At 44.5% G+C, this 50,745-nt stretch overlaps 1 protein-coding gene across 10 annotated transcripts; it reads right to left on the bottom strand.

Annotated features, from left to right (window-relative positions):
- Positions 1-9,534: 9,534 nt before the first annotated feature.
- On the bottom strand, positions 9,535-50,308 carry GLB1L3 (galactosidase beta 1 like 3). Of its 10 annotated transcripts, none has more exons than XM_033208148.1 (20): positions 50,191-50,308; positions 49,159-49,284; positions 48,745-48,957; positions 44,518-44,586; positions 43,889-43,984; positions 42,272-42,380; positions 41,755-41,847; positions 37,305-37,386; positions 35,858-35,922; positions 22,191-22,275; positions 20,197-20,334; positions 19,335-19,415; positions 18,828-18,934; positions 17,512-17,652; positions 17,128-17,199; positions 16,550-16,631; positions 16,015-16,102; positions 15,594-15,705; positions 11,799-11,915; positions 9,535-11,669 (listed from the first exon to the last, which is right to left on the bottom strand). In XM_033208148.1, exons 2-20 carry the CDS (start codon positions 49,260-49,262, stop codon positions 11,604-11,606), a joined length of 1,920 nt encoding a protein of 639 aa, XP_033064039.1. In that variant the 5' UTR covers positions 49,263-49,284; positions 50,191-50,308; the 3' UTR covers positions 9,535-11,603. The 10 variants fall into 10 exon arrangements, 9 of the variants coding, with proteins under 9 accessions (XP_033064039.1, XP_033064037.1, XP_033064038.1 ...); XM_033208146.1 differs by having other exon boundaries at positions 49,834-50,215; XM_033208147.1 differs by lacking the exon at positions 50,191-50,308 and adding an exon at positions 49,834-49,856 and having other exon boundaries at positions 16,550-16,628.
- Positions 50,309-50,745: the final 437 nt, after the last annotated feature.

The raw sequence follows: 50,745 nt of genomic DNA, 5'->3' as shown, positions 1-50,745 counted from the left end.
TGGGATTACAGGCTTGAGCCACCGCGCCCGGCCACATTAATTCTTATTCTGAAACAGAATGTATGTCCCAAAGAACATGATGTAGTATTTAGGTGCAATTTACACTTTGTAGCAATCACAAACCCAACTCCTTCCGAGAACAAAACTCAGATTTTACTGAAAGAAACTCGAGGAAGGGCAATGTTTTCCAGAGCATCCGGGTTTGTCGAATGTCTCCCTTGCCACATGCTTTGAATTCATTTCCTAAACGGGGGCAGAGTTTTGAACTTGTAAAGCCGACAAGAACCAAATGAAATTGCAGATCTTGGAACAAAGACACAGACTTGGGTATGAAGGGTCCTTTGTCTAGCATTAAGCACATATTTAGTCAAGGAGCAAAAGTTAAATCAAAGACAGGCAAAAACAAACGAACCACAAACAAGAGGGAAAAAACCCTGGCAGAACTGGGGAGGATAAGCTGGGCTTGGTGCAATCCAGGTCTGACTTAAGCACCGCAGACATTCCCAGAGGCGCGCTCCCGTGGATGGGCTCCAGGCCCGCTCCTTTTCTCCATTTGGTAAGGCTTATGATTGCTTGATGGCTGTGAAGTCCGTGATGAAAACATGTTGGTTTAATTGGAATACCAGCTAGCCCCTAAGCGTGTGGAGAAATTGTCAAAGGCTCGCCCCTTTACAAACTGCAAGGGACCACCCGAAAGACATGCACCCCACATTCATCCTCTCACTTCTGGTCACCTTGAGCAGTAGCAGAATCTATCAAATATAAGGGAATTCTCAAATGGTCTAAGCAACACCAGCATCTCCATTTTTCTTCAAATATTTAGCAGAAATTTAACATGGGCTTAGAAACCGTGGACTTCTTGGCCCAGCCTTGTGTCCTTCGTTTTTATTTGTGTGAGAAAAATATACATAACCGAGTGTTTTCAAAAAAATTTCCCCTTAACCTTGTGGGAAGTTCAGAACTAGGGACACATCCTGCTCACAGTCTACTACAATTTTACTTTATCTGGGCTTAATGGTACCACAGAATGCTACGAGGGTAGCACTAATCCGAGACGTGTCTTGCTGAGAGGCTGAGACTTTGTTTGTTTGTGACAGAATCTCACTCTGTTACCCAGGCCGGAGTGCAATGGTGCAATCTCAGCTCACTGCAAGCTCCGCCTCCCGAGATTCAAGCCCTTCTCCTGCCTCAGTCTCCCGAGTAGCTGGGACTACAGGCACCCACCACCATGCCCGGCTAATTTTTGTATTTTTAGTAGAGACGGGTTACACCATGTTGGCCAGGCTGGTCTCAAACTCCTGACCTCAAGTAATCCGCCCGCCTCAGCCTCCCAAAGTGCTGGGATTACAGGTGTGAGCCACCACTTCCGGTCTGAGACTTTTGTTTTTTAAAACATTAGCAAGATACTCCCTTCAGTGTCTCCTTTCCAAAATGTCTAGTGATCTTAACCCAAAGCAGACAATGAAAATACTCAAATCCCTGGGAACAAAAGCTACAGTTACAATGAACTGGCATAAGAGTGGTGTAACAAAGGGTCTGGCAAGGTGCTTGGCTTGGTAATGAATCCCTGGTACACAGGAATCATCCTCTTCCCAGGCCTTCTTTCTAGTGTCCAGGGTTTAGAAAATACAAGAAATGCTTTTTAAAAAAATTAAATCTTGTTGGTATGCCATATCCATTGCTCTAAGTCAGAGCTCCAACAGACCCAGAGGGCACAGTTCCTTCCTTGAAAATTCCTATGTCAGATATTCAGTGGGAAACAAACACATACGAAATGCACACACAGGAGAATAAAAGCCACACTCGTTCAGAATCAGTATAGTGAAGTCACGTGGGAAAAGCGATCATATCAAACTAGTCTCATTTACTGTTTCACTTTTTATTTTTAATAGGTAACAGGTTTACAGATTAGTTATTCATTCGCAAACTCATTTTTGAGGGCACTCTGCTAATGCTTTAAACGCAGCATATTTGAATTTTAGGAAAACGTTGGCAAAATTTCTTTTAGTCATGAGAATAAGATGAAAAATGTGGCTTCTGGCCGGGTGCAGTGGCTCAAGCCCGTAATCCCAGCACTTTGGGAGGCCGAGACAGGCGGATCACGAGGTCAGGAGATCGAGACCATCCTGGCTAACATGGTGAAACCCCGTCTCTACTAAAAATACAAAAAACTAGCCGGGCGAGGTGGCGGGGCCTGTAGTCCCAGCTACTCGGGAGGCTGAGGCAGGAGAATGGCGTGAACCCGGGAGGCGGAGCTTGCAGTGAGCTGAGATCTGGCCACTGCACTCCAGCCTGGGTGACAGAGCGAGACTCCGTCTCAAAAAAAAAAAAAAAGAAAGAAAAATGTGGCTTCTATGATAGTACAGTCACCTGGGCCCCTGGACCAAGATATAACCCTCTGCTCCCCACCTCCTCCTTATGGACAGACACCTCTGTCCAGCACCCCCCATCCACCCTCCACTCAGGAGGAGCAAAGTCCAGTTACGATGTCAAGTTGCCAGGGTCTTGAACAAAGAAATTAAGAACACAGGGGAATTCCTGGGAATAAATGAGGGCCATTTCAACCCTAGACAAATATAAAATAGAAAGTCCTGGAATGGAGATTTGGCCTAGGAAAAAGAGAAGGCAGATTTAAGTTAAAGGAAGTAGAAAAAGCTTTTCAATCCCAAAGATATGTGAGTGGGACTGGAAGGGGCCTGTGCACACCCGATGGGGATGCACAGAACTTGATCTTTAGCCTTACCAGGTCTATCATTTTTCAGGCTCAGCCTTTGAAGGCCTAATAGCCAAAGATCTAATTCTTCAACATTGTATTTATCAAACAGTAAATAACAAATTGTAATGACCATGAACTACATGCTGAACACTGTTTCACATTCTTGGGATGTATCAGTGGACAAAACAAAGATCTCTTCTCTTTGAAATGTCTGTTCTAGCTAGGGAAGAAAGACAACAAAAACTAACAGAATGAATAGGTAAACTGTAGAGTATATTTAAAGGTAATAAACACCATTGCAAAAATTTAAAAAGTAATAAGGTGGCCAGGCCCAGTGGCTCATGCCTATAATCCTAGCACTTTAAAAGGCCAAGGCAGGCAGATCACTTGAGGTCAGGAGTTCAAGACCAGCCTGGCCAACACAGTGAAACCCCGTCTCTACTAAAAATACAAAACTTAGCTGGAAATTGCTTGAACCCTGAAGGTGGAGGTTGCAGTGAGCCAAGATCATTCCACTGCACTCCAACCTGGGCAACAGAGTGAGACTCCATCTCAAAAAAAAAAAAAAAGGTAATAAGGGAAGGAGGACTGGGAATGCAGCAGGGAGGGGTCTGCAGAGAGGAGGTCTCCCTGGAAAGACATCAGCTGAACAAAGATCGGAACACAGTGGGAGTTCACCATGAAAGCGAACCAAGATATAATCTGGAGGAAGCACTGCCCAAGCAGAGAGAACAGCTTGTACCAAGGCCCTCAGGAAGGAGCATGACCTGGTGTCCCTGGTGTCCAAGGAAAGGCTAGGAGGACAGTGTGGGAGGTGATGGCAAGAAGGCAGGAAATGAGGACAGAGAGATACAGGGGCCTGATCATGCAGGGCCTTTAAGAGTAGGGTTTTGACTCTGAATGAAATGGGAGCCACCGCATGGTTTGAACATGGCGGTGATGATAACTTAGAAAGATCACTGGTGCCGTGCAGTAATCCGTATGGGAGACGATGCTGGCTCAGGGGACAGTGGTGGAGGTAGTGAGAAGTGTTGAATTTCTGGAAGTATTTGGAAAGCAGACACGAGAGGGTTGTTGCAATTCGTGGATTATTTGTAGGGGGAGAGAAATAAAGGAGGCTTAAGAATGTCCCCCACAGGCTGGGCCCGAGAAACAAGAAGTGCTGATCGCTGTGCCCTGAGATGGGGAAGGTCCCGGGTGAGTTTGTTGGGGACATCAGTAGCTCAGCTTGGACCTGCTGCGTTGGAGAAGTCTGGGAGGCATCTGAGTGGAGACACCATGCAGGCTGCTGAATATCAATCCTGATGGTCCAGAAAGAGGTTTGGGATGGAGATACAAATTTAGCAGTTGACAGAGAGTTGGTATTTAAAGGCAAGAACCTGCACCAATTAACAAAGTACAGACCAAGAAAGGGGATGAGGACAAGCCTTGGCACACCTAACACTGAGAAAAGATGAGGAATCACACCACCGACAGGTGAGGCTGAAGCAACACTGAGTATATGGCCAATGTTGGTGAACTGGACACAGGCAGCTTGGGTGGAGTTGGGGGTCATGGGATTTGAGAAGCCGACTGGAATGGGTTCGGGAAGAAAGGGTGAAGAGAAATCTAAGACCCATTAATGCAGATGACTCATTCAAGAATATAGGCTAGGAAGGGGACACATAGGCTGGGTGCGGTTGTTTACGCCTTCAATCCCAGCACTTTGGGAGGCCACGGAGGGTAGATCACCTGAGGTCAGGAGTTTGAGACCAGCCTGGCCAATATGGTGAAACCCCATCTCTAAAAAAAATACAAAAATTAGCTGGGCATCGGGGTGGGTGCCTGTAATCCCAGCTACTCGGGAGGCTGAGGCAGGAGAATCACTTGAACCCAGGAGGCAGAGGTTGCAGTGAGCCAAGATCACACTATTGCGCTACAGCCTGGGCAACAAGAGCAAAACTCCATCTCAAAAATAAATAAATAAGAAAGGGAATACATAAAGGGGATCGTAGCTGGGGCAGAAGAGGGAACTGAATCAAGAGCCGTGTTCTATTTTCATTTCTACTAGAGCATGCTTGTATGCTGATAGTGATCTTGATCAGCAGACAGAACTGGTGAGGCAGGAGAGACCGTAGAGAATTTATTGTGAAACCCTTGAGGAGGTAAAGTGTAGGGACAAGGTGACCAAGTGAAGGGATTAGCTTTAGGTTGGAGCATATGAGATAGTTTAAGGCCTCACTGCATTCTTGACAACAGAGTGATCACTGAGGAATTTCAAACCCACATCGTAACCCCTGCCAGATGTGAGAGTGAGGTGTGTCATTGGAATTTGTTGTTAATATCAGAACACAGTTACCCCTCTGTATCCGTGGGTTCTACATCTGTGGATTCAACCAGCCATGGATTAAAAATATTTTTTTGCAAAAAATTTACATCTAGAGTGGAGGGAGTGGGGATGGTTAATGGGTACAAAAATATATTTAAATAGAATGAATAAGATCTAGTATCTAATAGCACAACAGGGTAACTACAATCAACAATAACTTATCGTGCGTTTAAAAATAACTGTGGGAAGCCAGGCGCGGTGGCTCACACCTCTAATCCCAGCACTTTGGGAGGCCGAGGCAGGTGAATCACAAGGTCAGGAGTTCAAGACCAGCCTGACCAACATGGTGAAACCCCGTCTCTACAAAAAATACAAAAATTAGCCGGGCATGGTGGCACATGCCTGTAATCCCAGCTACTCAGGAGGCTGAGGCAAGAGAATTGCTTGAACCTGGGAGGTTGCCGTGAGCTGAGATTGTGCCACTGCACTCCAGCCTGGGCGACAGAGAGAGAGAGCCCATTTACATAGGAGTATAATTGGACGGTTTGTAACACAACAAAAGGATAAATGCTTGAGGTGATGGACGCCCCGTTTACCTCGATGTGATTATTACGTATTGCACACCTGTATCAAAATACCTCATGCATTCCATAAATATACACACCTACTATGTACCCACACACTTTTTAATTAAAACAAAGGAAACTACAAAGAAAACACATCTGTACTGAACATGTACAGACTCTTTTTCTGTCATTATTCCCTGAACAATACAGTATAACACTATTTACATAGCATTTACATTGTATTAGGTATCATAAATAATCTTAAGATGATTGAAAGGATACAAGTGAATGTGCATAGGTTATATGCAAATACTGCCTCATTTCATATCAGGGACTTGAGCATCTGTGGATTTTGGTATCCACAGTAGATTGTGGAACCAGTCCCCCATGGATACTGAAGGACGACTGTATTCACTTTGAAATGCAAGTATGCATTTGAGATGTAACATAAAGTGAAACATTAAAATTGTATCAATAGGTTAAAGTGAAATAAAGCAACTACTGATTATTATAAAAACTGTTGATTTAATGTCCAAAAACAATTATTAAGAACTTTCAAGGCCAGGCGCGGTGGCTCAAGCCTGTAATCCCAGCACTTTGGGAGGCCGAGACGGGCAGATCACGAGGTCAGGAGATCGAGACCATCCTGGCAGACAAGGTGAAACCCCGTCTCTACTAAAAAATACAAAAAAACTAGCCGGGCGAGGTGGCGGGCGCCTGTAGTCCCAGCTACTCGGGAGGCTGAGGCAGGAGAATGGCGGGAACCTGGGAGGCGGAGCTTGCCGTGAGCCGAGATCGGGCCACTGCACTCCAGCCTGGGCGACAGAGCGAGACTCCGTCTCAAAAAAAAAAAAAAAAAAAAAAAGAACTTTCAAATACTGAAGCACATAAGGAAATAGATTGACAGTTCATGTGGATGTGGAGAAAGTATATTAGCTTTGTAACTTTATAACTTTGGGAAGAATATGATATCCTCTTTAAGCCAACAATGTATAAAAAATATGTTTTTAAAATATAAAATATGTAGTATAAATTATATAAACATTTTATATCATATGAAGTATAAATTTAAATGTATAATATATATTTGCATAATAAAGATTACATTATATCACAATTTTTATCATTTTAGAATTGCTTGAATACCATTTATAGCACTAAACAACATGCATGCCTTCTTTATAAAAATGTGGTTTATACCAAATTTATTTTTATTATTTAATATCATTCAGGCCATGAATCTTTGAAGAAAAAGTCTTCTTTTGGGATTCTTGCCACCTCAGAATTTCATGAGAAGGCAAATCTCCAAAATTGTGTGCAGCTACATCTATAATAAATCATTTTCAATTCAGACAGAACAAAGAACAGACAAGGTACAAAGGAAAAATGATAGTGGTGGGCAAAAATTGGGCACATTATGTTCTCACTAATCTAACTTCAAAAGACAGACTTATAATAATACTTTTAAAAGATAATGTCTTATAGCTTTGAGTCTGCAGAGACTAAATAAAAAGCTTCACAGAATAACTGCTATTTCCTGGTGTTTTCAGTAGCTTTTTGGCTGCCAAATAATTGTTTAAATCTGCCCAAGTTACGACTTCAAGGTACAAAGCTCCTTCTACAAAACATGCTACTAAAATATGTTTTCCTGAATTGTATTTTACTGTGTATCAATCTGTGATATTATTAAAATATCCATGTCTTGTATATCAGATGTTTGGGCATGCAGAAACAAACAGAAGTTGCCTTAAAGTTTGGCATGGTAGATTAATGAAAACTTTAACAGTTCTTCTCCTTTATTCTTTATCATCATTTCTGAGTATAGCACAGCAATCCAAGAAATAGTTATGAAATGAAAAATTAGGATATAAAGTTGCCATACAATTGTCATTGGGAAAGAAAGAACCAATATGGCTAACACCGTAAGTGGCTTAGGAATTACAGATGTATAATTGCTTCATTCACGACTTTCAGCTCATATTTGGAAAGAAATTTCAACACAGTATAAGGACTCTTCAACCAAAAACAAAGCACATGACATACAAAAGATTTTGAAACTTTCTTGTCTCTTTATGCAAGACGTTCAGAAAGGTTGAATAGCAACTAATACATGCTTTTTAAAAAGCTTCAGCAAAAAAGAAAAAATAGAGATTAATATTATACTTTGCAGAGAATAACAGCAACAGAGGCCTTACAAGCAACTAATGATTTATTGCTGGAATCTGCTGAAGAAATAAACCCACTGACATGGCCAGAGAGGAGAAGTTATCCTTCCGTGACACCTGATGAAAGATACTACCACCTTTCTGTGGAAATGAAAAGCTGAAATGCACATAAAATTCAAGAGATTACCTTTTTTTTTAGACGGGGTCTCACTTTGTCGCCCAGGCTGGAGTACAGTAGTGCAATCTTGGCTCAGTGCAACCTCCACCTCCTGAATAGCTGGGATTCTCCTGCTTCAGCCTCCCGAGTAGCTGGGAACTACATGCACCCACCACCGCTGGTCGCAAATGCCTGACCTCAGGTGATGCACCCACCTTGGCCTTTCAAAGTGCTGGGATTACAGGCATGAGCCACCGCACCCGGCCAATTTTTGTTATCTTAAAGTCCAATTGCATGACTTCATTGCTACATGTTTAGATTCAATGTTTAAGAGGATAAATTTTTAGGGAAATGCAAATCAAAACCACAATGAAATAACATTTCATACTCACTAGGATGGCTGTAATCAAAAAGAGAGCTTAAAAACAAGTGTTGGTGAGGATGTGGAGAACTTAGAAACCGAATACCTTGTTGGTGGGAATGTAAAGTGGTGCAGCCACTTTGGAAACAGTTTAATGGTTTATCGAAAAGTTAAACACAGAATTACCATACGACCCAGCAATTCCTCTTCCAGGTATATAACCAAGAGAATGGAAAACATACAACCACGCAAAAACGTGTGCATGAATATTCACAGTAGCATTATTCATAATACCCAAAAAGTGGCAACAACTCAAATAGTCATCAACTGATGAATGGATAAACAAAATGCTGCGTATCCATATGACAGAACATCATTCAGCCATGAAAAAGGATAGAGTATACACGCTACAGCATCCATGAAGCTTGAAAACGTTACGCTACATGAAAGAAGCCAAACACAAAGAGTCACATATTTGATTCCACTTTCATAAAACGTTCAGAACAGGGAAATCCATAGAGACAGAAAGTCAATTCAGAGTTGCCAGGGGCTGGGCGGAAAGGGGAATCAGGAGTAACTGCTTAAGGGTTAACGGCTTCTATCTGGAGTCATGAAAACGTTCTAGATCCGATGGTGATGATGGTGGTACAATCTCGTGAATATACCCCACTAAAAATGACTGAATTGTAGACTTTAAAAGAGTTTACAATCCATGTTGAAAAATTTTATGGTATATGAATCATATCTCAAGTTTTTAAGTAGAACAAACGTTTCTCAAGTACAAGGTACTTTTATTTTTCTATTTCTACATATAGATCTGGAAATGTTTGCTGTACATATTACGGGGCTAAATTTTTAGAAAACAAGTCAAAATCATTGTATCTTTCTCAGGAATTCAATTTCCATTACTACGAGTAACCCTCTATACCTAGTAACACCTTCTGTCGTTAAGTCTATTTGCCTGATGTTAATACAGTTACTACAGTTCCTTCAGTTAGAATTTGCATATTTTTTATCCTTTCAATCATTGCATCTTTATGTTAAAGGTGTATCTCTTGTAAAACTCAAATATTTATAGTTTTCTTTAAATAATGTCTGACAACTTTTACCTTTTAATTATAGTTTAGCTCATTTGCAAAATTTACTATGGTTGCTAATATATCTGTATTTATTCTACTGTCTTAATATGTGTTTCTACTTGTACTTACTTTTCTATTTCTTTATCTTCTACTATCTTTCGTCTTTTATTGGTTAGAGGATTTTTGTTTGTTCTCACTCTATTTATCCTCCTAACTTTTTTTAGAAAGTTAAAAGCTCTATGTATATTCTTTAAACATTAAGCTAAGTTTATTAATTATGAATATTCAACAAAGTCTAAAGTCAGTATCTGAGAATTACAGAAATCTTAGGTCACTTTTTTGCCATCACATGCCTCTCACTTTACACAGTGTTTTTGCTTGGTCTTAAGAGTTTTATGCTGATGCTACCTCAAGTTAGACATTGGTGCTATTTGTATGGAGTTAACGTTTGTTCATATTCACTCTCACATATGTCAGCATCCTTCTTGGACTCCACATTCTTTCTTAAAAGTCAGACTTTCCATCTGCTTGTGGCGTATCTTTCAGAAATTTCTTCTCAACTGGTGTTCCCTGAGAGTGTGAAGATGTAATGCCCCAAGGCATCCACAATATGTAATGAGTTAACGTCTCTAATATGCATCCAGATGATACAATGAGAAGCTAATCACTGAAGACACTTTCTGCAGTGTTTAATTCTCCTATGGGACTTTGAGAAAGGCTGCTACAGAACACCATTTAGTGGGGATCTTTTGATAACTCTCTTGATTTTTCTTTGTCAGAAAGTTCTATATTTTATTTGTTTTTCTTGAAAAATAGTTTTGCTGGGTAAAGAATTCTAAGTTGTGAGCTTTTTTTCTCTAAGTGCACTGAAAGCATTATATCTTCTGGATAGCATTTTTGCATTCATATTTGGAAAACACTGGTATACATGTGGAACTAAGGTAGTAGCAAAAGAGGAGGTGCCAATCAGACATACATGATTTCAAATACCTCTTTGAACCTTAGTTACTCATCTGCAAGATGGGTACGTTGCATGGTTGTTGTTAAGTTTAGATGTTGTAGATGTTACAACTGAAATACAATATGTACTCATGATCATTATGATTATTAGTTCTGCTTTCCTCCTTTACCCTACATTTTCTATAGAGTTCATAGGTTTGAGGCTAGATCCCCAGAGAATAAAGTTTGACGTAGAATTGTGGAGGTATCTGACAGAAGTTTCCTCCACTGAAATAGTCATTCAGACTAGTGGGAGAGAAGATAATCTGACATCACATGTCTGTCTTCATTCCAATCCAAACAGAGAGTTCTCTTCCCTCTGGACACAAGATGACTTACTCATTACTTGAAAGCCCTGGGTGCTATATTTAACAGGGTGATAAGATTTGTTTATAATGCATTGGTTTGAATTTAGACCAAGTGCTATGTTTTGTATATAAGAAAGTGTGTGGTTCCCAGTGGTGCCAGTTTTTTCAAATGGCACCACTGGCTTTTCAGAGTGGTTGGAATATTCACACGTGTGTGGCTAATCTCACTAATACCTACCCACTATCAGGTATTGACTATAGCCAGAAAGACAGGGAGTAAGGAGACACAGAGAATCCCATGCTAAGCTTTGTTGCCACACATGTCTGAAGCAAATGACCAAACTGCTGTTCCTTCTCTGATTAGATGTGACACACAGGGTCACCTTGTAGACACACAGTTGAAGGGAAATGAAAGACATTGTTCATTGCCCTCTGCTTTCCCCTACTCCACACACACACACACACACACACACACACACACACACACACAGAGACAGAGAGAGAGAGGAGAGAGACCATGAGTTTGCCCATTAGTACATGCAATACTGTCTCGGGCATGAGGAAATCAGTACACCCTTACTCTTCCCCAGGCTACAGACCTTTCCCTTCCCTTCAATTGAGTATGGAAGGCAGAAGTGAAACTTGTTTTTATTTTATTCACATCTACTTAAGGTATGTTTAATTAAAGAATAAGAGCCTGCTAAGGATTAAGCATTTAACTAGATAAATCAGTCGTTAAAGATTTTGAAGACTTTTTAAAGCCTAAAAGTAGGCATCAGATAGATAGACTCCAAAATACATAACAATTCTTCTGCTGGTTTTTGTTGTTATTGTTATTTTCACATTTTTGCTATTGTAAGCAACATTGTGTTTGAGAGTCTTAACGTAAATCTTATTCCTCAAAAATGACATTAGCAACCCAAAAAATATGTTCAGACACGGTTTTACAGCATGGGCTTGTCTGTAGATTTGATGTCTGAGCCACTCAGCATCTTCTCAAACAAGATGACCTGAGAAGAAAAGAATGGCTGACAGTGGGAAAGGTGAAGCTTATTTAATACAGGATGAAAAAGACACTGCAACTCACATTTTGATCTGAAAGTTTATGAGATCTCAAGGCAGAGACTGGGGTGACATACCTCATTGTCTTCTGGATGAAGCCAAACTCCAGGAAGGTACAGTGTTTTCTGAGGCCCAATATTCCAATATCGCCCAAGGTTACGTCCATTGATGAACACGAATCCGTAATTCCAGTTCTGAAAGGAATGGTGGCTTGAGATTTGGAAATAGGTTCACCTTAGCAAGGTAAAACCTAAGGCACTTGGGGAGTGAGAACAAGATTGAGATACTTTATGGCACTCAAAGGGAGGTGAGTTTAGAGTGGGATATGTTATAGAATTTCTACCTTGCACTCTAGGAACGAAAGAGAAAAACATAAATAGAACCAGCCCTCTAATGGTAAGGCTGCTATTGTTCCTGTTATGTGATATATAATGTTATATATTTTAAAAAGCAGATCTTCTACTTCCAGAAATAAATATCAGGTAATAGTGATGAACACCACCACTGACAGTGGCTATTAATATAAAAGCTGGCCGGGTGCGGTGGCTCAAGCCTGTAATCCCAGCATTTTGGGAGGCCGAGACAGGCAGATCAGGAGGTCAGGAGATCAAGACCATCCTGGCTAACAAGGTGAAACCCCGTCTCCACTAAAAAAATACAGAAAGCTAGCCGGGCGAGGTTGCGGGCGCCTGTAGTCCCAGCTACTCGGGAGGCTGAGGCAGGAGAATGGCGTAAACCCGGGAGGCGGAGCTTGCAGTGAGCTGAGATCCGGCCACCGCATTCCAGCCCAGACGACAGAGCGAGACTACAAAAACTGAGGGAGTTCATCGCCACTAGACCTGCTTTACAAGAAGTGCTAAAGGAAGTCCTTCAGCTTGAAAAGAAAGGAACTTAAACAATACCAAGAATCCACAAAAACTATAAATTTATTGGTAAAGATCATCATGTTTCTCCCCAGCAACAACATGGCCCCCAGAGTGGCCTGCAGCTTTCTGGACAGTGCCACCAGGACACCCAGTGCCTTAGGTTGAATACTACCTGCCAAATGGTACCATCAGTCTACACTATTTCCCTTAATATGAGAAGAAAGTACAGCCCTACTGTAGCGAAGTTCTGGTCCCAGGGAAGCTTCTTAATGTCCCCAAAAACACGGAAGTTGTCATTATGTGCAAGTCTTTGTGAAGCACACGACCATCAACAATCCATACAGCCATACGAAGGAAAAGTGAAATTCCAACTTAAAACTTAGAGGTGAAAGAGCAAGAGTAAGTATGTTATAATTCCCAGCAGACTCAAGAAGATTGGCCCTAACCTGCAGGATAAATTGCAGACCTTCTCTTTTGCTGGGCTTAATTTGCCTGCCAGCTCCTTACAAAACCATCTTTAAGACATTCTAAAATGCCCACACCGAGGTCACCTTGATACCTTCAGAGAAGCACCGACATGTGAGGTGTTCACCTTTAGTATCAGCTGTTTCTTACGAAACCTTCATTATTTTTTAGATAGAATTTGTAGTTATGATTAAAATGTCAAGCTAACATGGCAACCCTAAAGCAGCAACTATCCAACTAATAAGACACTAAAATGATTCATCTTTCTATATAGACATCACTTGTCTTACTACAACTTATTTTTTCTGTATTTCAATATGAACCATTACCCATATAACGGAAAGTGTAAGATAAAAATTAATAATACACTAATATGAAATATGGCTTATAATTATGTACATTCTGAATTCTTGCTTTGAAGAATATAATTCCTAAGTCATGAAAAAATACATATTAAATTTATTCTTATTCTATGTAAAAAAAAAAAAAAGGTATGGGAGTCATTTCCGGTATAGGCAAATCTATAAAGATAATAAAAAGATTGCTGTGGCTGGGCGCGGTGGCTCAAGCCTATAATCCCAGTACTTTAGGAGGCCGAGATGGGCGGATCACGAGGTCAGGAGATCAAGACCATCCTGGCTAACACGGTGAAACCCCGTCTCTACTAAAAATGCAAAAAATTAGTCAGGCCTGGTGGCGGGTGCCTGTAGTCCCAGCTACTCGGGAGGCTGAGGCAGGAGAATGGTGTGAACCCGGGAGGCAGAGCTTGCAGTGAGCCGAGACTGCGCCACTGCACTGCAGCCTGGGCGACAGAGCGAGACTCCATCTCAAAAAAAAAAAAAAAAAAGATTGCTGTTGCTAGGGGATGGGAGAAGAGGAAAATGGGGAAGTAATTGTCAAATGGTTATAGAGTTTCCTTTAGGATAATGAAAATGCACTGGAACTAGAGATAGTGGCTGCATGGCATTGTGAAGGCACGAAATGCTACTTAATTGTTCACTTTAACAGAGCTAATTTTATGTTATGTAATTTTACCTCAAAAAGTCTTTTTAAAACTTATGGGATACAACCAAATCCATGCTTAAATGATGATTAATAACCTAAATTCATATAATTAAAAAGAACAAAGACTAAAAATCCATTATCTAAGTATCTATGACATTATAAAAATAAGGCAAATTAATCCTAAAGAAATTGAATAAACAAAATAATAAAGATAATGACAGAAATTAAAGAATCAAAAAACAAATATGTAACATAGTAAGAGTCATAGCCAAGCACTGTACTTTGAACGATTGATAACGTTGATAGTGTTCTGGTGAGAACCATCAAGAAAAAGAGTGCATTGGTATCAAGGGGCATGTGACTACCAATGATCTCGACATCAAACACGAAGATTTTAAAGGCAACGTATTTGAAAATTTTGATGAAATGGGAAAATTTCCAGAAAAATATATTTTCTCAAAGCTAACTTTACAAGAAACAAAATCTGAATAGTACTTTAATCTTTCAATAATTGAATCCACACTCGCAAACTTTCTCAAAAAGAGAATGCCAGCTCTAGAGGCTTCACTCATGAACTCCATCACATGTGTACGTGGTCCTTGTCTTCTACAAATTCCCCTTCCTACATCCTGTAGGACAGCCCTAAACCTGGCACCAAAACCTGACAAAGAGATTTCAGTCATGAACATAAACACAAAATAAGTCTTAACAATGTATCATAGACAAGCCCTAGATATAATCCAAATGTCCAGAAAAAGTAAAATGGTTCAATAAATTTACTAAAGGAACCCAGTACAACAGTGAAAAGGAAGAAATCACTGCAAAATCAATAAATGGCTGAACCTCACAACACTGAACAAAAAAAATATTAAAAAGAAGATGCCCTCTATGATTCCATTTACATAAAGTCAAAATAGGAGACACTGGCCTAGGGTGTTGGAAGTCAAGGCAGCGGTGACCTTTGCAGAGAAGGGGGCAGTGGCTGGGAGGGGTGCTAACAATATTTTTAAATTTCAATGATAATTATATGGTGTTCACTTTGTGATCATTTGTTGATCTGTACATTCACATTTTGTACGTTTATGTTATCTGCGTGTATTTATACAGAAAAAGATATTCTAGGTAAAAACTAACCTACCAACTCACCCCACACAGAAAAACAAAGCAAGCTGCAGAATACATGGCACAATTCTATTCGTGTAAAAATAATTGTGTCTGTGTGTGTTCAGGCAAAGTTATATATAAAAATATACCACTGTTGGTAGTGTTGAGTTCTGGGAAGCAGAGACTAATTGGAATAGGGGTGGGTTCAGAGGGGAACGTCATGCTCTGCTCTCTCCCCCTTGTTATTGGTTTGAATTTTTAATTGTGTTTTGATGTGTCATTTTCTAAATGGTGATAAATTAGGAAGACTGATCAATGTGGGAAGGCTTGGTTGGAGATGAGGAAGAGGAGGAAAAGAAGAAAGGGAAGTATTCCTCCAGGAACACTGGCTTTGCTCCAGAATCCACCAGAGCAGCAGAGGGTGTCACCTACCAGCAGGCTCAGGAAGGTGTCCTTGGGAGAAGGGCCAGCCTTCAAGGTCCCACGGTAGAAGGCCGGGCCCTGGTGGCTCTCTGGGACAGGCTTCCAGGTGGCAGAGCGGAGCCTGGAAGGAAGGCCAAGTCATGGGGGAGAGGAAGTCCCCTTCCCAACCCAGTTCCCAGTACCCACCCCAGGTGGCCTGGGCCGAGCCAAGATTCTGTTTCAATGAGCTAGCATAGACTAGACACGCTAGACACGTTAAGATCGGAATCAGGACACTTGCTCCAGGGCCCTAGTTCTGATGCCGCAGTGCCCGACAGCCTGGAGTAAATCACTCAGTCTGTATCTTGGACTCTTCATCTGCAGTGAGGAATCTGAAATCTCTGAGTTCCCTGATCACTCAAGTATGCACGGGGGGCCAGCTGGAGCATACCTCTCAAAGAAGCTCATTTTCATCTCCAGGGAATAGATGGTAAAGCCCTCCAGGGAAGAGTTATTGATGCTGACAGATCCAGTTATTCCTGCAGATGCAGATGGGAGGCAAGAAAGAGAATATGAGCCAGGACTGGACTAGCATCTGGGACAAAGCAATGCAGACATGTATGTGCCTTAGGACAGGGGCTCAGCCAGGAGGGCAAACGTTTGTCTGACCCGCTTTGACTGAAGGGTTTTACCTATATGTTTCCACACTACCAAGAAAGTTCCCCCACTTAGTACTGGAACTTCTCCTGAAATTCCCAAAAGGAAACTGGCTCTGCTCCAGGACAAGCCAGTACCCAACACACTGGCTTCACCCTCTGGCCCTAGAGATCAGAGAAGGCAATACAAGGGCGAGGGGTGGATTTTGCATCTCTGCTCCCAGGACCTGGGTAGCCCATTACTGAGGGGCTGGTTTTCCCCCCGACCCCAGTGTGTAGCCCAGGTCTTCGGTTTTGAGTAACTGAGGAGAAGCCACAGCCAGAGCCCACCTTTCTGCTCATTCTGTATTTGCCATGAAAAATTGACTCGTCCTTGATTCTCCACCAGGATCCTCAGGTATCGGCAGTCCTGCTGAGACAGGCCAGGTCGTGGAGACCACGCAGCCATGGAGGGCATCTACCCAACAACCCATTTTTTCGCTGAGTTCCACATGGAGAGACACATGGGAGAAAAGGAGGCTCCAGAGCCCAGCAGTCTTCCCTGTCACCTAAGGAGTGCCTGTGTTCCCACAGTCAATCTGCCTTCCCCTCTGCTGATCCTACTGGGAAAGGCAGAGACTCAGCTGTGCCTTTAACCAACTCTAAAAGCGCAGAAACCCAACCAGGGGCTGAGGACAGGCTCAGGGCTTAGTGAGGAAACCCCCTCCCTTCCAGCCCACGGTAGCTCCTGAGGGACCAGGGCCTGGGGGGCACTTAGGCTTCCAGACCCGCACACTTCCTGCCACAGCCCCAGGTGAGGAGCAGTACCAACAGCAGGGGTGGAGAAGGGAGGCTGACTATCTCAGGACCAGGCTCCGTCTGCATTTGAGGGCAGTCAAGGGCATCACCTGGGCTCTCAAATTACATACCCTGAGTTCAGGAATGTGCAGGTCTTTATTATTCTCATTCAGAATCCCTATCATTGTCTCATCCAGAAACACCTGCAAAAGAAGAACCGGCATCAGACTGCTAGGCCCACCTGAAGAAAGGGAGAAGAGGGGCCGTGGTTTTGGCAGAAGGAGGTCCGTATGAAGGCAGGGACCAGCTGTGGTGTTCACAGAGGGCATGAAGCTGCGTGGAGACTCTCGGTGGTGATAAAGCAGAAAGCAAGTCTATTTGGCCTGACTTTTTAGCTCCAGTGCCTCCCATACAGTAGGTCATCAAACAGCAATGTGTACCTCAACCAACCACCCTGCCCAACAGCATGGGGAGGTGATGCATTTTGCTTCCCACAGACAGCCTGTTGGCCCTACCTGTGCCATGTCGTGAGCGTGGGCACAGAGGCGGCCTCCGGAGCAGATGAACGTCTCATACAGGACAAGGCCGTAGGACTGGCCACTGCCATTGTTTGTGGGAAGGTTCTCCATGCTGACGGCCTGATGGGACCTGACTGGCTATGAGGAGAAACGGCAGGAACAGAAGCCCAAGGGCTGAGAAGTCAGGATCCTCCTTTCTAAGACCCTGTCATTTGGTGTGGTCCCACCTAATGGTCCCCAAGGGTTCTCTGAACGGGAAATGATAAAACAGATGGCATGCGATACTGCTCTGTGCTGACATCTCCCTGCCCAGGAAACTCCGGGAACTGCAGGGCACGGTGATGCGGGAGCAATCGCTATAATCCTAAGAACTGATTAACAGAGGAAACAGATGGGGCAAAGGGGCTCGTGCCTGTAATCCCAGCACTTTGGGAGGCCAAGGCAGGTGGATCACTCAAGGCCAGGAGTTTAAGACCAGCCTGGGCAACATAGTGAGACCCCGTATCTACAAAAAATTTAAAAACTTAACTGGGCGTGTTGGTGCCCTCCTGTAATCCCAGCTACTCAAGAGGCTGAGGCAGGAGGATTGCTTAAGCTCAGGAGTTCAAGGCTGCAGTGAGCCATGACTGTGCCACTGCATTCCAGCCAGAGCCATAGAGCAAGACCCTGTCTCAAGAAAAGAAAAAAAGAGCAAATCAATTGTATTCTAAAATACTGAAGTCTAGCAATGAATTATGTACCAAGCAAATGTTTATTTCATTAAATTTAGTTACATTAAATAAATGTAGTTTCTTTAGTGTACCAGTCACTACCTTTTCTCCAAAATAGTGATAGCAGAGGTAAAACCAATGTGAATTCAAGGGCTACAGTTTCAGTTTCAAGCAGCTTTCACCTTTCTTCAAAATAGGACAGGAAGGCTGACGGAAAAGGAGGAGCAGTGACCGAGGAAGTTCAGGCCCAGCTGCTGGCAAAGCGGGGGCAGAAGCTGTTCTCCCAATCCCAGCTCAGCAGCTTTTCCTACGTGGATTCCATAAGGACCACGCAGTCTAAACAAGAGCATCTCCACAGGTTCATCTGAGCAGGAACTCAGGATCCTCCAACATCCTGCTGCCCCTCCCCTGCACACTGACTCCAAGGACAAACCCCTTCACAGTCCACCCAGAAGGAGTTGGTGGCTCTTGTTCCACAGTTCTAAATTTGAATGAAACGCAGAGGATTTGTTTTCCCACTTCCTAATAAAAAAGTTTCCTGAAGGAATCCCTGCCCCATCCCTCCAATGGCCACTCCACCTCCTGTGGCCAAGCAGCACTCACCTCATTTAAGTAGGATAGGGCATCCCACAGCGGGAGGTACAGCGACGGTCTCATGGGGGGATACACAGCCTTGGGAGTAAGTTTGGGTACTTGGGGCAGGGGAGTTGCTGCAATGGAGATGGGGCACAGGGCAAAAGGTGCCTGAGATGACCACTGCCTTCTCGAAGCCCCCCATGCCTATCCAGCATGGCCTTTGCTTTCATATTGGGTACTATGTCATCCATGGTACTAAGAGCTTTACAAAGAGTAACTCAGTCTTCACAGTCATCACAGGAGACCAAGGTTACTACCTTTATTGTTTCAGTGAAGAAACTGAGGCTTATAAAATGCTTAGAAACCCTTATTTCAAAAATCAGATTTTAAGCCCAGGGTTCGAAGTTAAGGTTGCTGTTGTTCTCAGGAGCTTGGTGTAACTGCTCCCAAGGGAGACCCGTGCCCTCCTCACTTTTCCACAGAACAGAGACTCCTCAGGAGGGCTGGCCCGTAAGTTAAATGGGTGCTGAGTACCTGAGACAGATTCAAAGAGTTTTTGAAGCTTGAAATATTTTTCTGTGTAATCTCCAGCCTCCGTGAGCACAGCATCATAGTCTGCAAGACATCGGGGCCAGTCACCAGCCACGCAGTCCCTGCAGCAGGCCCTGTTTCAGCACCGCTGCCTGGAGACGGCCAGGGCCACTGAGAGTGAGGCAGAAGGAAGACACCTTCCATCCCACGTGAGTGTGTGATGCCAATCTAAGGACATTCCCCACAACTCTTCCTGGGAACCTGAGGCTGCCGTGACACTGGGCTTGCCTCGATTTCACTTTCTAACGCAAACTTGTTCAACCCACAGCTCATGGGCCACAGATGACCCGGGGCAGCTTTGAATGCAGCCCAACACAAATTCATAAACTTTCTTAAAACATTTTGCACTTTTTTAAGCTCATCAGCTATCATTACTGTTAGTGTATTTTATGTGTGGCCCAAGACAATTCTTCTTCTTCCAATGTGGTCCAGGGAAGCCAAAGAGTGGACAGCCCTGCAATGGATACTCTTTGTTCAGCTGGTATTGCCTGGCCATGCAGGTCTGTGCCTTTACAGCAGTCGCCGTTCCTACCCAGCCTCTCTTCAGAGGTTCAAGCCAACAGGGCATTATACGAGACGCGTGAAGCGGAGCTCTAAGTCCGGGAAAGCCCTGTCTACTGCAATGACAGCCTGTTGGGGCATTATGAACATACAGAAGGAAGGAAAATAGATAGGAAAATCCTCAGTACTCAGCAGAGATTAGAGGTCAAGAACCCAGTGATGCCAGAACAGGCTTCCAGAGCCTCCTCTGTAAAGCCCTAGCACCACCCATGCTGGAGAGACTACTACACCAGCAGACACTTGCCATAGCTGGTGACAACGCCGGTGTGCTTCCCGAAATATGTGGCCCCATTCATGAAATCAAAGTTGGTTCCACCATGGAACATATACACATTGAAGGAGATCTCATATTTGATGAATTCAGACACAGCACGTTCAACCTCTGCAAAGGGCAAGATGAGAACACAGAGAATGTTAGAAATTGAGAGGAGAAAGAAGTCTCTGGCAAACTCTTATCATTTCCAACCCCACCCCGCAATCAATTACAGTAACTCCTCGCTTCACAGCTGTATACATTCTTGGGAATGGAGACTTTAAGTGAAATAATATACAACAAAACCAATTTTTATCTCAATTTTATAATGAAACAATGTTGAAGACGACGGTATTATATGAGGATGTGCTGTGCATCATTTTTAAAGTTTCCAAGAACCTGTTGATAACGTTAAAGACCCACTGCAAACGTGTTATCATTCCACCTCTACAAAGATTCCAACAAAGAAATAGGCAGAATTGTCCAGAACTACTCTAGGACACCAAATCTTGTCAATCCCAAGAGATTTTTGAACATTTTTTTTCCAACGTATCGACATAATTTGACTCCAACCTACAGCTATTAAATAATACCCTAAGAATTCTCATGTCACTTAAATATCTAATTTTCCTTAAATTTTTTGAAATCATACTTACAATTAGTATACCCTCATTACTACCTTCCAGTATAATGTTTCCGGGAACACTGACTTGGAAACACTGCAATAGTCCACGAGTGGTTGCTGTTAATCTTTAGCCACAAAAACTTCCATTTTTTACTGTGTTTAAACAGTTACTACCATCTCTCCACTGGCCACAGTGGGAAGAAGGAGGTTAAAAGTCATTCAGAATGGGAGTCAATTCTCGCTATGCTCTTTACTATTTGTATGACCTTGGTCAACCCATTTTCTTTCTCAATGCCACTGCTTCCTGATCTGTTACATGAATGTATTAATTCCAACTATATCATGGGACTGATGAGAAAATTCATTGATGAGGTAATATATGTGGAAAAAAGGCACAGTGCCTGCCATACAAGAGACCAGAAAACTGTTATTTGGTGGTGGTGGTGGTGGCGGCGGTGGCGGTATTGTTGCTGGCATTGTTGGTGGTAATGATGGTATTATTGTTGGTGTTATTGGTGGTGATAGTGGCATTTTCTCTTGACTTTTTTTCTACTTTTCAACCCAAAACAGGCTTTTCTCAGTCCCCAAGTATTTTTCAATATTTTTCTATACTTCAGATACAAGTAGGCTTGTTTTCATAATAGCTCTTTCAAAATATCTTCTGTGGACACATATGGTCATTAAGTAAACAACTGCCAGTCATTGATCTAAGTGGCAGCACTTAATCCTCACACCAGCCTCATGAGGTCAGTTTTATGATCATCTTCACGTTTGGATGAGGTCACTGAGACTTAAAATGAAGGAAGCCTGCATGAGGTCCCATGGCTAGCACTCCAGAGCTGGGATTAAAACCTGATCCCTTTGGCTCCAAGATCCATGCTCTTGGCCATCGCTGCATGTTGTCCCCTAACTATTATTAGTGCTTAGTTGACAATGCCATCAACAGGGCCTATGCACTGCTAGAGATGATTAATGTTCCACCTTCCTCAGAGACGTCACATTTTCAAAGAACCTTCGGTGACCACCCAACCTTACCTGGGCAGGTCTCTCTTCGGTCTGTTTTATCACTGCACCCTGTTTGTTTGCTTCAAACTATCAGCCAAACATGGAACTATATATTGATTGTTTTACTCTGTAATGATCTGTGAACCTCACTAACTTATACTCTGTCGGAGGGTGGGAACCATGTAATTTCTATCCACCAGAGCATCCTCAGGGCCTGGCTGAGTGCTTGTATGTAAAAAGTTGCATGAATATCTATGGCTGATCAAATGAATCAATTAGCAGAGAACTGTATGAATGAGTTCTCATGGGACCCGGGCCCCACTCTTCCTGGAGTCAAACACGGCAAAACACTCACCCTTTGCATCTTTAACATGGTGCTTATCTCCCCATCTGTCGAACCAGCCAACCCAGTATTCCATAACCAGAAGAGGCTTATCTCTCTAAAAACAAACCAAAGCAAATACTAAGTCTGGCAAAAAAACAAAACAGAAAAATCAGAAAACCTGAATACAATAGATGAGAACTTAAGGAACTCATGCTTTTCTCCTTTTCCCAATTCAGAGCTTTCCCTTTTTGATCCATTATTTCTTCCTCCACCCCCTGCCCATTACCCCCTGGCCGTCATTCATAGCTCCGATTCCTCCACTCCTAAATGTCCACGGTCTTCAGCTTCATGTGCCTCCCCACTATACCTGCAAAGCACCATCAGCCATTTCAACCCTGTCTCACCCAAGGCAGGTGCTGAAAGAATGAGTTTTGGATACACAAGGACCTGACTGCAATTCCTTATGCAGAAACTCAGATTCCACAGGCTTTCAGCCTGACACCTGCGTTCCACTTCTAGCCTAGCATTTTCAGTGCTGCTGAATAATGTAGATTCTGTTTTTAAAAGGTGACACCTCCTCCACAGTAGGCCTGGCTGTTGCTGTGCCACGGATGTGAAACTGGAAGGTCGCAGCTGAGCCTCTCCTGGGTGGTATGTCAGCCACTCAGCATGCATTCTCAGCTGCACTCCTGGAGTCCTCTGGCATATTGCTGCTGTAAGATGGTCTCACTCTAAGCCCAAAGAGTTGTCAGCCAAGGACTTTTGTTAGCTGCTCCCTGAATTTGGATTATGATGTTTTCCAGATCCTATGTTCTCTTCTGCCTTGGTTTCATTTCTCATTTCATCCTTCAAACACTTCCATAGAAAGGATGAGTGGAAAATAAATATTCTGAGTCCTTACATGTCTGGCTATCAACACAATTAATATTTAGACTGGGTATAAAATTCTAAGTTAAAATTCATTTAGCCTCAAATTTTAAAGGCATATGCCGTTGCTTCCTATTATCCAATATTTTACAATCCTATGCCATTCTAATTATTTTTGCTTGGCATGTAAGCATGTGGTTTTTCTCTCTGTAGGATGCTAATTTCACAATTTAGGTCTTTTTCATCACTTACTGTGCTTACCATTTGAGGTACGCTTTTTATCTAGATGTACAGATACTTCAGGTAAAGGAAATTCTTACGTTACTTGCAATTTCCTTTCCTCCATGCTCTCTGTCCACTCTTTTTGCAACCGGTATTAATAAGACGTTGGGTCTCCTACAATAATCCTGTAAGACATTTATCTTGTCTCTTTTATGTTTTGTTGGCTTATACTAATAGTAATATTAGGAAATTTTATCATCTTTACCTTCTAACTTCTATATTTAATTTTTAATTTCAAATACTAGATTTTTTTAATTTCAAAGAGTTGTTTTTGGTTCCCTGATTGCCCCTCTTAACAGCCCACTCTTGTTCGTGTATAATCTTATTCACGTCTCTTTGCATATTAATAAGCCTTTTTACTACTCTATTCTGTTGCCTGAATTAACTCCAAGTTTCCTGATTTCCATTTTCTTCTTTATTTGTAGTTTAATTATTTTCTCTTTGTGAAATTTTATTAAGTAAATACAGATCCTTAATTTTCCATGTGTACTCAAGAGGAAAGACTGACTTCTGGTGTTAACATTGTACTGCGGGTTTGATCTTCTCCTCTTGGAAATCTTCCACATCAAAATAAGGACTGAGAAATGGAAACACAAACGACATCCTCTATGAAGCTGAGACATCTGAAACTTCAAAATATACATCGGGAGGAGGAAGTGCTAAAGCACTGAAGGTCTATCAGGTTCAAAAACCAGAGAGAGAGAATATGCTCTTTGTCGAAGATTTTAGGAAAGACTCACAGCACAAATTTCTCCCAAGTGAGAAGCATACTCTACAGTGCAATACCAACCATTTATTATCATTTACAGAACAGGGTGCACAAGCCGGTGAGGGGAATGCACTTCTCTACAGTGCAATACCAACCATTTATTATCATTTACAGAACAGGGTGCACAAGCTGGCGAAGGGAATGCACTTTACATAATTCAATGCGTCAGAAGTTTAGAAGGACAAAATTACTGAAGAATCACAGATAAGAACTACAAGGAGGAAGACGTTGCTGCTTGTGAGGTATCTGAGAGCAGTCCTGCAATCTACACTAGCTCCCTGGGAGGACGGAGAAAGCAAAAAGGAAGACGGGTAAAGATAAGAATTCATCCCTGCCCACAGCAGGATGCCACTAAGATACATTGTTAGCACAGTCACATGAGTTCTTCAGCCAGTAAGAATTCATCTCCATCAAAGACAAGTAATAAAAAAGAAACAAGAATAGAATCTACTTTTAAAATTCTTTTTTTTTTTTTTTTTTTGAGACGGAGTCTGGCTCTGTCTCCCAGGCTGGAGTGCAGTGGCCGGATCTCAGCTCACTGCAAGCTCCGCTTCCCGGGTTTATGCCATTCTCCTGCCTCAGCCTCCGGAGTAGCTGGGACTACAGGCGCCCGCCACCTCGCCCGGCTAGCTTTTTGTATTTTTTAGTAGAGACGGGGTTTCACCGTGTTAGCCAGGATGGTCTCGATCTTCTGACCTCGTGATCCGCCCGAAAAAGAGTTTTCTTTTTTAACAGGGACAGAAATTAGAGGTCAAAATTGTGACCCAAAAATATTGTTATAAAGTTAAAAATCCCAACGAAACAATCACCTCTATAAATGGAGAGCATAAAAAGAGAACTAAAAGTACTCAAGGAAGACATGGTAAGAAAATATAAGGAGCTAAAATATGACCTGGCAAAGATTTTTTTAAGAGAGATAAAACAGAAAATATTAAGTCCAAACTGGAAGCAGCTAAAAGGAAAATAAACATTGTGAGGGACATGAAAAGAAAAGGAGTGAAAAGTGAGCACAGTTAAAACAAACAGAGAGTAGAGAGAATGAGAAAGAAATGGATGCAGGAGACGTGAAAGGAAGACAAAAGAATTTTGCATTACACATAACTTGTATCCCTAAAGAGAATAAACCAAAGACCGGACGTGGTGGCTCACGCCTGTAATCCCAGCACTTTGGGAGGCCGAGGTGGGCGGATCATGAGGTCAGGAGTTCGAGACCATCCTGGCTAACATGGTGAAACCCCGTCTCTACTAAAAATACAAAAAAATTAGCCAGGTGTGGTGGCGGGCACCTGTAGTCCCAGCTACTCGGGAGGCTGAGGGAGGAGAATGGTGTGAACCCAGGAGGCAGAGCTTGCAGTGGGCCGAGATCGTGAAACTGCACTCCAGCCTGGGCGACAGAGCGAGACTCTGCATCAAAAAAAAAAAAAAAAAGAATAAACCAAATAAAAAAAAATTTAAACATATTTAAAGATATAATCAAAGACTTACAATTTCCAACAATCATGATCTATGTTATTTGGACCAATGCTCTCACTGAGGATTTTTACAAAGTTAAATCAAATATAATATCACCATAGACACAGCTGAAAAGAGAATTCGTGTATATGAAAATAAATTAGAAGAAAGTATCCAAATAGCAGCGTAAGTAGACAAAAAAAAATGTACAAACTAAAGACATATACAGCCCATTTGAGAAGGTTTAATGAATTTAGCTGGAATTCCAGGACGAGAGGGGTGAGACAACAGAGCAGAAGCAATGTTTGAAGAACTACCACCTGGGAATACATACATCCTAGAAGCCCGACCAACTGGAATAATAAATAAAAAGATATTCAGAAAGAGACATAGGTCACCTGCAGAAAATAAAAAAGAAAACAAAAAATTCTTAGCAATATAGGAGAAAAAAAAATGCATGACAGAAAACCTCTCCATAACAGCAGGGAAGTTAGCAGACTATGGGCTGAAAGAAAACCGCCACATTAGAATTCAGAGCCAGTGAGAGACTGAAGCCAAAAACAGAGTCTGCCATAAACAGACATCACTAAAGGATACACTTCAAGCAGAAGAAAATTTTATATCCTGAGTAGAGTCTCCAGGATATAAAAAATAATAAATAGCAGAAAGATAAATATTGGGCTAAAACTAAATGAATATTGATCGTATAAAACAAATATAAAATAGTTTTAGAATTTTAAAAAGATAGAAATCAAATACAAGAAAAGTCCACAAGATGCATCTGCTGGAGTGGTCAGAGTCAGAGTGCTTGCTCTGAAGACACTTGTACCATCCAGGCGGAGAGCAGAACTTTAGACTGCAGGGGATTCCATACTTACATTAAAATTTCAAGGATGACTTTTAAAAGATAAAAACAGACTCTAACTCCAGAATGACACAGGAAAAAACAGAAATTGATTTTTTAAAATAGTGGAATCCACAAAAAGAAGCCAAGATTGTAAAGAAAAAGAAAAGAAACATTTAAAAGCAGGCACATAATCAGATGGCAGGTTTAACTTCAGTCTAAAAAGGATTACATAAAATATGAGTGACTGAGAGCTCCAAATAAAAGTTTAATTGTGTCAGACTAAAATAAAAATATTTAACTAATTTCTGATCTCTGATAAGAGAGATATCTAAAGAAAAATGTAGAATTACAGCAAGATTAAAAACCAAATGAGGATATAGAAAATGATACACCATTCAAATATTAATCAGAGAGGTCTGGCATGGCAATATCAATGTCAGACAAAAGTGACCTTAAGACAAAAAGCAATACTGCATATAAACAGGATGACTCCCTAGTGATAAAATTTCACATCCATAAAGACAAAACAAGTCCAAATTTACATAGCCTCAAAATACATCAAGCAAACTTCATAAATTTGCTAAAGTACAAGTAAAATACTAAGGACTACTGGTAGCAATATGCAAATCTGCAATTATGATAGAAATATTAACACATCTCTTTCAGTGACTAATACAACCAGCCAAAACAATCAATTGGAAATAGAATTAGAATAACACAATAAATAAAATTGACATAGAACTTAAACAGAATACTGCACCCAGTGCCACAAAATACATTCACTACAAGCACACAGGGCATTTACCAAAATTGACCACTGATAGGACATAAATACAAACAAAATTAAATATAAAAAATAATCACACCTAAAAACTTTAAACAAATGAATCTAACTCTACATCAAGTTGGTAACATAATTACATAAAACAAAGAAATTATTCCATGTAACCTTAGTACATAGAATTTTCACTACACATTCTGTGTGATATACCTTAAAGATAAAAGAAAAACCACAGAAATCTTTAAGATCATTAGATTTTCTTATTTTCAGTAATATTATCAGTGTTGTTATTTCAAACCTATTAGGAATATATTGTAGAACTAAGTGAATAATAAAATTGTGAATGTTGTTATCAACTACGATGTCCAGAGTCAGAGAAAAAATAAAAACATAAATCAGAAAAGTTAAATATAAGTTCTATATTTGCATTTTTTAAAAAAATCAATGAAACCACAATTTTCTCTTTTATAAGATGCCAATATCCTGGCCCTACACACTGAAAATGCTTAGAAGTAACAGCAATTTGATAGTAAACACAGCTTGTATTCTACAGAAGCAACAGGGTTCTTAGGAGAAATCACTATTTCTGGGTTGAGGTTTGGAAATGTATCAGGTGAGTCTGGGACATTGTATTTGGCTGGAAACCAAGTAAACTCTGAAAGACTGATGGGGTCATGTCAGAGGAGAGAGAAGCCAGGGGGAAGGTGCTTCCAGCAGGCCAGCGAGAAGCCACTTTAAGCTTCAACAACATAATGATTAAAATTGATAAGAAGGCATCAAACATATTAAAAAGTCATGAATTAATAATCAAAGAAAACAATTTACAAAAGTTTGGAAAGGTACAGAGTATGTTTTCTGACATCAGTGAAATAAAGGAAAAAAAAGAAAAATTCCCTATGTCTGAAAATTTAAAAATTAACTTCTAAACATACACATAGGCCAAAGAAACAATCGTATTGAATGTTCGAACTAGTCTGAATTACAGTATATCCAATATATCAAATATAAAACTCATGAACTAATGAGAAATCTATACCCTTAAATGTTCATAATTAAACATAGATAAAATGTGAAGGCTAATTACCCACCTCAAGAAATTAGAACAGCAAAATAAACCAAAAATAGTAAAATAAATAAAGGAAATATAAACCTAAGAGCAGAAGCAGTGAAATTGAAATTAATTTGCAATAGAGACAATTTAAAAAGAAAAATCGGTCTTTGAAAAGAACCAACATGCTTCTGATGAGACCGATAAGACAGAGTAAAAACAGACAGACAACTAAGATCAGAAATGAAAAGGAAAGACCAGCACAAATGATATGGCCATTAAAAACATGAAGATAGTGTACATAATCATATGCCATTGTATTTTAGTTTGAACGAAATGGACATATTCCTAGAAAAACTGTAACAACCACATTTACTCAGAAGGAAATGAACTTCTGAGTACAGCTCAGAGCTATAGCAGTGGGAAAAACATAAATCCCATCCTCACCGCAAGGACAAAGCTAGAAAAACTGTAAATTCATGGCTTCTTGGGTCCATCAGAGAACCTAGGTCAGAGAGCAACCAGATACCTAAAATCCGTGGAAAACCTGATGCCTGCAGGAAGAAGCTGGACCCAAGCCACTTGCTTACCTGGGGCTAGGTCATCTAATAGAGTATCAATACATCATATTAAAGAAGTGCTCAAGACAGTGTGGGCCAGCATGAGAGCATGAAGTCAAGGGAGCCGAGACGGGTGACGGCTGACACCCTCATGCTGACTTGAACTCCCCAAGTCTACCAGTTGTTCTGAGGGGAGATTCGGGAGAATCCTGGGCAAGTCTCTGTTGCGGGCTGAATTGTGTCCCCCAGCCAAATTCACATGAAGGCCTAACTCTCAGTACTACGGAATGTGACTGTGCTTGGAGACAGGGCCTTTAAAGAAATAATTCGGTAAAAGGGAGGCTGTTAGTGTGGGTCTTAATCCCATGTCACTGGGGTTCTCATAAAAAGAGGAAGTTTTGACACACCAGGGTCTCACGTTCACGGCAGAAAGACCATGCGAGGGCACTTTAAGAAGGTGGCCATCTGCAAGCCAAGGAGAGGCCTCAGAGGAGAACAGCCTGTGGACGCCTTGATTAAAAAGTGGTCAATAGGATGGGCACTAATCCAGTATGTCTGGTGTCCTTGTAAGAAGAGGAGATTAGGACACAGACACACACAGAGAAGAGACCTGTGAGGACACAGGGAGAAGACAGCCGTCCAACAAGCCAAGGAGAGAGGCCTCAGAAGAAACCTACCCTGCTAGCACCTTGATCTCAGACATCTAGTCTCCAGAATGTGAGAAAATAAATGTCTGCTGTTGAAGCCACACAGTCTATGGTCCTTTGTTATGGCAACCCTAACAAAGTAACACAGCTTTCTTTCTGGTGTTGGCTGAGGAGAGGGAGCCACCGCCACTGCCATACCTTCTCCCAGCCCATCTTCCCTAGGGAACAAAAGCCCTAATCAGCTAAGAAACAGCACAGAAGCTGTCACTTAAGGGCAGCTTAACTGGATAAAATCCATGACATCTGGGAAAAGGGATGGGGATGCCCTATCCTTGGGAAGGAAGGAACACGGGCTAGGATCAAATCTGCCACTAGAAGAAGAGCAGGAGCAGGAGCACCTGCAAAGGACACACCCTCAGACCCAGAGACAGCATCTGCTGACAAGAAGGCACAATCAGAACCAGGGAAAGCCTTTCTCCCTCACTAGCAGGCTAACCAAGCTGGAGAAAAAGTAACACATACTATAGCTGAGAGAGTCACAAGCAACAGATTCTCTATGGGACACAATGCAAAGGTGAGACTCAGAGGGGAATGCAGACATAGAGAAAACAACCTCTGTCAAACCAGCACTTGCCCTCAACACAAGATACCACCAGAAACATTTGAAGCCCATGATGCACAAAGGATAACACAGCAACAACAAACCTCACAACTAGCCCAACTCCAGACTAGAGGAACACAAAATCCCACATGGCCTAGCAGAATGAAAGGCGTGCTGATCTCCAAGACAGTATCTATGTCCTATGCATGATGTGCAGATTTCAATAAAAAAGTATGAGACACACAAAAAGGCACGAAAAGAACACACCTTGAAGAGATAAAGCAATCATCAGAAACAGACTTCGATAAGACACAGATGTTGTAACTATCACACAAGGAATTCAAAATAACTATGATTAATATATTTCAGCCTATCATGGAAAAAGTAGACAGCATGCAAGATCAGATACGTAATTGTGGCTGAAAGATGAAAACTATAAGAAAGAAGCGAATGGAAATATTAGAAATCAAAAACATAGCAAGAGAAACGAATTTCTTCAGTAAGTTCATCGCTAAACTCAACAGGCATGAGGAATGAATCAATGAATTTAAAGATAAGTCAGTAGAAATTAACCAAATTGAAAAATAAAGAGAAAAAAACACAGTGGGAAGGAAAACAGCATCCAAGACTTGTGAGACCACACTAAGTGACCTAACGTACGTGCAATTTGAACTGCAGAAGGTGAGAGAGCAGAGAAAATATCTAAATAAGTGATGGCTCGGAATTCTACAAAATTAATGACCTAGTCTTGCATTCCTAGGATGAATCTCACTAGCATGTAATTGTATTAGTCCATTTTCACGCTGCTGATAAAGACATACCTGAGACTGGGAAGAAAAAGAGGTTTAACTGGACTTAGAGTTCCACATGGCTGGGGAGACCTCAGAATCACGGCAGGAGGTGAAAGGCACTTATCACACGGCAGCAGCAAGAGAAAATGAAAAAGAAGCAAAAGTGGAAACCCCTGATACACCCATCAGGTCTCGTGAGACTTATTCACTATCATGAGACTAGCACGGGAAAGACCGGCCCCCATGATCCAATCACCTCCCACTGGGTCTCTCCCACAACACAAGGGAATTCTAGGAGATACGATTCAAGTTGAGATTCGGGTGGGGACACAGCCAAACCATATCAGTAATGCATTATCATTTTACATATTGCTGGATTCAATTTGCTCATCTTTGTTGAGAATTTTTGCTTCCATGTTCAAAAGGGAAATTGGTCTTTGGTTTTCTTCTCTTTAGTTGCTTTTATTTGATTTTGGAATTAGGAAAATGCTGACCTCATAAAATGAGTTTAGAAGTATTCTCTCCCTTTTCTATTCTCTGGAACATATTGTGTAGAATTATTATTATTTCTTACTTAATGTTTGGTAAATTTCACCAAACCACCGAGCCAAGAATTTCCTGGAACACCAAGCATGATAAATGTTAAGAAACAAACCACATATAGGCATATTACACTGAAACTTCTGAAAACTAAAGACAAACAGAAAATTCTAAAGGGAGCCAGAAGAAAAAAGACCAAAAAAAAAAAAAAGATAAAGATTAATACTGACTTCTCATCAGAAACCATGGAAGCAGAAACAATAAAGAAGAGACATCTTTAAAGTGGGGAATTATGAAGATACTATTGTACAATCCTAATACTATCTACACTTTAGTGTGATTAGTAGTTTCAGGTTAATTTTTAAATGTATCTATATACATTTTTTTCTTTCTTTCTTTCTTTCTTTTTTTTTTTTTTTGAGATGGAGTCTCCCTCTGTTGCCCAGGCTGGAATGCAATGGCACGAACTCAGCGCGCCGCAACCTCTGCCTCCCAGGTTCAAGCAATTCTCCTGCCTCAGCCTCCCGAGTAGCTGGGATTACAGGCACCCACCACCATGCCCAGCTAGTTTTTGTATTTTAGTAGAGACAGGGTGTCACCATGTTGGTCAGGCTGGTCTCAAACCTGACTTCAAATGATCTGCCCACCTCAGCCTCCCAAAGTGCTGGGATTACAGGCGTGAGCCACCATGCCCCACCTATATTTTAAATTCTAAAGTGACAGCTACAACTTTTTAAACTGACATAAGTAATAAGTCTACAGAAGAGATAAAATGGAATCAAAAAATTATCAATTAGCTCCAGAAAAGGGAGAAAAAAAGAACAAGAAACAAAGTACAAAGAAGAGAAGAATTTGCAAAGAGGTAAATTTCAATCAAACCATCTCAATAACTACTGTAAGTGTGAATGATGTAGCACATTATCTTAAAATACAACAACTGTCAAATTGAATCTTTTAAAGCAATATGTAAATATACGATGTCTACAAGAAATCCCTTTTAAATATAGATTTTAAGGTATATAAAAAGCAAAAGGATAAAGACATGCCACGCAAATACTAATTAAAAGAAAGCTAGTTCCTATATTTACATCAAAATAGAGTTCAGAACAAGGGAGAGGGACATTATATAATGATACAACAGCCAATCTTCCAACAAAATATCATAATCCTACATGTGAATGCACCTCAAAATAAGAGACAAAAACTAACAGGCCTAAAGGAAAAATAAACAATCTATGATTATATTTAGAGATGTCAACATTCCTCTCATAATAATTGATGGAATGAGTAGGCAGAAAATCAGTAAGGATAGTGATTACTTGGCCAATATCATCAATTAGCTTGACCTGATGGGAATTTATAAATAGATGTAAACTACACATCACTCTCAAATGTACATGGAACATTCACCAAGAATGACCATATTATGATCCGTGAAACAAACCTTAACAAATGTAAAAGAACAGAAATTATACAAGTATGTTCTTGGGCCTTAACAGTATTAAACTAGAAATCAATTATAGAATACTAGCTGGAAAATCCCCTAAGATTCAAAAATGAAACAGCACACTCCTGACTGATGCATGGAAGAGTCTCAAGGGAAATTTTTAAAAATGTCTTGATGTTTTGAATTCAATGAAAACACAGCCCATCAAAATTGTGAGATGCAGCAAAACTAGTACATACAGAGAAATGTACAGCATAAATGCTTATATTAGAAGAGAAGAAAACTCCCAACTCCGTAAGCTAAATTTCCACCAGAAAGACCGAGTGAAAGAACATATGCAATCCGAAGGCAGCAGAAGGGAGAAAATGCTCCAAGTTCAGCGCAGAAACCAAGGACGTTAAAGACACAAAAATAACAGAGAATCAGAATCGAGCCGAAAGCTGATTCTCTGCAAAGATCAATAAAAATTGTAAACTTCTAGCCACACTAACCAAAATAAATACACAAAATTAGCCATATTAGGACTGAAAGAGGAGCCATCACTAAACAAGGGATTATCACAAACAACCCTATGCCCATGAATTCAAAAATTTAGATGGAATAGAATGAAATGAGTAGAATAAATCCTTGAAAGACATAAACTACTACAACTCACTCAAGAAGAAATAAATTTTCGGCCGGGCGCGGTGGCTCAAGCCTGTAATCCCAGCACTTTGGGAGGCCGAGACGGGCGGATCACGAGGTCAGGAGATCGAGACCATCCTGGCTAACACGGTGAAACCCCGTCTCTACTAAAAATACAAAAACTAGCCGGGCGAGGTGGCGGGCGCCTGTAGTCCCAGCTACTCGGGAGGCTGAGGCAGGAGAATGGCGTAAACCCAGGAGGTGGAGCTTGCAGTGAGCTGAGATCCGGCCACTGCACTCCAGTCCGGGCGACAGAGCGAGACTCCGCCTCAAAAAAAAATAAAAAATAAAAAATAAAAAAATAAATTTTCCTGTATCTATTACAGAAATTGAACTGCAAGTTAAAATTCTTCTACAAAGGAAAACTTCAGGTCCAGGTAGTTTCAGCAGTGAAAGTTATCAAACATTAAGAAATACTAATAATTCTACACTACCTGTTCCAGAAAACAGAAAAGGAGAGCATACTTCCAAATTCATTTTATGAGGCCAGCATAATATCCTAATTCTGAAATCAAACAAATACCTTTTAAGAAAAGAAAACCAAAGACCAATGTCCTTCATAAACATGGAAGCGAAAATTCTCAACAAAAATATGAATAAACTGAATCTGGCAAAATAGAAAATGATAATAGCTCACAATCAGATGAGATTCATTCCAGGAATGAAAGACTGGTTCAACATGCAAAAACCGCAGTGACCGTATTAACACACTAAAGCAGGACGGCCTTTGGTTTTGACTATGACTGTACATATATGACAGCCAAGCACAATCCAGTCAGCTATCGAAGGAAATGAAGCACTGAATCGTGCTACAACATGCATAAATGGACCTCAAAGAAACAACACCCGGTATGAAAGAAGCCAGATGCAAAAGACTAAATGCTGCATGAGCCCACTTATGTGAAATGTCTAGAAAACATCAATTTATAGAACCAGAAAGCAGATTGGTGGCTGCCCAGGACTGGAGACGGGATTAACTGCAATGAGCATTAAATGCAATGAACATTTTGGATTGTGGTGATGGTTGTGGAAATCTGTGTGTTGAATTACATGCTTACAATGGGTGAATTTAATGGTGTATAAATGAGATTTCAATTAAGTTGTTAACTGAAAGTGACAAGAAAAAAAGAACAAAAAGGAAGAAGACGACTTACCAAAAGTATTGAAAAACTAGAGATAGCCATAGATCCACAGAGCTCTGGCAGGGCTCCTGCCTTTCACCAAGTTGGAAACTGTATAGAAATTGATGAAAATCCAGGCGCAGTGGCTCAGCCTGTAATCTCAGCACTCTGGGAGTCCGAGGTGGGTGGATCACCTGAGGTCAGGAGTTTGAGACCAACCTGGCCAACATGGTGAAATCCCATCTCTACTAAAAAGTACAAAAATTAGCCGGGTGTGGTGGCAGGTGCCTGTAATCCCAGCTACCCAGGAGGCTGAGGTGGGAGAATCGCTTGAACCAAGGAGGCGGAGGTTGCAGTGAACGGAGATCACGCCATTGCACTCCAACCTGAGCAACAAGAGTGAGTCTCTGTCTCAAAAAAAAAAAGAAATTGATAAAAAAAAGAAAAGAAAGAAAGTTCATGACTCTTATTTATAACATAGGTGGAGGCTGGGGACAGAGCCCTGGAGCTGCAGAGTCTTTGGCTAGGCCGGGGGGCCACCGTGTGCGGGAATGGAAGGAAGGCCCTCAGGGGCGGTGTAGTGGGGCTGGGAGCGGAGGCAGAGGCTCACAGCGGCCCAGTGGGCCAAGGCGTGGGGGCTGGATGGCATCCTGGGCACAAAGGACAACCAGGAAAGAGTGTTAAGCAAAGGAGACTGTGACCACGCCTGGTCTTGAAGCGCGCACTGTAACTAGTTTGTAGAGAAAGGAACACATGTACTCCCTGGAGGCTGGGCTGTGGCTTGTCCTTCTTTGTAACTGTCACGGGAGGTCACCCACTGAGAGGAAGGTGGGAGCCGCTCGATCCGCATCTGTTAAATCAGCGCAGGTGCAACCCTCGTCCCTTCCCACAATGTGTATGCTGTGGCGGGAAAGGCTAACCCCACGAGAACTCCCTGGGAAGCCTCCATCAGCAAAGCGCTCAGCCGGGCTCAGCTCCGTCTTCACAGGGCAAAGGGAGGAACATCTTCTCCCTGATTCCCGTCACCCCTCGCCCTGCCCACTTATCTCCATGACGTGACCCACAAGCGGAGGTGAACAAGCAGGCTTCCCTCCTCCCTCCCCACCCCAAAGGCTCCCGACATGGCTTGGAACCTGCTGAGGACCCAGGTGGAAACCTGCGGTCTTCTTGTCAAAGCTGTTTTCACTTAACACCAGTTACACAGGTGAGGGCGGTTATGGCAGGAGGAGCCGTAAAACCCGCCTGTCTGAAATGTCTTACCTGGACTTGACGAAGCTGACTGAACGTATTCTTGTGAACCTTTTGCAAATTGATGGCGGCCAACACTGCATAAAGAAGAGACAGGCCCGACTGAGAGGGCTGAAGCGTGAGACAAGCGCCGTCAGGAAAGGGAAGGAACTCCCGCCCACGCACCCGCCCACGCACCCGCCCACGCACCCCGGAGGGAAGCAGCCCGCCCCCGCCCAGACGCACGCAGGAGGGAAGGAACCCGCTCCCGCCCGGACACACGCAGGAGGGAACCCGCCCCGCGCCCCCACCCGGACGCACGCAGGAGGGAACCCGCCCCCCGCCCCCACCCGGACGCACGCAGGAGGGAACCCGCCCCCCGCCCCCACCCGGACGCACGCAGGAGGGAACCGCCCCCCGCCCCCACCCGGACGCACGCAGGAGGGAACCCGACCCCCAACCCGGACGCACGCAGGAGGGAACCCGACCCCCAACCCGGACGCACGCAGGAGGGAACCCGCCCCCACCCCGCCCGGACGCACGCAGGAGGGAAGGAACCCGCCCCCCGCCCGGACGCACGCAGGAGAGAACCCGCCCCCACCCCGCCCGGACGCACGCAGGAGGGAAGGAACCCGCCCCCGCCCGGACGCACGCAGGAGGAGCGCATGCTCAGCAGTGAGGATGGCGAGAGGCTGCCCGCATCCCACTCTGCCACGTCCAAAGGGCTGCCATGGCCATCGCCACATCCCTGACACTTGCAGGGACACTCGTTGTTAAAATTAGCTACACTCTGTGCAGGGAAGTGAGCCAGGCCAAGGCTCCCTGACATGATTAGACCAGAAACAGAACGCAGTTTCCTGGCCCCCAGTGTACCATGCTCCAGTGGAAAAGCCGCTGCTAAGGAGGCAGAAGGGCAGCCGCCGGCAGCAGCCCGCCCCACCGGCCTACTCACACCCGGGCGTGCCCCTCACTACTGCCATCTGATGAGTCCGTCCTGAATCTTCCTGCCACTTAATTCTCTACGACCTCCTAAGTGTCCACACAGAGCCTTGGGTGGTAGGATCCCAGAAATGGGACAGGGTCTAGGCGGGGTTCCTGACACAACACCCATCTTCTGGTTCTCCCTGTGGCTTCCCACGTTAGTGGAGACGGCCCTGATCCCAGGCCAGGCCCAGTACTAATGCAGATTCCTTACCACAGAAAAACTATGGGAGATGGAAAGGCGTCCTGAGGACAGAGGAGCTCCAGTGCTGCTGTGTTTAAAGACAGCAGGAGCAAGGCCAAGAGAGGGGGCTGGTGAGCCGCCCTGAACCTTGACCTTGAGTCCTCATTTATTCTAACATCAAACTCCAAGATCCATCCCAGTGGACACAGGAAAGGGAGGCATCAAGATGCACTTGTTTTTCTCTGGGGTGTGTTCAAGATTTACACGGGCTGGCTGAAAGCCTTGTTCTCTTGTGAACTAACTCTAAATGTGTACCTCCTTTGGTGTGGCCGCTCAGCACATTTTTCTCACCATCGGAGGTCAAGAGAAGCTCCACAATCCCTCTTCTCAGCAGAGCCTGTTGAGAAAATTAACCAACATGAACCCAGTTCCCTCATTCCATTGGGAAAAAAGAAATACTTACAGCTCCCCATTCTCATGGGTTCCACAGCCATGAATTCTGCAATCACATTCAGAAATGTTTTTACTTTTTTAATTTAAAATTTTTTTTTAGAGACAGGGTTGTTGCGGGAAGTCAAGGACCCCGAACGGAGGGACGGGCTGAACCACGGCAGAAGACCATAAATTGTGAAGATTTCGTGGACATTTATTAGTTCCCCAAATTAATACTTTTATAATTTCTTACGCCTGTCTTGACTGCAATCTCTGAATGTAAACTGTGAAGATTTCATGGACACTTATCACTTCCCCAATCAATACCCTTGTGATTTCCTATGCCTGGCTTTAATCTCATAATCCCATCATCTTCGTAAGCTGAGGAGGATGTGTCTCGCCTCAGGACCCTGTGATGGTTGCGTTAACTGCACAAATTGTTTGTAGAGCATGTGTGTTTGAACAATATGAAATCTGGGCACCTTGAAAAAAGAACAGGATAACAGCAATGTTCAGGGAACAAGGGAGACGGCCTTGGACTCTGACTGCCGGTGAGCCGGATGGAACAGAGCCATATTTCTCTTCTTTCAAAAGCAAATAGGAGAAATATCGCTGAATTCTTTTTCTCAGCAAGGAACAGCTCCGAGAAAGAGAATGTGCCCCTGAGGGTAGGCCTATGAATGGCCCACGTGGAGCTGGCCATCTTTTACGGTCGAAGCCAAAGCGATGAAATAAGCCCCAGTCTCCTGTAGCACTCCCAGGCTTATTCGGATGAGGAAATTCCCGCCTAATAAATTGTGGTCAGACAGGTTGTCTGCTTTCAAACCCTGTCTCCTGATAAGATGTTATCAATGACAATGCATGCCTGAAACTTCATTAGCAATTTTAATTTCGCCCCATCCTGTGGTCCTGTGATCTCACCCTGCCTCCACTTGCTTTGTGATATTTTATTACCTTGTGAAGTATGTGATGTCTGTGACCCACACCCTATTCCTACACTCCCTCCCCTTTTGAAAATCGCTAATAAAAACTTGCTGGTTTTACGGCTCAGGGAGCATCACGGAAACTGCCGACATGTGACGTCTTCCCCGGACACCCAGCTTTAAAATTTCTCTCTTTTGTACTCTTTCCTTTTATTTCTCAGACCAGCCAACGCTTAGGGAAAGAGAAAATAACCCACGTTGAATATCGGGGTTGGGTTTTCCCCCAATACACGGTCTTGCTGTGTTTCTCCAAGCTGTAGTGCAGTGGCATGATGATAGCTCACTATACCCTCAAACTCCTGGATTCAAGCCATCTTACCACCTCAGTCACCTGAGTAGCTAGGACTACAGCCACACGCCACCATATCCAGCTAATTTAGAGTAGCTAGGACTACAGCCACACGCCACCATATCCAGCTAATTTAGAGTAGCTAGGACTACGGCCACACGCCACCATATCCAGCTAATTTAGAGTAGGTAGGACTACAGACACACGCCACCATATCCAGCTAATTTTTTTTCTTTTATAGAAACAGGGTCTCACTATGTTGCCCAGCCTGGTCTGAAACTCCTGGCCTGAAGTGAGCCTCCTGCCTTGGACTCCCAAAGTACTCCTATTACAGGTGTGAGCCACCACACCTGGCCAAAAATATATTTCTTAGTTGCATCTGTACTGAACATGTACAGGCATTTTTCCAATCATTATTTCCTAAAGAGTAATATATAGCAACTATTTATGTAGCATTTACATTGTATTGGGTATTAGGAGTAATCTAGAGATAAGTTAAAGTATATGGGAGAGGCCAGGCACAGTGGCTCATGCCAGCACTTTGGGAGGTTGAGGCAGGCAGATCACTTGAGGTCAAGAGTTTTAATACCAGCTTGGCCAATATGGTGAAACCCTGTCTCTAATTAGCCAGGTGTGGTGGTGCATACCTGTAATTCCAGCTACTTGGGAGGCTGAGTCACAAGAATTGCTTGAAACCAGAGGCAGAGGTTGCAATAAGTCGAGATCATACCAGCCTAGGTGACAGAGTAAAACTGTCTCAGGAAAAAAAAAAAAAGCGTATGAGAGGATGTGCATAGGCTGCATGGAAATGCCACACCATTTTATGTCAAGGACTTGAACACCGACCGATTTTGTGTCCATGGGGGCCCTGGAATCAGTCCTCCATGGATGCCAAGGGACGACTACACGAGGAAATTGGAAACTAAACAGAGCATGGTTCAGTTGGGTGAGATGTGAGCTAGACAAGGGTTTGAATTCAGTCTGACCTTCTGCAACTTAGTAAATTGGGGGAAATCACTGTCTGTCTCAGCCTGGTGATTTTTGTGGAGAATGACCCTAAAATCGGTTGAGTGTGGGTTCTGACACCCCATAACCAAAGCCTCCAGCAACAATGGGCTGAGTTTACCAGGAAATGCCCTGGAAGAGGATCTAAGTCACTGAAAGAAGAGGAAGACTAGGGAATCACTCTGTGCTGGAAGGGGAGAGGCTGCAGCTGTGGGGTCCTGAAAACCATCAGGGACTTCACCAAGCTCAGGTGCTGCCTAACACTGTCAAGGGGAACAAGGAAGCCTGCCATGGCTGCAGGGATGGGGAGATCTCATCCGAAAAACCATGGTTACGAGGCCAGATAGCCAGGGCCCAGCTGTGCGTCTCCTGTGTTCATTGAGCCACATCTGGGCCTGGGATTGGAGTTGAATGGTAATTTTTTTTTCTTTTTCTTTTTTTTTTTTTTTTTTTGAGACAAGTCTCACTCTGTCACCCAGGCTGGAGTCCGGTGGCACAATCTCGGCTCACTGCAAACTCCATCTCACAGGTTCAAGTGATTTTCCCGCCTCAGCTTCCCGAGTAGGTGGGATTACAGGCATGTACCACTACGCCCAGCTAATTTTTGCATTTGTAGTAGAGACAGGGTTTTGCCACATTGGCCAGGCTGGTCTCAAACTCCTGACCTCAGGTGATCCGCCCGCAGCAGCCTCCCAAAGTACTGGATTGTATGTGTGAGCCACTGAGCTCAGCCAGTAAATTTTAAAACCAAGAACAAACAATGCTGGCTGAATACAACTGATTCAGGGCAGCCATGCAGTCCCTGGGAAAAGTTGGGGAGGGAAATTACTCTCTGACCTTGTCCAACTCCAGAAGCCACAGCTGTAGGGCGAGAGCCAGCATGTGGATGAAGTCCAGCCCCGCCCTCCTCCCCACTTTGCCCAGCTGGGGACCCCTCCTCTTCCCCTCCCAGCCTCCAGACAGAGGTCTCCGTGCAGGCACCACTGCAGAGGCAAGGGTGGAGTCAGGACGGCTCAGGCCCACCGTGCAGCCCTGCACCCTGCTTGGCAGCCCAAGGAGGGGTTCAGTTGAGACTGAACTCTCATCAGCTTCCTGAATGTGGGAAGTCAGGGGCCAGCAGGGGCTGAGCCACCAGGAAGGACAGCAGGCAGAACTGCAGTTATTCCCTGGCCTGAGACATCCCTCCATGAAGAAGCAAGGGGGACAGAAGAGATGACGTTTATCCTACAGGCCAGAAAGCTTCAAGCTGAGAGTCACATCACTAAATTCTTGAAGCGTTATTTACAGTGGAGGAAGATTCACCAACCCCAGCTTTAATGAGAACCGTGGGTCCCAGAGACAGGAAGCAGAAAGGAATAGCCCTTTAACGCCACGTTCTGTCTTCTAATAAAGTTATTTAGGTACATAGTGATTGTCCTGACTGCTGTGCATTCACAGAGAAAATGAACTTGATCTACAGTTGAACTTTGAACAACACAGGTTTGAACTGTGCGGATCCACTTATACTCGGAATTTTTTCAATACAAGTTAATTCCCCTGCCTCCCCTGCCACCTCCCCCACCTCTTCTGCCACCCCTGAGTCAGCAAAACCAACTCCTCCTCCACCTCTTCCTCCCCCTCAGCCTGCTTAACATGAAGATGATGAGGAGACCTTTACCATGATCCATTTCTGCTTAATGAGAAGTCAATATGTTTTCTGTTACTTATGATTTCCTTAGTAACATTTTCTTTTCTGAAGCTTACTTTATTGTAAGAATACAGTATATAATAGATATACAAAACCTGCATTAATCAACTGTTTATTATCAGTAAGGCTTCCAGTCAACAGTAGGCTATTAGTGACTACATTTTGAGGGAGTCAAAAGTTATATGCAAATTTTCAGCCATGCAGTGGGCCAGCACCCCTCAGCACCTCGTGTTCACAGGCCAGTATTCTCAGAATGCACAGTGCCCAGCCCGATCACCCATGCATCCAGGAATCAGAAAAGCACGCCAGAAAAGAGACAGATGGAGGAAGGAGGCATGTAAACATGGGGCCAAACCAAGACCCTCTTACCTTGTGGAGATACGGCATGTAGGTTTTATCCTTATTGAATGAGCCATATTCATTCTCCACTTGCACAGCGATGACAGGGCCTCCCTGGCGGTACTGAGAGACAAGCAGAGGAGGGTTAAAGAGTGAGGCTATTTGGGGCAAAAGCCTGGAGTCTCTGGGCTTGCTGCTAAAGGCTGCACAGCTGGTGTGGCAGGCTCTGATCCACGGCCCCTGTGGTCTGCGTGCTCTGCTCCAGCACCAGAGTTAGTCTGCTGGGTCACTTGGCTGCTGTGGGAGCCACCATCCCAGTGCGTTGCAGACACGTAACTGCCACAGTTTTCCCTGTTTCTCACACTAGCTACTTAAACTTGAGCCCTCAAACCTACAAATGCATCTGCTTCCACGCCAATCCCATCCATATTCCCACCTCCCTCCTGCCTTAGGGTTATGCCACCACTTGTATGTGGGTCCCACGACCTTCCACTGCCCGATCAGGAAAGTGCATGTAAGAAAGATGCAGAAGATAATTTGGCTTTACCTGGAGAGGAATCACTCTGGGAATCAGGTGGTCAAAATACTTCTCAACTGCTTCAGTGAAGCCCTTGTTGGTTGTCCTCAACAGTAACCGGGGGTCTCGCAGGAGCCAGCTGGGGAGAGAAGGGCAGGCTCAGGGTCTGAGACAGGACGGGAAGGAAGAGGGAAGGAGGAGAGGGCTCAGAGCTGCCCCAGCTCGCCCAGCACGTCTGCCCAGCTGCCTCACACCCGTGGTCCCAGAGCACTCGGGTGCTCTCAGGAAAGATCTGTGCCTCGCGAGACTTTCAGACCATTCTCATTGACTGTCGGGATTTGAAAGCAAACACCCGCCTCCACCTCCAAGGCACTTCGCAACTTGGGAAGTGCCTTCAGCTCCATGTGGTCCGACTGAGGGTCTGGCCTGTCAAGTCTCTTACAGTCATGTCTTAAAGAGCTTTTTCTTCTACCTTTTGTTGAACACTCTCCACTCTTTTTCAGTTTATTGAAAACATTTTTCGGTCGGGCGTGGTGGCTCATGCCTATAATCCCAGCACTTTGGGAGGCCGAGGTGGGCGGATCACCTGAGGTCGGGAGTTCGAGACCAGTCTGGCCAACATGGCGAAACCCCTATCTCTACTAAAAGTACAAAAATTAGCCGGGTGTAGTGGCAGGCGCCTGTAATCCCAGCTACTCAGGAGGCTGAGGCAGGAGAATCACTTGAACCCGGGAGGCGGAGGTTGCAGCGAGCCAAGATCACACCACTGAACTCCAGCCTGGGTGACAAGAGCAAGACTCCATCTCAAAAAAAAAAAAAAATTCTTGGGGACAGAAAAATTTCCTTAGGCACACTGTCACATTTCCACTAAGAGCTAAGTCTTCAGGCTCAGGGCAGGAGCCTACGGGCCAATGACACTCTGCTCCCTCCAGGTCACTGGGGAAGTGCCAGGCAGGCCTCCAGTCAAGCTATGCCAGGAGTCACTGATTCCCGAAAACTCCACTCCCCTCAGCTCAGGCTTTCTCTGCCCCTGGAGAGAAACCAAAGGCCTCATCTGACTCTGAGGTGCAGAGGTGCTCACCGGAGGCAGAGCCCCAGATTCCCCAGAAAGCCCTGCCCACCACAGGGATAGCAGAGAGCAGTCTTGGAGTCTCACCCTGACCCTCAGCAGTCTGGGCTGGGGGCCAGAATCACAGAGGAGAGAATAAGGCAAAGAAAAGCAAGAGGGAAGGGAGGGGAGCTGAGGGTGGTCTCACTGCATGGAAAGGCAGCCTTCCCCTCACAAAATAAGCGACAGATCAGAAGTTTTCAAAACAAGCCCAGAGTCATCAGAACCTTCCCTTGCAGGCCTTAAAGCTTCCGGTCCCTTTCTTCCCAGGGCATTTTGAGAAGGACAGAGGGGGCCACAGCCCCTCCTGTGTGGGGAAAGAAGAGTGGGAGCCTCTTGTGGCCACTTCTCCCTGAGCACACCCTCTTTACCCCAGTACCGCAGGCTTCACATGGACAACGCAGGCGCGGTGCGTGGCTTGGGGTGGCACACCCCTCATCAGCTCCGTGAATAAAGTTACTTTCCTTGTTACTAAATTGAAATTCACGAAAGCAAATACTTCGTTAGAACCACAACTCTGGGATTGCAGCCCCGCTTACCTGGGCAAGCCCCCGAGGTCCATCTCACTGCAGATGTAGGGGCCTGGACGCAGAATCACCCATAGCCCGATCTCCGCAGCCATCAGGACGAAGGCCCTAGGGAGGTCCACATCGTCAGCCCCTCCCATGACGGCCCAGGATGAGGCCGGGTGGGGGCCACACACGTCAAAGGGTGGAGCTGCCCGGTGGGGCGAAGGGATGGCTCGGCCCCACCCACAAAAAGCGGGGACTCCCACACTAAGTCGGTGGCCTGAGCTGCTCCCAGCCTCAGAGCCTCCGCACAGCCCCATCGGGGGCCTGAGGAGGAAGGGTGACAGCCAGGGCACAGCGGTCTTAACAGTGAACCTGACCCAATAGCCTTGCTAGCCTAGAGGGGCCGCCCTGCCCCAGCCCAGGCAGCCGGACCCCATGCAGAGTCGGGCGGCTCCTGGGGTCTTTTGCCCCTCTGGGCTGCAGTGGAGAAGTGGGGCCCAAAGGCTGCAGACCCAGCAGGTCATGACTGGGGAGCATCTAGGTCCCAGGTGCAGGTCCTCTTGCAGTCCTAGAACCGGGCTCCAGACCCAGGTCCCTCCCAGCCACCTCTCTGCCCCTGCCCCTGGCCAGGTCACAGAAGCAGCAACACCACGTACTCCAGGTCCAGGTTCCCAGAGAAGTCAAATTTGCCTCTTTCTGGCTCATGCAGGTTCCACGGAACATAGCTGGAAGAGGTGAAAGGGAAGTATGATGAGTATCTTCTTATTTCTTCCTCCAAATTGTTAGGTCTGCCCCAAATCCAGGCCAAAACCATGCATTGCTCTATTCTGAAATAAGTTGAAGTTTCCAATGGAAATTAAACCTCTGTTACACTAACCATGACTATCTTTATAGTTTCTTGCTCTATTATCCAATTGTGGTTCAAGGTGCCAATTGTCCTGTGATGCTAGATTTCTTGGGATTTATATATAAATTCTTCCACTCACTGCCCTATTGTAACACCCATTAAAAGCATAAACTAAAGAAGAGAACAAAAACAAAAATGTCTACATCTGCCTTATATAGTATTGCTATGAGTTAGTCAAAATAAGAACAAATGAGGAGTTTCTGTGAAGACAGTGGAGATACAGTAAATCTAGTAAGGGTACTACCTTTAGAACTTAGCAAGAATGGCCCCTACAGGACCCTCCCCCATAGGGCTATGAGTAAAAATTTTATTAGGTATACTAAGCATAGTTCACTAGGCAACTGTCTTTTTTTGTGCCACTGGCAACATGTTTGAGTGTTATGCCCCTTAACATGGTGTTTCCTCTAAGCCCTGTGGTTTTTATTACACAGTTTTGTGCAGCGCAGAGATTTTTGACAATACATTGCAGAAGTGACTGTATGAACCACCAAGAAGACATACTACTCACGGCCTTCTATGAGCTCAACAATAGAGCTTGTTGTATGTCGTCAGTTACAACATAGCTTGTTGTAAGTAAAGGAGAAGCTGACTGAATGAGAGAGGACATGGATGCATCAGTTACCATCACAGTGAAAAGATTTAAAGTACCCCTCTAAGAAACAAAGAAAATAAGCAGAAAAAAAAACTTGTAAGGATATAGATTTGAACTGCATAATTAACAAGCCGCATCTAATAAGGAAGGAGAACCCAGTAGCCAACAGATGGAGCATTTACATTCCCTTAAAAAGTGCATCTGGGCCGGGCGCGGTGGCTCAAGCCTGTAATCCCAGCACTTTGGGAGGCCAAGACGGGCGGATCACGAGGTCAGGAGATCGAGACCAACCTGACTAACACGGTGAAACCCCGTCCCTACTAAAAAAATACAAAAAACTAGCTGGGCGAGGTGGCGGGCGCCTGTAGTCCCAGCTACACGGGAGGCTGAGGCAGGAGAATGTCGTGAACCCGGGAGGCGGAGCTTGCAGTGAGCTGAGATCCGCCACTGCACTCCAGCCGGGGTGACAGAGCAAGACTCCGTCTCAGAAAAATAAAAACAGTGTATCTGTAGAACTAAGTATGAAAAAAGAATGTAAAACTTAAAAGACCAAAATTTAAAATGCATGAAACAGTTGTAAAACATTTGCATGAAACAGTTGCATGTACTATGTCACAAAGTAAATCTCAGCAAATTCCAAAAATCTATATCACATAGTCCATGATCCCAAGACAAATGCAAATAAATTTTAAAATCACAGTTAACAATAGTAAAAATTAAAATAAATAAATAAATAAAACAGAAAGCATATTCTCAAATAGCTAATGGAAACAATATCAAAACTTAGGAAATATTTGAAAATAAATAAATTCAAAGCACTATATAGCAAAATATGTGGGCTATGTAACCAAAGCAACACTCAGATAAACATTCATATCTTTGAATGAATATATTAGAAAACACAAAAGACTGGAAGTAAAAGAAGCTAAATATTAACTCAGGGAAAAAGGAGGAGAAGGAGGAGGATACCGAGGAGGGCAGAGAAGAGAAGGTACTAAATTAATAAAGTAGAGAAAAGGAAATTACATTTAACTCAGAAACTGTGAAATAGAAATCCGAAATATACAGAGAGTATTAACAAAGCTACAAGCTAGCTATTTGAAAAGACTAAATAGAAATAGATAAGATTAAGGAAAAAGAAAAAAATAGCCAAAATACACAATGTGATGTACCTGATTTCCAAGTGAGTACAGGAAAGAAAGGAAAAATTTGTTAAGTCCCAGTGAGTTCAAAAGAAGAAAGAAGGCCGGGCGCAGTGGCTCATGCCTGTAATCCCAGCACTTTAGGAGGTCGAGGCAGGTGGATCACCTGAGGTCAGGAGTTTGAGACCAGCCTGAACAATATGGTGAAACCCCATCTCTGCTATAAATACAAAAAGTAGCCGGGCGTGGTGGTGGGCACCGTAATCCCAGCTACTCAGGAGGCTGAGGCAGGAGAATCCCTTGAACCCAGGAGGCAGAGGTTGCAGCGAGCAGTGATTGCACCACTGCACTCCAGCCTGGGTGACAGAGTGAGACTCCATTAGAAGAAACAAAAAAACAAAGAAAAAAAGAAAGAAAGAAAGAGAGAGAGGCAAAGAAAGAAAGGAAGGAAGGGAGGGAGGGAGGGAGAGAAGGAAGGAAGGAAGGAAAGAAGGAAGGAAGGAAGGAAGGAAGGAAAAAAGAGGGGAAAGCAGAATGTATTCAAGAAGAAACAGAGGACGTGAGTTAATAACCATTCAAAGAGCTATGTTTTCCCAAAATCCTTCACCTCACAAACCACAAAAGATAGTAGTCACAGAGTTTACAGGTGAATCTTACAAAACTTTCAGGGTAAAGATAATTCTTGCGCAAAATATTTTCAATAAGTAAGAAAAGAAGATTTACTCACTTTATGAGCTTATTATAAGATTGATTCAAAACTGGACAAGAATACTAACAAAATAAAATTTTAAATCAGCTTGGCTTATAATCATAAACACATTTGAAATAAAACACTTTTGGCCCGGCGCGGTGGCTCACGCCTGTGATCCCAGCACTTTGGGAGGCCGAGGCGGGCGGATCATGAGGTCAGGAGATCGAGACCATCCTGGCTAACACGGTGAAACCCTGTCTCTACTAAAAATACAAAGAATTAGCCGGGCGTGGTGGCGGGCGCCTGCAGTCCCAGCTACTTGGGAGGCTGAAGCAGGAGAATGGTGTGAACGTGGGAGGCAGAGCTTGCAGTGAGCCAAGATCATGCCACTGCACTCCAGCCTGGGCGACTGAGCGAGACTCTGTCTCAAAAAAAAAAAAAAAAAAAAGAAATAAAACACTAGCAAATAAAGTCTAGCAATCTATGTGTATGTAATGTGTGCATATCTCAGAGCCAAGCAGAGTTTATACTAGTACCATATGGCTGCCTGACTATCAGAAAAATTGTCGACGTAATTCAGCAATTCAAAAGAAAGGTGAAGAAAAACTATATTGTTCCCCCAAGAGATGCAGTAGCAGCTTTCAATAAAACTCAACGATTATTTCTGATTAAATTCTTTGCATTTTAAATGAACCAGTTGTCAATTTACTGCTTCTCAGCTTCAAATTCACCCTTCAATACCAGCTCTGCAATAAGGCACAGGGCCCTCTAAGCATCTTCTCCTTTACAGTGAGTGTGATGGTAAGCTTGCCACAAGATGTGGAGGCAGGTCCTCAGGAGGACGGGGCCTCTGATTCTGGAGCAGTTTTGCATTCCTATGGTCATACAGGGTGACTGGTCAGTTGTATACAGGTATGAGGACAACCATGGTGTTTCCTTTTAAAGGGTGAATTGCTTGAGTCCAGGAGTTTGAGACCAGTCCAGGCAACAAGGCGAGAAACTCCATCTCTACAAACAATTCAAAACACTAGCCTGGTGTGGTGGCATGCACCTGTGGCCCCAGCTACTCAGGAGGCTGAGGCAGGAGCATCACCTGAGCCAGAGAAGTAGAAGCTGCCATGAGCTGAGATCAGGCCACCTGCACTCCAGCCCTAGCAACAAACAGAGCAAGACCCTGTCTCAAAAAAAAAAAAAAAAGTTTGTTTTAAAAACATGCATGTATCTGTAAGTACATATTTACCTGTAAGTGTGCCTGAAGCTTCTGTCATTAAACTGAGTGCTCCGAAGGGCTCCTGGTGTTCCTTCACTAGACAGACAGATTCCTGAGCAAATAACCTTCTCCCCTGAGATTCTCCCACTAACCCCTATCCAAGGTTTTGATCATAGAGCAAGCTCAGCATGAGACGTAAGTGACCATTGGACGCTTAAGCATAAAATGTATGTGCTGGAAACGACTTGTAAGTCCTCACGCTGGGCCCCCAAAATCGGAGGCTCTTGCTACCCTGCACTTGGAGGGGAACAAGATCCTGGAGGTGAGGGGCCAGCACTCACGTGGTGACAGTATTGAAGCCACAGGCCTTCAGCTTCAGCAGGCGGTCCCTCCAGTACTCCCTGGGCACCCGGAAATAGTGGATGGAGCCCCCGAAGATCAGGAACTTGTGGCCCTCCAGGGTGAAGTGGGGCTTACCCCGACCTGTGCTTGCAGTTCCCAGTCCCACAGATCGATTCTTCAGCTCCAGAGGGGTCAGATGAGACCAGTTAAACCTGGAGGGGGGCGGGCGAGGGAAAGAAAGTGGAAAGGGAGAGAGAATTCGGGAGGGGGCTCGGAGGGACGGCTGAAACCCTAGCGAAGAAAAAGATGTTCTTGTTAGTAGGACGCGTTCTGTGCACAGTCGCGATATTATTTTCTCCAAGAAAGGTGAGGTCGCTCCCCTCGCTCCCCAGGAATGCGGCTCTCGGGCAAACCTGGGCTGGGGCGGATGCGCTCTGCCAAGCATGAGGTTCTCTTCCTGCTTAAACCGAGGAGCAAAAGCTGGTAAGACACACGGCAGGAAAAAGACGCCCACCATTCTCTTCCAGGAGAGGCACGGGCTGGAAGGAGAAAGGAGAACAGTGACAAGGGGAAGGTGCCGGCCCCGCCGAGCGGCGCGGGCCGCGAAGCTGTGCCGGGGGCGCTTTAGAGGCCGGAGCCCGGGAGGGGGCCCGCGACACAGGCGGGTCTTCCGGGCGGGCCCAGGGCCAGGAGAGCGCAGCACGGAGGCCGCGGACAGACCTTCCGTCCTAGAGCCTGCAGACAGGGCTGGGCCCTGTGGCTGGGTGTCTGGGGAGGGGGAGGCGGGCGCTTCCCCCACCAGGTCCAGGAAGGACACGGTGTCCAGCCGCTGGGCCCCGGCCTGCATCCCCAACCCTGACTGTCTGGCATCTGGTGAACAGCCCCTCCGCAGGGTGCGGGTGGCTCGGGGATCTGCAGAGGAAAGCTGGGGAGCGCGGGCTCAAGGACGGGGCTTGGCGCGGCGCACGCCTGGGGCGCCCGGCCGGCCACAGACCGCGGGGAGGGCGGGAGGCTCCGAGGCACGCGCTGGGTGGTGGGTGGCCGGGAGGGCTGGCTGGGCTGCCGCCGGGGCAGCGGCGACCCGTCACCTGAGGAAGGGCGGGGACTTCATCGCGGCGCGGCCGAGGCGCCGAGGGTCCCTTGCGGCTGCCGCCCCTCCCCGCTGCCCCCGACGCCGCGCTCCGGCCGGGACTGGAGCCCCGGGTTCCGCGGGGCCGGCTCAGGTCTGCGCGCTGCGCGTGTAGCCGAGGCAGAAATCCGTTCGCAGGCGCAGACGGCGGATCCCGGTCCCAAGAAGGCGCGTCGGGCCCCGCACCGCGAGGACAGCCGAGCTCCGCCGGCGCTCCCGGTGTTCCCGCAGCCGGTTCGGGCGCAGACGCCTCTCCGCCCTCGGAGGGAAAGCGGGAGGGCCCTTGGGTTCACGCCCCGACCTTGGGCTTCCTCACCTGGGCCGACAGCCAGCTGGCACAGAAAGGCCGGCGCGTGGGCGAGGCGGAGAGAGCCAGAGCCCAGCGCTGGGCAGAGCAGCCTCCGCGCCGCGCGCACGACTGGAAACCACGTGCAGATTCCCCAGAGGGCCCCGAAGCACAGGGGAGAGTCCCTGCAGAGCTCCGCTTTCCCCACACTGCTGCCTCCTGGGAAAGGAGTGAGAATCAGCGCGCAGAGCTTTGGGAAGGCGGTTCCCTGGGCGGGAGCGGCCGAGCACAGCTTCACGCAGGTGCGAGCGCGGAGGATGCTTTGGTGACAAAGTGGCGGGAGCTGCAGGAGGCCCCGGGGGCTGTGGACGCAACGGGAGCTGCCCAGCCCCTTCCAGGAAACAGGGGGGACTGTTAAACGGTTTCCAGCAGAAACTAAGCCAGGGGTTCTTTTTACGGAGATTCCTCGGCTGCAGGGTGGAGGCTAGATGAGAACAGACGTCCTCTCATGGTGGTTAGGAACGATGCCCAAGAGGAGGGCACGGGTTCCGGGAAGACTTGGGAGGTTAAACCAGCAGCTCCGAA

The sequence above is a fragment of the Trachypithecus francoisi genome, unplaced genomic scaffold (genome assembly GCF_009764315.1).
Source record: "Trachypithecus francoisi isolate TF-2019V2 unplaced genomic scaffold, Tfra_2.0 Lachesis_group8, whole genome shotgun sequence".
Lineage (NCBI taxonomy): Eukaryota > Metazoa > Chordata > Mammalia > Primates > Cercopithecidae > Trachypithecus > Trachypithecus francoisi.
This window is presented reverse-complemented; position numbering and strand designations above follow the sequence as displayed.

Excerpts from the sequence above, each read along its gene's own strand:
- GLB1L3 (XM_033208144.1), bottom strand. The coding sequence starts at position 49,592 with ATGCAGGCCGGGGCCCAGCGGCTGGACACCGTGTCCTTCCTGGACCTG. Across the intron at positions 41,848-42,271 it reads CCAGAGTGATTCCTCTCCAG|TACCGCCAGGGAGGCCCTGT; the intron begins GTAAAGCCAAAT and ends CTTGTCTCTCAG. Across the intron at positions 35,923-37,304 it reads GAGCGGCCACACCAAAGGAG|TGTTGGCCGCCATCAATTTG; the intron begins GTACACATTTAG and ends TTCTTTATGCAG.